At 36.7% G+C, this 72,089-nt stretch overlaps 1 long non-coding RNA gene across 1 annotated transcript; it reads right to left on the reverse strand.

Moving 5' to 3' along the window:
* Positions 1-16,705: 16,705 nt before the first annotated feature.
* LOC122483220 lies at positions 16,706-38,339 on the reverse strand. The gene is made up of 3 exons (XR_006297356.1): positions 38,196-38,339; positions 37,349-37,401; positions 16,706-16,948 (listed from the first exon to the last, which is right to left on the reverse strand). It is a non-coding gene; the product is annotated as an uncharacterized LOC122483220 (long non-coding RNA).
* Between the last annotated feature and the right edge of the window lie 33,750 nt (positions 38,340-72,089).

Below are 72,089 nucleotides of genomic sequence, written 5' to 3' on the forward strand. Positions count from 1 at the left end.
ATTGATTATACTTACTCCCAAATGTTAAGTACCCATAACTGGCTTGCTATTTTAGATCTTCACACCTGACCACAATTGAAATTCATAATTCAGAAAAATTTGCAAACAGGAGCTTTCTCGGAGATTGTTGTCAGGAGCAATTAACAAGCTATTAACAATATGCACATGAAGAATCTCAGCTGCCTTGATTCCCTGCATGGCATTGCATATTACCCATGCAGAAATACTGAACTGAGAACTCTCAGGGACTGGGGCTAAGAGGAATGAAAAGGTTTTCTCAAACCATGATAATTGAATGTTATAAGACTATGTCACAAACCAATAGTAAGAGAGAGAATTTATGTTAAATGTTTAAGCTTCCCCTTTAATATTATCTCCAACTTCCCAAATGCAGTTTTATTCAGATTGGTTTGAATCATGGGGTGTGGAATAACAGGAAATCTCTATGAAATTGAACCTAGAACTCTGTTTCCCTACCTGAGTTGTTGAAAACACTTCCAGGATTGAATACAGGAATTAATTATAGCCATTTTTCTATTGCACCTTCTCTTGGACCAGAAGATCCTTGAAAAATGGAAATTGCAGTCAGAGGAAGTCTGAGATGGCTCCTCCAAAGGTTTGTGAGAGGCAGTATATGTAGTGGACAAAACAGAATCCAGAGGAGGACTATGTTCAATTCTCAGCTTTATTGTGTCCTGTTATGTGACAGAGGTAAGTTGTTTAATTTCTCTGTAACTCAGTTTCCTTCTCTACAAAGTGGGGCAATAATTCTTATTTTATTGGATTGTTGTGAGAAATGGTTGCATTAATACAAGTAGAGCATGAAGTAGATCTGCACACAAGTACTTTAAAATCATTAGCTATCATTACCTAGAGAAAAAGACTTCTCAGCTTTTGTGTTCTCTCCAATTCTTTCCAGTTGGAATCTTAGGAAAGGTCGAGGATGGTAATATCTGTGTGGTGCTGCTCATTCAAAATTTCATGAATGACTATATCCAAAAGATAAATTGAAAAGGTTAAGTGGAGGCCAAGATGATCTGGCAATAGGAGATTTGGGTTTTAGCCCTGACACTAAAGACTTGTTTGACATTGCAAAATCTCTTGGGCTGTCTCTTCTCATTAGTTAATTAAGAGTTTGGACTAGGTCAGCATACCCCAAAGCTTGTACTACAAAAAATTTATACTGATGATGATATTCTTTAGAAATATTTTCATATGTGCTTTCATAACCTATAAATCTTCACTGTGTACCCTCCAACCCACTGAGTCCCCTCAGGGAGAAATTACTCTACCTACAACTAAGTGGTCCTTCTTTAGGTTTAAATCACGGTTGACTTCACTATTTTTTCTAAATCTCTCTAGACAACAGTGTAGAGAATAAAGATTCGTCACAAGAGAAAAGGGATTCCTAAAATTCTGAGCTAATTTTACATATAAAAACACCAATAAGAAAGTCCTTTATGGCTGGCAGAGGGAGCAAAGGGGGAGGCAGTCAAATAGGGGAAGCAGACAAGGGATGCATGTCAAGGCATCCACATAGTTGGGGAGTGGGGATAGATCTCAGGCTTTGTTAGATAGCTTGAAGGAAAGTCCAAAGCTTCCCTGATGTGCCAACATGAGGACGAAGCTTCAGGATAAACAATAGCAATAAGTGTAGCTGGGCACAAACAAGTCCTAAGTTTATACTCCTCAACTACCTTCAACTCTGAGCTAGTGTGAAAAGGCTCCAGAATTTCCCATATGCCCCAAGGTGGGTAGGGTAGGGGATATATGGGAAAGTAGCTACATAAAGAACCAGTGATCTTTCATAGAATGACATGACAAAAATGACATAGCGAGGAAAATATTCCATTATGGAAAAGACAGCTGTGGCCAGGAGCTGAAAACAAAACATTTCACTAAAAACGAGTATGTAGCACTAGCAAGAGCTTATGTGGAGTCAAGTAACAAATGAAGGCCCAAAAGCCCAACTTTGCCCAAATAATAAATTCTAAGCTAACCAGCCATGTTTTAGCAAACCCCAGGGCAAGGAACCAATGGGTCAGACTAGTCATCCTATAGCAGAGGCTGGCAAGAGTCCAGAGGAAAGAACACAGACCTTGTTGCCCATTTTTACCCTTATAGCCAACTGTCCAATTTGAGAAGATGAGGGAGATAATACAACTTCTTCAACCTTTCACCCAGAGAGACAAACTTACCAAAGAGACTGTTTAAACTTGAAAACTCTTGAGATAGTTTTCATTGGCAGTTAAAGTTACCCACACTCCTATACTCACTCTATAGCATAACACTTTATAGCCAAACCATCCATTCAGCAGTGTAAGAGCTCATGAAGACCATTCGATTGATAACAGAAACTGAAGAAGCTAATTATTGCGTGACTAAATCTCCAACTGTATAACACATTCATCTAACATGATGTCCTATTAAAAAGAAACTTCCATATTCACATATATTCAGAAAACATTATGTCAAATACCTTCCTTGTCCACAGATCCATCATTCATATTGCATATTAAAGATTCTGAGACAGCCTACAGGTCAGAAATCTGTTTAGATGTTTTTGACCCCTGTTACAGTTTTGTCTAACGCTATTTTCCCAGACTTTGCTTCTGGTAACAGATCTCTCCCCCCAAATATTCTATGGCGTAAGGACCGGTTTAGGATTGGGTCTATAACTCAAGCTGGGTCATTCAAATCCCTCAGTGGCATCTTCTGTCTCAAGCTGGTGAGGAACAGCCTTTTATGTTTGCAAACACCAAGAAGAGCAATTTAGAGCTTTCTGTAGTTGTGTCACAGAAAGAAGCAAAGACCAGAGAGTCAGAAAAAACAAGCGAACCGAGGGTTTTAAACCTGGCTGGTCTCTTCTCCTCCTGGTTACAACACTTTGAATTAGAGTTTTTGGTCTTACAAATAAAGAATCCAAACCAACAATAAGCCACTTAGGTTTTTGTGGTTTGGGTTTTTTGTTTTGTTTTTTTTTTTGTGGGGTTTTTTTGGATAAATAAATAAACAAATCAAGGAATACACTTTTGGAAATGCTGATTTTAAACATGTGATGTCTATTTTTTTTTCAGTTTCTATTATAGGACCAAAAACCTGTAAAGCACAGAAAGGTGACCTCATATCCAAGGTAAGAAATCCTCCCTTGCCAAAGACAGGCATAGTGCTATTTGTCTTTAAAATGCTTTATTAATGAGAAATTTGAATCCGGACATTTTTAAGCCTCCATCAGTGTCCTCCATTACTTCATCATTAATGGAAATGGCAAAATACTCACTAAAAATTACTTCCAGAACACGAAATGGATATTATACTGTTTAAATGGATGTCATATAAAAATAATTTGCTTTAATCATAGCACAACCCATTGCTATGATGCCATATTCTTTGGGAACCTTAGGGATTTCTTCATTTAGAGTAGAATGAATTTTGACTAGGCATAAGTGCTTTTTGCAAAAGAGTAAATTCACAAAACCCAATATGTTGAAAATACAACCAGGTGTGAGTGGCTTTAAAAAAATAAATTATGCCAAGATACATTGCCCAGCTGTGTTTCAGAGTTTCAAGGGATCTTAAGATATATTCAGGCATTGGGGGCTCAATAATACTCAAATTATATTTTCCTGTGTCTTTTGTGCCTAATTTAAAACCTATTTACAAGAGAAATGAAGACATAGCATTTTCTGGCTCTGTATATTTAATTTACTGAAGAATGTTGCTTAGCAAAATTTTTACATGATAGTCATGTAGCTTTTGATAGGAGATGGATTTTTTCAAAATTAACTTATTTTAACCATTAAAAAATGTAAAAACTGAGCAACAGAAATTTAAATTCCATTTTTATGGATACATAGTTTAATGGAAAAGGCCTAAACTAAGCTGGGGCATCTGGTAAAATTGGGTTCAAATTTCAGTCATACCAATTGAGGGGTTGGGTATCTTAAGAAGTTAGCAAACTTCTTCTAATCTCATTAGCTGATTTGTAAAATGGGTATTACAAGGCTGTCAAGAATAGTAAGTGATATTATAACTGAAACTGCCTAGTGCAAATCAAGCACTCTTTCCTCAACCTTCTAGTATAGAAATAGAAATAATGGTAGCAAATGGTCCTAGGTGTTCTGAGGACAGTTTTACTTCTCAATTTCTAACTGATTAAAGTAGTATTTAAACTAACCTCACCATAATTATGGATTCCAAAAACATTTCAGTAACTCTGTAAAACCACAGATGTACAGCTACCAAATTCTGCAGACATTCAATGAGAATTCATTAGGTTCCCATGCAAGAATGTATACAAAAGAATTCACATAAATGAGAAAATCTATGTACCAAAGTTTCATCATGTTCCAGGGAGAAACAAAGAAATAACCAGAATATGAGACAACCTTGCTTAAGTGACTCTGGATGGATGTGAATCCTCCTTCTTTTTGGTAAAATCCCCAAGGGGGTTGATATTATCTCCCCTAAACCTGAAGACTCCAAAGCAGGATTGTCTGCTAGAAATAGAAGTCTAGCCACAAACATGGGCCACATATGTAATTTTAAATTTTTCATAAGCTACATGTTATTTTATTTTAACTTTTAATGTTTATTTTTGAGAGAGAGAGAGAGAGAGAGAGACCAAGACCAACCATGAGCAGGGGAGGGGCAGAGATAGAGGGAGACACAGAATCTGAAGCAGGCTTCAGGCTCTCAGCTGTCAGCACAGAGCTGGATATGTGGCTCAAACTCACAGACCGTGAGGTTATGACCTGAGCTAAAGTTGGATGCCCAATGAACAGAGCCACCCAGGTGCCCCTAAGCCACATTTTAAAAAGGGAAAGGTAAAAGTAATCTTAAAATGATTTTCTAATAATAATATTTATATTTATTATGCAATCCACATAAAAATTACTAATGAGATATTTGATTTGGGGGAAGGGGTTAAGTTTTCAAAATCTGATATGTATTTTGCAGTTATAGCCCATTTTAATTTAGACTAATCACATTTCAAGTGCTTGATAGCCACATACCTTTAGCAGCTGGACATCACAGCATAGAGAATGGGTATGTCACCTAATCACAGCCAAGTGGATGCTCCCACCCAGGAATTTGCATCTTGGGGAAGTGGCACAAAATCTTAGTCAATTCGAATTTCTTATAGTAGTTGCAGGAAAGTTGAGTCCAATTGCATGGAGTAAGATATCCTTTGACAGTATCTGTTCACTGATAACAGAGCCAGTCACTGTGTTCTAGGTAAATCACTCTTATAGCACGATTCAGCAATTCTTGGTTATTCCTTAAATTTGCGTGATCTCCATAATGCCATACTAATGAATTTATTTTCTTCTTATATGAAGCAGAATTGGTAATTTTGCTTGCAGTTGGGAACCCAAACTAATACGAAGATATTTTGGAGGAACAAAGTAAAATTAGAGAATTGAAAAGGAATATAAAACTTCTACGGAGTTTTACATTTTATCATAGGTAAAAAGTCAGACAAGTATAAACTGAAAGGATAGACAGGACGTAAAAAGGTGGATATGAAGTAAAATCGCCTACTTCAGCCCTTTGCTCATATGTTTCTCTTTTTGGAGAGGGAGGAATCAGGGAGGCTGTTATTGCATGGAGGTTTGGAGGGGGGAAGAGGAATTACTCAAGAAGGCAGGCAAAGAGGAAGATGAAGCTGAGTAATGTCAATGGGGCTGAGTTCTACTCTCTGGTTGATAAAAGTTTAGAAAAGTATCAGGCCGTATAAACTACCCAACAACCCAGTGTCACAGAATAAATATCTATCTGACCTTGTCAAAGTAAATGAGAATAGACATATAGTATCTTTAAAATTTAACACATCTCTAGTGTTTTCATTCATTAAATGGACTCATTCAGGAATATCAGGTTTTGGGACTGGTTGATGTAATTTAGTAAGGGCTTAACTAAGGAAAATTCTCGAAGATCAAACATGTCCCTCGTTTTGTCATTTTCTAGTACCCACCGATTTTGATGGCCCCAAATTTTTTGGCAATTTCAAGACTAAAGACTTAAAACATGGTTAACTATTATGCTTCAGCACTAATATATTTCTCACTATTGGATAATAATAGAAATCAGTTAGCCCAACTTTCATTTTTGTGGAATTGAAGACCTTTAGCTACTAATCTTCTGAGGTTTCATTTTGTTATGGGCTGAATTGTCTTACCCTAAAATACAAATTTTGAAGTCCAATGTTTAAGCTGGATAAAGGAAGATTCTAGTATTGTCAGTAAGGAGAATACAAAGAGAGAATAAGTAGAACCAGAAATGGTTAACTAGTAAGACTGGCTGTACTCTGAGTGTCAGTGTCAAGTTTAGTGATTTTGTGAGGCAGAGCAGGATGGGGCTAGAGGAGAGGTGCCAGTGAGAAGAACTGTTTCCACATACTTTAGAGTTACCCTAAGAGAGGAGATAGTATTGCATTCAACTTCAACTGTAAACACATGATCATGATTGCTGTGACTTGTAAGGGCAGGAATTGGAGCTTTATCTGGCCTGGTAAAGTTAATTTATGATACAGTATAAATATGTGCTCTGTGAGAATTGTTTAGTGAGAGTGTATGATCTCTATGTTCTAGTCAAATCAAGATTAGAAATTAAGTATAATTACTGTTGCTATAATTGTTTCCTAATATCACTGTTTTAGAATATACAAAGGCAGTGCAAATGAGAAAGGTTATAAGAGGACAGTAATGGGCAATACATTTGGGCTATTTAATTCTCAACAATGGTCTTTTTTTATTTTCCAATATTCAATAACAATATAATATCTTTAGTATGATAAACATTTTACACAACGCAATGAAATGGGATGTTATGTGCTTTAAGCAAAGCAGATGGAATAGAAAAATAAAGATGAGAATTGGTGGGGTGACAGAGAGAAAAAAAGAGAAAAAAGAGGAGAGTACCCTTTTTTAAAAAGAACATGAGATCATAATGTCATTACATTTCTTTGATACTAACCCAGAGTGAAAAGAAGCAATGAAGTATCACCATCAATATGCTACCAATCTTACACAATGTTTATCTTTTTTTAATGATTCTCAGCAATTCAAGAAAGTACACATATTTATTTCTATCTGGAAAGATACTGTGTAAAACTAAATGGTGTACAGGACAAGCTACATAATTTGCAGGAGGCAGTGAAAAATAAAAAATCCTGGACCCCTTATTAAAAATTATTAAGAATTTCAGGACGGAAGATAGTTGAGCATTAAATCAAACATGCAGCCCTTCACCAATAGGCCCTGTACAACTGCACAGGTCATGCCCCCAGGAAGCCAGTCCTGATGATAAGTTTAGGAGTATGACTCATTAGAGATCAGCCATCCATGAACTGAGTTTGAATCATTATGTGTATCTTAGGGTAACTTCTCCTAAGTTATTTTTAGAAGGTGATAAGGATAGCTGTTAAATTCCAGGCCACAGTGTTTCAAGGGACATAATGAAAATCCTGTCACTATTTGTGAGCAGAGCCCTCTGGAGAAATGTATTCCATGAGGTCCCTTTCTCTGGCACTAAAGGGAATCAGCTGATGAACCCAATCCACTTTGCCTAGTTATTGAAGTACAACACCATCATCAGGCACAGTGGCTTGATAGGTGGTGTCTTCTCCTTCATTGCAGAATTTTCTTTCTTCCAACATTCAACAAGTACTTTATCAAATTTTATGGAACTTACTGCCAGTCATTTAATTAAAGACCTAAGTTCATTCTCTGTTGTGCTCCCTAACATTCCTAACTGCTGCAAATTACCCTGCTTTATTATCATTTTCTAAAAGAGCCCAAATAAGGACTAACCATCAAAATTTCTACCATGAGTATTAGGAAAAACTTTCTAAACTTTCTAATACATGAGATATTATATGGAAGCGAGATTTCTTTTCAAAATCATAATCAGATAAATCTGACTCACCAAGTCACTTTCTCTATTCTTATACTATAGAGACATCCTTGAGGTTAAAGAAGCCCTAAGGAAACCAGTTTTGCTCAAATGCTTATGGGAACAATATAGAAATAAGCTACCAGGGAGTTATTTCAGTGCTAATTGAAACAAATATTGGATGGAAACACACCTAAATGTTATCTCTGCTTGTATCTGGGAGGAAGGAAGGTGACTATTCTGTTTTCCCTTCTTTTTCTAATTTTTCTGTTTCTTAGAGATTATTTCTAATGATTCATTTTACAATATAAGCACTGAGAGCATAAAAATAAAAATTTCAACTTCATTAAATGAAATTAAATTGATTATAAGACTATTATTGAAGAAGCCAAGTAGCAGTTTTATTCTTTGAGGAGATCTTATAACTTGTGTTTGTAGGTACATGTATGTGTAAGAATAAATGTACCCAAATTAATCCCAGCTACATTATACTAATTGCCTAACAAAAGAAGGATAAAATTGCACTTTTCTCTTGTTTTGCTTTATGACACAACACTATCATTCTTTGTGTTCTTCATAAAATGCAGCACTCAAGTACAATGGAAATAGTGTCAAACTGACTGGTATGTGTAGTAAATAATGAAAGTTATCAGTATTCCTGATTTGCTTTCTTTTATTCTAGGGATAAAAGCATCAAGAGGTTGACAAAGATGGTGACATATCAGGCTTCTGAATTCCACTCCTCCCACAGACACACCCAATGGATAGCTACCCATTGAAATCCAGAAACTTACATCTGAAAGAAATCCAGAAACCAGCTGAACAACTCCTACATTTCGGGTGAGTGAGAAAATGCCCATATAAAAACAGTTAGGAAAGGCTGAAACACTCTCACCATAGGTCTCACCCCCAGAACAGCAACCTACAATCTGGAGGGAACTCCCAACTCCGAACTTCCCCTTTGGAAATAAAGGATTTATTTCAACTTTTAAGACCCCACCTGAGAAATGGGCCCCTAAAACATCTGGCTTTAAAAGCCAGGGGGGGGTGCTTCCTGGAGATGCAGAAGACTATAGCAAACAAAGAAGCAGTTGTTAACAGGCATAGAGTCACTGGTGGCTACACCCCAGGACCCAGTACAGATACGGCAGGCATAATTCCAATTTTCCCAGTCTTTCCTTGAAAGAGGTCCATCTGCGTACTTTGAAAACTGCCGCCTGAGGGTCAGGCTTCTAAATTAGTACATACTTAGCATCAGGCCATGATACTCCCTGGGGACAATGAAACCATGTACACCTGCCATGCTGTCTCCCTGCAGCCTGCTGCATGTTGCCAGTATGTCCCTGGAAGGAGCTTGTACACACGTCTGAGCCCTAGTTTTTGCAGGTGCTGCCTAAGAGTTAGGTCTCTGGAACACTTGACTCTCACTCACAAGTCCCACAGGACCACAGCAATCAAAGAAGCATTTCTTAACAGGCACAGCAGCAGCCATGGCTATACGCCAGGGCCCAGTGCAGAAAGGCAAGCAAAAGTGCCTATTCCCTTGTTTCTCACTGGAAGAGGAGTGAGTACATTCGTCCCCAGCTGCTGCCTGAGGATCCGGCTTCCGATCAGACTTCATCCAGGCACCGAATGGGATCCTCGCTTGGGATACTGTCTGGTCTTGGCACACCCTCAACCACTGAGAACCACTAAGAACAAAGAAGATGACCTGGACCATCACAAAGCTTTGAGATACAACCAGGAGCTCAGGCCAGGCTGATTGACAAGTTTCATCTCCTATGCGAGTTGGACAGATACATGCAAAAAATGAAACTGTTGAAAAAAATTAAAAAACAATGAAAATGGACCCCTATCTTATATTATACCCCAAAATCAACTCAAAATGGATTACAGACTTGAACTTAATCTAAAACCAAAAAACTCCTGGAGGAAAACATAAGTGGTAACCTCTTTGACATTGGTCTTAGCAAAAAAAAAAAAAAAAAAAAAAAAAAATTGGGAGGTTTGACACCAAAAGCAAAGGTAACACAAGTAAAAATAAACAGGTGGGACCGCATCAAACTAAAAAGCTTCCATTCATCAAAGTTAACCATCAACAAAATGAAAAGGCAACCTATGGGATAGGAGAACACATTTGCAAGTCACAGAGCCAATTAGGGGTTAATCTATAAACTATACAAGGCATTCCTACAACTCAATAGCAAAATATTAAATAATTAAAAAGCACTCAAAGGACCTAAATAGACTTTTTTTCCAAAGACACTCCCACAGTTACATGAAAAGGTGCTCAACATCACTAATCATCAGGGAAATGCTAATCAAAACCACAAAGAGATATCACCTCACACCTGTTAAAATGTCTATTACCAAAAAAAAAAAAAGATAACAAATGTTGGTGAGGATATGAACAAAAGGAAACTCTTGTAACCTAGTAGAAGGAATGTAAACTGGTGTGGCCAGTATAGAAAACAGTATGGAGTTTCCTCTAGAAATTAAAAATAGAATGACCTTAAATCCAGAAATCTCACTTCTTGGTATATATCAAAAAAAGGGTGAAAATTTTTTTTAATGTTTATTTTTTGAGAGAAAGAGACAATGTGAGCAGCAGAGGGGAAGAGAGAGACACACACAGAATCTGAAGCAGGCTCTGGGCTCTGAGATGTCAACAAACCCACAAACTATGAGATCATGCCTTGAGCCGAAGTCGGATGCTTAACTGACTGAGCCACCCAGGCACCCCAAAAAAGGGAAATTATTATCTCAAAGAGATATCTGCACTGGCATGTTCATTGTAAAGTTATTTACAGTAGCCAAGCTACAAAAACAGCCGAAGTGCCCATCAATGAGTGAATGTATCTAGAAACTGTGGTATGTAGATTCGATGGAATATTATTTAGTCCTTAAAAAAGAAAATACTGTCATTTACAACAACATGGGAGAGCTTGGAGAGCATTATGTTAAGTGAAACGAGCCAAAGAAAGGCAAACACCAGTGTTACTTACATGTGAACTCTTAAAAAAAAAGTGGAATTCATAAAAATAGGTTTAAAACGTGGTTGCCATCAGATCTAATATATAATGTGACTGTGGTTAACAATATGTTACTGTATAATCTGTATAATTGAAAACTGCTAAGAGGGTAGAACATAAATTTTCTCACCAATAAAAATAAAATTAAATATATGAGGTGATGGATGTGTTAATTAACTAGATGGGAGGAATCCCTTCACAATATATACTTACATTAAATCATCACTTTGTATTCTTTAAATATCTCATAATTTTATTTGTCAGTTATACCTCAGTAAAGCTAAAAAAATATGCTTGTTGAATGAGGCTATGCATAAATAAGTACTCATATACTGTACCCCAGCCCACACACACATTAATTTATCATTTAACCTTCAGGAAGCCAAGGTTAATGTGTCTTATTCATTGTTTTATGCTCAGAGCTTTCCATAGTCCTTAGTATATGGAAAATGCCCGTTAAATATTTTTTGAAATATTATGGTCTTGGGTTATGGTATATTATAAGCTCAAATAAAAATAGGATTTTTATGAAGCATGCAAAAAGTAAAATTGTGCTTGCGTGTGTTTTAAAAATTCACTAACTATCCATCTAAAGTACATGAAAAAAGAGAATTCAAAGCATGTTCTGCCATGTAGTATATCTAAGGGTTTTGGTAACTCCAGACACCAATTTCCTTGGACAAGTGCTGAGGTGTGAGCTGTATACAAAAGGCATGAAGATGAAATAGATGTTGATAGATGAATGATTGATTAGATAGACTGATAAAATGTTGTTTTTTTACATACTTAATTCTAACTAGTAATCTGTACATTGAATCTATTGCTCCTAACTTCTGCATAATAGCCCATGTTTTGTGGTTACTGTATTTTACCTACCCACCCCACTTATGAGAATCCACATTGCCTCTGTTTCTCCACCAATACAAGTTGTCCTTCCACAGGCATGCTTATTGGTGCTCTTTTACCAATATGTTAGATGCTGCTATTAAGGACTATCATTTTTGGAGCAAATAGTATTGTGTGCTTATCTTGACTGCTTCTGGAATGGCTACACCAGTCTAAACCACCACTACCACAGTGTAACACTTTCTGTATCCCCACAACCCTAGCAGTATTTGGCAGTATTCAGCTTTTTAATTTTACTAGACTAATATCATAGCTGTAAGTGATATCATAGTGCAGTTTAAAAATCTAGTTTCCCTGATTACTAATAATTTTGAACATCTCCTTAAGCTACTTCTTAGATCTTTAGTGTTCATATTAAATTATCTGTTCCATATCATTTGCCCATTCTCCTAATGAGATTACTGATTTTTGTTGTGAAGTGCATGATTTCTTAGATAGCTGATTTTCTGATTTCATCTTAAACAATGCAAATCTCTTATCCATATATATCCTCTCTTAACTTTGTCTGTGGTTTTTTTTCAGTGAATAAAAATCTCTTATCTTGTGTTATCAAATTCAATGTATTTATCTAAGAGTTTATGCTGTTGAAATTTCAGGTTGCTCCCAACTCATAGATCCCAAAAGCATGCTCCTCTTTTTCATTTATTAATTTTATATTTTTACCTTTCTCATTTAGATCTTCCATTAGATTCTTTCTTGATCTATTAATATCCAGTTGTACTTTTCTTGATGGATAGATCTACTTTTCTAAATATCATCCTAAACCAGGTCACTTTATTATTTGGTGCTCACTTTATTATGTTATGCTGCAATGAAGAAATCCAGAGTAAAAGATCCTAAAAAGCTTCTAAAGTCTTGGAGAAGAAATTTTATACAAAGGAATGAGATAAAAAATAATACTTGTACTCCTATATAGCAGTATATATGCTAAAAGACATAGGATAAATACTCTCAAATCTTTGGAGAAAAATAACTTACCATGAAAAAAATCAAAATATCAAATGAGTTGAATATAGAATACAGACAATTTCAGATTTATAAGTACTCCGAATATGTACATCACATACATACTTTCTGGGGTGGAGTTGGAAAATATGCTCTCCAAAACAAAGAAATTAACCAAAAAGGATAAAAGGCAGAAAATGGAAGAATATCCAGTCCAGAAGACTGGCAACTGGAAGCTCCGAGGTGAATCACATCTAGAAAACAACAATTTCAGCTTAAAGCCTGAGACAAGAGGACTCAAACAAATGACGGAGAGAAAGAAAGAAGACAGACTAATCTGTTAAAATTTTATTCTGAAAGTGAAAAGAAGGAATGTATTTTATCTTAAAGCTTAATAGTTAAAAAAACATCTTATGAGTCCACAGGTTGCTTGAAAGATTCTGCTGATATAAATTGAGTTTGCTCTAATATCTTCAGTCAGCCATTGGGCAGCAGAGGGCTGCAAGGTCAAGAATGGTTGGAGGTGGGACCACTTGATTTTGATGTACAAAGTTTCTCCCCTGAAACAAAACAGGGCTCATCTCATGGCATTGTCAGGGATCCAAGAGTGGAGGTACACATGTCCCAGTGTGTTTTCAAGCCTCTCTTTGTATCACTGTTGTTAAATTCCCGCATAAAAGCTTGTATAGCAAGCTCACAGTAGGTATGAAAAGAAACTTCCAAGGAATGGGAACAGGGCAAGGTGTAAAAATTGGGTCCAGCAAAACAATAAATCTACCACAAAATGTGCAAGTGGTGCAGAATAGCTTAATCTTCAGTAATTGTAGGTAGAAGTCAGAAGATAATCAAAATTGATAAGTCAGGAAAGAGCAAGATAAGCATTTTATTTAAAGATAAAAAGGAAGTTGCTGGAAAAACACAATAAAAGAGTTAATAGAATTTCCTTCAGACACAGGTTTTGAGAAATAGAAAGTTTGAGCAGGTGACAATTTTTCATTATTGGATTTTCAGAATTTGATTTAAAAAAAACTTCTAAAGAATTAATTGCTTAAGTTAAAATATTAATATTATGACTAAATAATATATGTTTAAGATTAGAAATTATGAATAACAAAAGCTATCTCTTTTAAGAAAATACTCATTTGTCTCGAAAGAGCTAGCAAGACAATATTTCAAAAAAAGGACTATGGCATGGTCTTTAAGACAAGTCAGAAAAGCAGCATCTTAAAGAGTGTAATCAATATATCTGAATTATTTAAAAAGAATGTCTATGAAAAATGTCTTTGGAAAAAAATAGAATTTGTGTCTGAAAAAGATAAAACCAACTAGCATTTTCTATTCTGCTAAAGCCAAAGGGCCAAAAAGTTCGAGTCCATACAATGTAGAGTAGCAAATGACTTGGAGCTCCAGAAAAGAAACAACAATAGAACAAATTATTTAAGCCCCATGATAGTCCTCTACAACATGGAGTGTTCAGTTTAGGACACAGAGATTTCTGTGGATTTCTTTTACTCACCATTATTGATGCTGCCAACATTTTAGTTAGAAGTAACTAAAAGAGTACTATTATTTTTGCCCAAAAATATTTTTAAGTAATCTGAATATTTCACATTATGATATTAACAAAGTGTAAGTTAATTGGAATAAGTAAACTTCCTAAAAATATCTAATACTTTGGAAAACAGTGTTATTTTTATTTTTCTGTTCCTAACATTACTCTATGTATCCACATTACTATTATTTTAAAGCCATACCTAACTACTTAAAATGTATTACAATTATTTGTGTAGATGTGCTTACCCAGTAGGCTCTGTTTTCTTTAAAGGTGGGAACTCTTTTGTTGTGCTCATTTTAGAGTCTCCAGCATTTAGTATAGTGCCTGTCCCACAGTAGATACTAGTGACTGAATAAATTTTTAAAAATTAACTATAATCCATTTAGTAGTGAATGAACTGTAACTTTTGGGAAACCCCTATTAAGCATCTACTCTATATAGGCACTAGTTTTGAGAAGCAGAGAAAAAATCATAATACTTTCCATCAAGCAATTTACACTGTAGGGGAAAGCAACATACATCTATTCAGTAGTTATTACATCGCAAGAAAATGGTGGATATTTACATATATTATCTCATTAAATCTGCACAACAACTTTTGAAGTCATTAATCCTGAGAAGACATACTATTAAAATCAAAATGTAGTATGACAGTCCTTACCTATGCACCCCTCTTTGTGTTTTTCTAAATTTTCAGGAAAAACCTTTTTCTTGTTTTGGCTACAAATCTGGAAGTTTTTCTTCATCCAGAAATACCAGTGTATCAATTACATAGTGGGCCATCATTCCAAAATATCTGACCAATTTTATAGCTCCTTTTTTGTATAAAAGTTAGAAGGACTTAACATTTTAATAAATTTTGTAATCCTTAATTATGAAAAAATAAGATTAACATGTTATAAACTTGTATAAAATGTTACTCTTCTTAAAGGTATACATTATTAACATGAGTAGTAACAACTACCACTTATTAAGTTGATATTTTATAGTGAGGCAGTTGTCCAGGCACCCTACAAACATCATATTTAATCCTCCCAATGATAATATGGAACAGTTTATATTAACTGCATTTTCTTAGATAAGGTAATTGAGTCTCAAATGGATTAATTTTAAGTTCACACATCTAGAAAGAATGATGACTTTTTTATCTGTTCAACTGAAAAAAACCTATGCTTGACCACTATATTATGCTGCCAACTCTACCTGTGTGGGCAACATTAATATTTCTGTCCCTATTTTACACATGAGGACACTGATACCTTGCAAGATGAAACGCCCCACAGGTAGTAAGTAGAATCTTTGTTTTTCCTTCTAACTCCAACTTCAGTCTGGTGGGATTAAAGAGTCCACCAGTAAGTAGAAAAGACAAACACACAATTGCTTTCTACATTTTACCTTTCAGAGAACATAAAAAGTGAGAAAACAAGAAAACCGTCATTACTGATCATCACTTTTCTGAACACCTTTTTGGTACTACCCAAGATTTGCTTTGGAGCTGTCTGCAAGCAAGTGTCCTTAACAAAGAGTAGAGAGTAATTACATATAAAGTTAGTATAATGTTTGGAGAAATTTCAGTGGAATTATATATTGTACTCACATACATACTTTGTACTCAAAAAGTTAGTATAATGTTTGGAGAAATTTCAGTGGAATTATATATTGTACTCACATACATACTTTTTGAGTCTCCAAGGAGCTTCTTACAACTCTGCAAACCATTTGTTACCAATCACTTTTCTCCATCTGATGAGGGCCTTTCCAGAATCATGAGGTATGAGAAGACTTTGAAATCTAACTTGGCATTAGGGGCCACTTGGAAGCTACTACTAAAATGTTCCTGTTACCTCTGTGGTTCTATTTTTTTATTAATTACCACAAGTATTTGTAATATTTCAGATTATCAAAAACCAAAATAAATGCACACAAAAAAATTTTGTCTTTCTTATAACGTCTTTGGGAATAAAAAGTTTTGAGGGGCGCCTGGGTGGCTCAGTCGGTTAAGTGTCTGACGCCTGATTTCCACTCAGGTCATGATCTCACTGTTTGTGAGTTTGAGTCCCACATTGGGCTCTGAGCTGACTTTGGAGCCTGCTTGGGACTCTCCCTCTCCCTTGCTCTCTGCCCCTCCCCCACTCACACGTGCTCTCTCACTCTCTCAAAAATGAATAAACTTTTAAAAAAAAGGTTTGATAAATGCAATATTCTGCATATTTAAACTGCCTTGCCTCATTATATGTATCAATCAATCTGTCTCTCCCTCTCTCCCTTCCTCCTATTTCTGGTGTTAGCCACCACATAATTAAAATCCAAACTAATTATAGTATTTATACATTAAGGAGTATCATGGAGCTGCTTATGGCCCACAGATCTGGCCTGGCACAAGGAGAAAGGCAGTGGGCATGTTAGAAATCTAAGCAAGCCAAAATGATCATTAGCAAATCCCTAGTAGGAGTAATTCCCCTGAAGAAGTAACAGTTCCTGTTATAGAAGAAAACCTACCCCAGATGGAGGATGACCAGCCAGTCTTCCTTCTGCTTCAGAGATGCTCCTAAAATGGGTCCAGCTTTCAGAGATATTCAACGTAAGGCTTAGAAGAAATAGCCACAATCACCAGCTAGAGCAAAAGTGGAACACAGTAGTTGTTAAGAGACTCCCAACTCAAGCAACAAACAAACACGGGTTCTGGTTCCACCACTTAGTAGTTAGGGGGTCTGGGGAACATCCTTATTGTTTATGAGCCTCAGTTTCTTTATATGCAATGTAATATATATGCAGCAATAATTATTTTTGTATTTGTAAGGATTATTACAGTTAATTTGTAGGAATTAAAGACAATGTATTCTAAGTGCCTAGGACAATGTCTGGTACAAACTAGCCTCTCAAATTACATACTTTTTTAGAATTACAAGGTGTAATTCTACAAGTTCTTAAGGTGGCAGATGGAAGAATGTAAATCACAGTGATGAAGGCACACTAATGTTTAAATGTGAATGGGATTCGGTAATAACCCTTTATAACAGCTGAAAAATATAGACTGGCCCATGTTCTTCTGTCTACAGTGTACCCTTACAATCCTCTAAAGATAATTTACAAAAGCTTAGTGGAAAAAATAATAATGACTTGAAAGCAAGTAACATCTATAATTGAAAAAAATTAGATAAATTAGGCAATGAGTATGTAATGTATGTAGGGAATAAAGTCTGGAATTAGATCATACTTAACTTGGATAGAACAATAAATCAACTTGTTAATTTAGGGTCTAGGTTACTGAATATTCAGATATATGCTTTTAATATTCATTTTTCCAAATTTGTAAGTAATCTCTTTATAATAATTCTTTGATGTTCAACTCAGCTATATCTTTAATCCATAAGTGTTTTAAAGACCATTGAATATGCCCAACTTTGGGCCAAATGGTGAGAAAGGTAGCCAAGTTTCCTATTCACGTTAGGCCTAAATTCCAACCAATAACTTAAGATGGTTTTTCAGCTTATCTCATAAATATTTTCCTACCTTTTTAATTTTTCTTTCATCACAAAAAACATTGTATTACTATTACTTAAAATGTACAGTGGCCACAAACAACTCTCGTTTTTGCTCAGCAATTAGCTATAACCTATCAATACATAGTTGCATGTACCAAATATAGTTGACAGTATGGTTGGTTTTTAAAGGAGTTAGACAATATGATTGATCTTTAAAAGGGTCCGAAGTATTAGTACATGATAGCTGGAGAATTTTTAAGAACATCTCATTTTAATAGTCATAGAGGATTTTTTTAAGACAGATTTGTTGAAACCCTACGTTATCGGTGCATTCTGCAATGAAAATCTTTCATATAAACATGCACAATATATTACCAACTCATAATATGATTATTGCCTTGAATTGGTATTGGCATCCTCTAGAGCCATAAGGAAAATCACATAATATTCTGAATTATTTCTTTCTGAATTGGATATCTATTGAAATTCAGTGAAATAAGAATGGTTAGGTGTCTTGCTTTATGCATAATGAAAATTTTCACTCTTGAGTCTGTGATTTGATGGGCTGATGAAACACTTTGTGACAGCTTTGTTTCTTAACTTTGCCTCATAACTAAAGAAAAATGACCAGCCATCTGGTTCACTGACACAAGCAAAATTTCAACTCTTGTTATATCTAGCAATATATGTACATATTATATGTGATTCAGAATTAAGTATTCCCTGAGTTACTACATAGGTCAGAATATTTTACCTCTGTTTTAACAGTATTTTGATATTCTTTATTTTAATGTAAATTGATGTCATGATATGTAATTCCATACAGTTTTATTCAAATCAGTTCAAAGTAGGATCTTTAAGTTAAAAAAACTAAAATACATTCAAGCCAAATATAAAAAGTTTTGCAATCACAGACCTTACAAATGATATTCAAGGGCTTGAAGTTTATTATTAGCCAGGCAGATCAATACTTTAATATGTTCATTTTTATTTCAAATAAATGCAGCTAAAATATAGTTTTCATTTTTTAAAAAAAGTAAAAATTAACCAGAATTATAAAATGATCTCTCAATTATCAAACAGTGCCAAGTGGAATATAATTTTTAAAAAGTAAATTTTCATTTTGCTCTATGATTTTCCCTACAATCAAAATATGTGAAATGGAAGGGCATTCCAAAGGAATGTATAAATCGGAAGGGAGATATATTGATTTTCAACTAAAATATAAAAACTATTTTAAAAAGTGTTTTGTAGCTCATTATTTTCCTTTTTTCCTCATCTGTCTTTCTGTGCCACTCATCTAGCAGAAACCCAAATCTTAATGAATTCATCTGTTTTCTCGCTGAATGCATCTGCACAGCTAAATACTACTCAGCCAGGAAAAGTGTGACTACAAATTATTTAACCTGGGTCCTGGCAATCTTATTATAATTTTCAAATGAATTGACTTCCTTTCTTTGTAAAATGGGGCTATATCTGGAACCTACCAGTAATAAGTTGATGGTAGCACAAGATACACTCCCACCACCCACTATCTATAACACGTAAGTATTCAAGTCCAGTAGGCATGTCAGTAGTTTCAGAATTATTAACTTGTAACTCCATGGGAAAGAATCTTATTAACCAAAGGCATGGTGCTTATGTTCAGCTCTTTTTCCTGTAGTTTTATAGTCTCTACTCATTTCCAAAGCTACTCAGATCAGCACGTTTTGCCTCTACCTACTCAACGAGGTTATTTCATACATTTGTAATATAATTAGATTCCTTTGTTACAGCCTATGTGATAGTTATTTTTATGTGTCAACTTGTCTGGACCACAGAATGCCCAGACAGTTAGCCAGCTATTACTCTGAATGTGTCTGTGAAAATCTTTCTGTATGAGATTAACATTTGAATTGATCTACTGAGTAAAGCAGATTGCCCTTCCTAATGCGGGTGATCCTCATCCAATCAACTGAAGACATGAATAGAACAAAAAGACTAAAATATAATTCCTCCTGCCTCCATGCCTGAGCTGAAATATTGGTATTTTCCAGCCTTGTGGACTCAGACCAAAACATGGCTCTTCTTGGATTGCAAACCTACCAGAACTACAATTCAGCTCTCTTGGGTCACCAAGTCTCCAGCTTATGACCTGTGTATCTTGAAACTTCTCAGCCTCTATAATCACGTGAGCCAATCCCTTATAATAAGTCTCTTTATATTATATAGATATATCACTATATGATTATTTGCTTACATTAGGATTTACTCTTTGTTCTATAAAAGTCTATGGGCTTTGAGAAATGTGTAGTGTCATGTAAGTCATGTATTCACAATTATGGAATCATACAGGCTATTTAAAGAATTCTTTTAATAATGTTCCCTGTGCTTTACCTATTCAACCTTCTTTCCTCCCAAACTGCTGGCAACTACTGATCTGTATATCACCTCTATAGTTTTGCCACTTCCCAAATGGCATACCGGTATGTAACTTTTGTTGATTGACTTCTTTCACTTAGAAATATACCTTGAAGATTCATCCATGTTTTTGCACAGCTTGATAGCTAATTTCTTTACATTGCTGAATAGAACCACATTGTTTGGCTATATCACATTTATTTATCCACTCAGTTATTGAAGACTTCTTGGTTGCATTCATGTTTTGGTGATTATGAATATAGGTTTTATAAACCTTTTTGTGCAAGTTGTTTGTGTAGAAATAAGTTTTGAAATCAGTTGACTAAATAGATACCAGCATGACTATTGCATTGTATGGTAAGAGTATATTTAGCTTTTTAAGAAACTGTCAAACTGTTTTCCAGAGTAGCTGTACTGGTTTGTATTACCAACAGCACTGAATGAGAGTTTTCATTAAGTTTTGGGAAAAGAATATTCCTGTAGATTAAACCATTGAAATACTTTTCATAAGAAACAAAAATATAAATGTTATATCTCTACCTTAAAAACACAATAGTGCCCTCAGATTAAAAGTAGGATTTCATTGAAAGAAACATGTACAGTCAAATCAGCTTATTGAAATACATATATGCATTAGTAATGACTTTTTTCATGTTGGGTCATAGCAGAAGATAGAATTGGTTTGGAAAATAAAGTCTTCTAGAGTTAGGGTATAATTTTACCTTTGTATAAATTCATTTTCTTTTAAACATCCAAATTTACCTCTGTTTAGTTGTTACCTCATTTGAGATACTGAATCTTGTTCCCTCTTTTAATGGGCTTACATTTCTGGTGCTGTAGTATGTCCTTTTTATAACAGATCAAAGAGGAAGAAATGCTCAGCCTGCAATACATTTTCAAATCAGTTTTCTATTTCTGGACAAGATAAAATAGTCACTGTTTAATTTGGGTATCATTATCTTTTTTTTTAATTTTTTTAAATCTTTATTTTGAGAGAGAGACACAGTGTGAGGAGAGGAGGAGCGGAGGGGAGGAAGACACAGAATCAGAAGCAGGCTCTAGGCCCTGAGCTGTCAGCACAGAGCCCGATGCAGGGCTCAAACCCATGAACTGTGAGATCATGACCTGAGCTGAAGTCAGATACTTAACAACTGAACCACCCAGGTGCCCCTGGGTATCATTATCTTAATTCTTTACTGTCAAGATTTAAACGTGATCCATTATTAATATTAACGTGACAGAAATTACTAAAATTAATTCAATATATTTTTAATATTTAGCATAGTATTGACATACCGATTTATAGAAATCTGTATATGTGCTGATAATAACCAGAATATATAGCCAATACACCATCCATATTTCTCCCATGTAAAAACTGGACATTTTCATGATTTTACATAATGTTTATGATTGCAACCCTAGTTTGAACTCCTGAATGTAGGTCATCTAACTGAATTATTCCTCATTAATATAGGTATTTATTTGTTTGTTTGTTTGTTTATAGTGTTGAAGTTTGAATCTAAGTAATGCTAACTGGAGATAATGTGAAGGAACCATAGTATATAATTTTCTAAGAAAAAAATAGCAAAAGAATTTGTTTCAAATGTACCGATTTATTATTCTGCTTCCATTAAAGTATGATTAAAAGTATAGATCTTGGGGCACCCGGTGGCTCAGTGGGTTAAGCGTTCAACTCTTGATCTCAGCTCAGGTCATGATCTCACGGTTCATGAGTTTGAGCCCCACATTGGGCTCTATGCTGATGATTTGGAGCCTGCTTGGGATTCTGTCTCTCCCTCTATCTCTGTCCCTCCCTAGATCATTCTCTCTCTCTCTCTCTCTCTCTCTCTCTCTCTCTCTCTCTCTCCTTTCCTCTCTCTCTCTCTCTCTCTTAAATAAATTTTAAAAAGTATAAATCTTCCTCAACTTATGATGGACCTACACTCCAATAAACCCATCACCTGTTGAAAATATTGTAGGTGCAAAATGCATTTAAGACACCTAACCTATTGAACATTGTAGCTTAGCCTAACCTATCTTAAATGTGTTCAAAACTTTTACATTAGCCTACAGTTGGGCACAACCATCAAAGCCTATTTTACAATGAAGCATTGAATTTCTCATGTAATTTATTGAATACTTACGGAAAGTGAAGAACAAAATGGTTTTAACTATACAGATTGTTTACCTTCATGATGGCCTGACTGGCTGGGGGCTGTAGCTCACTGCCACTGCCCACCATCAGGAAAGAGTATTGGACCATATATCGCTAGTTCAGGAAAATATCAAAATTCAATGTACAATTTCTACCCAATGTGTATCACTTTCACACCATGGAAAGTCAAAAAAAGTGTAAATTGAACCATCATAAGTCAGAGACTATCTGTAACTCATTCTACTCTTCTGACTTGTTTGATGAATAAATACTGGAAAGCATCCAAAACATTGGGTGCTGCAGAAAAAGTATGATATAAGATATAGAAAAAAAATTTGCTCATTTTGTTTAATGGTACTCAAATGGATATGAACTATTACTACAATAAAAAATTAGGGAAGAGGAAATGAGGTATAAGTTTAATTATACATGATTATACATGAAATATAAATCATTACTGTATATATTTTAACATATATTAAAAACTTATAATGTCCCGTACATTATTATAGATACTATTGTATATAGTACCTGGAACATACATTATTATTACATATAATTGCATTTTCTCTTCATAGCATTCTGTGCAATGGATGCCATGGTGCATTGCCTGGATCTCTTGATATATAGTATGGAAAGTTTGCTTCATTGAGTCTGTATTTTTTTAATGTTTGTTTATTATTTTGAGAGAGAGAGAGAGACTGAGTGTGAGTGGGGGCAGAGGCAGAGAGAGAGGGAGACACAGAATCTGAAGCAGGCTCCAGGCTCTGAGCTGTCAGTATAGAGCCCAACAAGGTGCTTGAACCCACAGACCACAAGATCATGACCTGAGCCAAAGTTGGCTACTTAACCAACTGAGCCACCCAGGTGCCCCCTTGAGTCTGTCTTTATATGAGAAATCAGAAATGGTAATGAAAATATGCTTTCTAAAGGTTAGAAAATTTTTTCAGGTTTGAGACATGATGTTATTCATTTGTATGACGAGTATTTATTGAGTACCTACTATGTACTGGCCCTCTTTTATGGACCAACACGTAAAAATCTGCATTCAAGCAGCTTTACATTCTAGTTATGTAGTGGGTTTGGTGTTTAAGGGCTTTGGGAAGTAAAAAAGTAACAAATGTCAGGTTCCTTTATTATTAATACACAAATATTTCTTCTTCCTTTTGTCAAAAGGAAGTGGATACTATCTTCCCTCAAGCTTAGAACATGTAAGCTTTTAAAAATGGGTGTGTATTTAGCTTAACTCACAAGAAAAAAGAGCAAATTGCTTGTAAAATTTTAAGTTATTACCAATTAATAAAGCTAGAATAGTCTGGAAATTTCCCAAGGAAGAAATTATGAAATTAAGAGCTAATACTTCATTTGAAAGTAAGTTTATTTCAAAGAGGACAAGATTAAGAAAACATGCCTTTTCAAATTGGTAAGCTTTCACCCATTGATATAAAAGTATTCAAGTTGTACAGTAAAGACCATCAAACCCTAACATATATTTTATTGTTAAACAGAGAAATATCAATTAACAATTTGACTACCTGAACCAATTGGGCAAAGTACCAATAGTATATAAAATGTTTTTGTATGAATTAGGAAAAGTTGCCATCTCGGGGTAGATAAATTACCAAAGAGCATCCCTTTCTCATATTGATGCAATATCAAGTCAGGATTCATGGAGAGAATCCAACCCCCATGTGCTCCTGCTTCAGGGACCTTTGTTCAAGGAACCACCTGACAAAAACCTGTGCCACAGCCCTGATTACTGTCACTGCCAGAGAAGAAAACAAAGAGTTCAATAGAGCATCATCTGAAACATACAAATTAAAGTTATCCATTGTGAAAAAGACATGTAGTTGTAAAAATCCAATCATTCTACAAAGATGAAATAATTTCATAATTTTTTAGATAAAGAATGTGGTGGCAGGGTGCTTCTGGATGAATAAATACAAGAGGTCCACTATGCTTACAGCCCAAATGTTCTTGCATAGAATAAGTGACAGATGTCAGAATCCTTTATGATTAACACATATATGCCCTTTTGGTCCCCACCAAAAGCCTCTAGATGTTTAGTTTTTCTTTGGCACCTTGACCACAGAGAGCACCTTGTATTAGCATATCTTTTTTCCTTAACATTATAAAGAAAATATATTCAGATGATAATGTGATATACACGCAGGTAAGTCTAAGAAAAAATGTTGAAAGAAAGTAGGATGCACTCAGTATTCTAGAAATTGTTTAGGATTCATGTTTTTCTCACGGGTTAGTATTGATACATCATGCATGCTGCATCTCATAAATAATGATGCCCAGAAGCTAGGGATGGTCATGAATACTTAGCTTGTAATAGAAAGTCTGTTGGTTTGCCTATCGTCTGCCTGTCTGTCTGTCTGTGTATGTGTTTGAGAGTGAATTGTTTCTAAAATTAACAGCAAAATGAAATGATGGCCAGGAGAAAGATTGAGAGACATACTTACTTTTATTTTTTCTTTTCTTTTTTTTTTTTAATTCTAAACTATACCTGCCTTGATTTTCCCTTTGAAATGAGAATAGAAATCACCGTATTCTGCAATCCCTCCCTGTTGCACTTTGGCTTCCCTTCAAGCAGATGCCGAAGTGGAGTTTGAAGCCATCTTTGTCCGCTCTAGCAAAGATTCCATATGTGGCACAGCCACTGAAATATGTGGCTATTACTTAGTTGAGTTTGTGGTAGTCTACACTTACTTTCCAGGGTCTATTCTGTTTCTGAAGGGGACATTCTGGTGAATTAAACATGGATATGATGGGGACAATCATCATTAAATTCTTTAGCTCCTCAAGAAGTAGCCCCCCCGCCAGGGGCTAATCCCACCTACTACTCCCACTCCCTATACTTCCCACCCCTGGGTGCAGTATTATTTTTTATTTGTTATCTGTGTTTGTGTGATTTTTGGAGGCTTCCACTTAGGCTCCCTCATTATAATAATTATTACCTTAGAGGCTTAGGAACCAATAGAGGGGGTGTGCTATCTACTGCAAAGTATGTATCCTAATTGTGCATTTGAGGACAGAGGGGATGACAATTAGATAGGAGATTATACACTTGGAGACTGAAGAGGTTATAACCTGGTGTGTGAATAGACCTATTGGATCCACTGTAAGCCAGAACTTTCTAAAGTTCATTCATCACCTGCACCTTATATGCCCTCACTCTAACAGGAATGTCATGATGTTGCTTCAGCTCTCCAAATATCAAATATTAAGGCAGACTCTATTTACTACAATCCTTAAAATGTTTAGCTATTCTCTTTCCCCCATAGAACTATTAGCTGATAAAATGCCATAGGTTCCTTTGAGGAACACTGGGAAAGACATCACTATGTATGGTTGCCATGGCATTGCAGAGTCCTTTCCCCCAGGGACAGGACATCTTTGTCAATGAGAGCTAACCCAGGGTTGGATACTGGCCTAGGGAGTTTGATCTTCTATTTGGGAGACAATCCTCAACCTCCCAGCAATCTATCCTGGATTTCTTCTGCTAATACAAGCTAAGTAAGACCCTTACAGCTGCCCATCTAGTCTGTTCTAGGGAAGTTACATTCTGTTAACCATTTTCAGAACTTTTTGAATATCAGCCCCTCAGCTGCCACTTTACCCCCAATGCTCATTACAATTCCTATGGACCCCTGGCTTTTGGCAATTAAGTCCCAATTCTTGTTTTCCACTGTTACAGAGGCCTGTCCTTTCCATTCTCTCAGTGATCCAAGTTCGGGTCAGAGCCTGTCCTGCCACCAGCCCACATCTAAAGAAGAGAGCCACTACTGCCCAAGTGTAGTGAGGCTTGTGTCTGTTGAATAAGCAAATTCTTTTACACAGTCTTGGTAAATTCTGTGTCCTCTTTGTCTTCTCATGAAATATAATAATCTGGAAGTTCTTATGGCCACACACAGTGTGTCTCTCCCAACACATTCACTTCCCCAAGGCCTTTAATTCCTACCTCTACTTTCCTCCATGCCAATCCCTTTCTCTACTTTCCTCCATGACATTGCAACTTTCCAAGTGTTGACATTTGCTTATTGCATGCTCTAGCCACTGTGCTAGTAGCAATGTACATGATCTTGGGTTCTTGCCAGAGTGTTACATTATGTATGTCAGGAGAATGCTTTCAAGGCAATAAACTATTTTCTATCCAAATTTATCTTTCAACCACTTTGATCTAGCAACTTCAAATCCAGCCCCACATGTATTCTTCCAGCTCCTGCTGGTACCTGCTGGCTATTTCTCACAGATACTCTGGTATGTACAATCCCTCTGCCCCCTCATCAGGATCATCACCTCCCCAGCTGGGTGATGCTGCAACTTAACCCCAGCTGTAGCACATAGTCAGGAGGGGAGGTGGGGTGTATCTTGAAGACAGCATATATTGCCTTGGGAGGGAAGGAAGCATTGTCTTCCTAAAGGGAGGGTAGAGGAAGTTATGTGATCAGTTGTTGAGGTATTCAATTAGGACAATTATCCAAACTGAAAATGTCAATCAAACCATTATTCATTTACCACAACAGTGCAAACAGGAGGCAAAAAGGAGTGCCAGCTCTCCGGTGTTCTCTTTTCCCCCTATAAATCAGTACTAGATGAAGTCAGATAGATACAAGCAGCCTGGGGTAATCATCTTACTGCCAAGGAGTCCTGAATGAAAGGTTCCAGTCTTTTTATGGACCGATAGACTGGCTGGAAAGGGAAAGTTACTCATCAAAGTGAGAAAAGTACTTCAGCCAAGACCCCCAATAAAGAAGTCTCAGTAGGGGCACCTCTACTAGGAATACAGATATGCATATGAACGTGGCTACCCCCAGAAGTGCATGAATTCTCAGCTGCAGCTCCCTCCAGAAAATTGCAATGTGCTAGTTGTGCACCAGATCTGATGTGGGGAGAGCAGCTTCTCCCCACGAGACCTGCCAAGAAAAGCCTTATAATTGCCTGGGGTTAGGCCTAAAAAATCTTACCTAGAATTTTGGCCTTGAGATGAACTCCTCAACTTTATCTCTTGATCCTTTATGCTACTTGAGAGAGTAGCATAGGCTACCCTGACAAGGACTCAAATGATTTGAACACCGAGGGGCTGTGACCGTAACAGGTTAATCTGTCCGGGGCAACAGCAGACCAGAGCCACAGTCAAAATCACCCCAAGCAGGATGATCGAGCCTACCAGGAGTAATGAACACAGTCATGGGCCTCAACCATTTCCAAACCAGAAAAAGATGCCTCATAGCCCATTAGGGTCTACTCTAGAGATCCAGGAAGCCTCCCACTAAGCCTCATAATGTACTGTTCTACTTTGTCAGTTTCCTTGATTCAGGTGCAGCACAAGACTTTGGCAGTGGCACACTCCTTCCTTGCTGGCCAACAAGAGGTAGAGGCTTGTGTGATTGTCCAGCACTACCAAGGCCAACGCACATAGGCTCCTCCAAAGCTGAGGTGGTATCACTAATGACCTCAGCCACGGTCATGGACAGGCTTCACATAACTTTTCTAATTGGATGACCTAGACAACGAAAGAATAACTACATCTATGCATAGCAGGAGCACCATTGTAAACAAAATGGCCCCAATAATGGATCCCATGCCCCCTCCTCCAGATGTTTCATTTGCCACAATCTTTGACAGGAGTGAGTTGACAGAAGTGGCAAGCATTTTGTTCTGCAGTATCAGAGTTCAAATGCAGCAATACATCAAATCCAGATAATAAGGTTGCTGTACCCAGGGTACCAGAAAGGTACATGATTAAAGAAATGTCCATTTGTGATATTCAGGAGTACAGCAATCAGATGTTTTTATCTGTAGGATTAGGCAGGGGGTGACATGTCTGATAGCTCATCAAATCCATGGTGCTGGCAGCTACCTATATGTATACACCAATGAATTCGGTGATGCAGGAGCCAACACAAGCTACTCTGTGGAACAAAAAGAGTGGAAGTTAAATACCTAATTCTCCTTTCCCCATATCTGAGCTCCTAGATTGAAGATGTTCATATGCCATCAATTGGGAGAATTGTTCCCCATCAACAGCAACTTGGGCAGTTTTTTCCTATTGTGGGCAAGGAAACCTTCCAGTAAACCTTCTGGCTTAGATCCTTTTGTGGTTTAGTATAATTTTTATTTTATATACAGTAAAACCATGTTCCAGAAACATGCTTGTAATCCAAAGCACTTATATATCAAAGTGAATTTCCCCATAAGAAATAATGGAAATTCAGATGATTCATTCCACAACCCAAAAATATTCATAAAAGTGATTATAATACTGTAATATAATACAAAATAATACAATACAAAATATAAAGAAAAATAAACAAATTAACCTGCACTTACCTTTGAAAACCTTCATGGCTGGTGTGAGGGAGACAAGAGAGAGGAGGGTTATTGTGTAGGACAACTTTCACTATCACTAATGGAATCACTTCAATCTATTGGCTCAATTGAATCTATTTCTGCATTGGGGCTGTTGTATACGCTCACGTGGGTGTTGACTATAGTACAGTATTAATGAACTCTTGTCATGTACTGTATTTAATGTAACTGGCAATAAGGCAGCAGAGGCAAGAGGCTATATCTGCAGGCAGCCTGACCTAGAATGAAGCAAAGCATTCCTAAGCTTACTCTTATATGAAAAATCAAAGGACTATCCATAGGTGCTTTGAAGTGACCAAAAATACACTAGTTCCAGTTGTGGGCACCTTCCAACATTCTGAAAAATCATGATTTCTGCCAAACACCATGGTCTAAGACCAAGCGTCTGAGCATAGGAGATGATCATCCACAGTCCTGTAGTGAGAGAGAGAGAGAAGAACCATTGGCTCAGTTGTAATCATGTGACATTTGGCATCACATACTACTCATATTGTAAGACATCACTTTTTTATCAGGTTAAAATTTATTAGGAATGTTTGCTCGTCTTGCAGAACACTCGGAGAACAAATTACTTGTCATCCAAGGTTTTACTGTACTTATATCCATTCTGCAGGGCTACTCAGGGCCAAGTGGCAAGGTCATCTTAAGGAAAATATTGAACTAGAGAATTTAAATTAATGGTCAATATCTTCATGATCCTTATAGGCAAAAACCCATGCTCTGTCTCCAGGGGGTAAATAGAGAAAGAGATAACTGTCTCCCACCCCTTGCTGTTTAATTGCCATCCTAATCTTCCACCAATTTGGGTCTTCAGTAAAGGGTCAGTGGCATGGAAGTCCCCCATGGAGTCCAAGGTATCTATAATCCCGAAGGAAGAGTATACAATTGAAGGAATAGCTGTGCAGCTTGGTCAAAGAAGGATACGAAAAGTACCCTTTTGAGGAATTGTTGCATTGAGAGTCCAGACTACTCACCTGAAATACGTAGTCTATGCTGGGCTTACCCCATCCTCTCCTATGTACCTCTTAAGTGTGTCCTTTAATTGTCCATTTAAATGCTAAGCAACCCCTGGATCCTGGACGTTTTATGGATCAGGGAGAGTTCATCATTACGCTCCATAATTGGGCCCATTGTTTGCACCTTGAGCTAGAAATCCATTATCATCATTAGGTCCATTATCAGAGGCAATGTGCCCAGGGAAACCAAGAAAAAAAAATGGTTTTCTAGGGCCTAGATAATGGGCCTGAGTCAGAAGAATACAGAGATGGTGAAGCCAAACCCGGAGAAAAAGTAAACAAAATTAAGATTCAGTAGAACCTTCTGCATGGGATGAGAGGCCCACAGTGATCTATCTATAAAGAAGACCCTGGGGGCGCCTGGGTGGCGCAGTCGGTTGAGCGTCCGACTTCAGCCAGGTCACGATCTCGCGGTCCGTGAGTTCGAGCCCCGCGTCGGGCTCTGGGCTGATGGCTCAGAGCCTGGAGCCTGTTTCCGATTCTGTGTCTCCCTCTCTCTCGGCCCCTCCCCCGTTCATGCTCTGTCTCTCTCTGTCCCAAAAATAAATAAACGTTGAAAAAAAAAAATTTAAAGAAGACCCTGGCCTGTTGGTTCAAGAGAACGGTCCTTGGGCAGTATTTTTAGCCTTACTTAGGATATAGCTGGCAGGCCAGCTTTTCCACACTATTTCAGTATCTTCTGATTAATAGTGGTAGTTCGTATCCACCTAGGTCCTATCTAGGATGATGACTGAATTTCCATTTTCCATTTCTCATGGACTCGGGAAGCAACTGCTTGCACATCTGCTGGCTCTGGGGCAGAAAACAATTCATTCTTCATATTTAGTTCACAAAAGGGGTCTGCTCATTGATTATGTTTCCCTTTATCAATACAGTGGTCTTTTTAGTGACATGAATAACAAAAAAGCTTATTCGGAACAAAACACATTTTGATCCAAATGTCTTATCCCCCAAAAGAAGCTTATTTTATATGCCAGTCCAGGACTTTCCAGCGGCCTAAACCAACAGCCAGGACATTAATCACAGCCTATGAGTCAATGAAAATATAGCACGGCTCATTTGCTGAGGTGGTCTGGATAGCCATCCATACTGCATGAAGCTCTGCCAATTATCCTTTTTTTAAAAAAATGTATATTTATTTTTGAGAGAGAGAGAGAGCACAAGCTGGGGAGGGGTAAAGAGAAAGGGAGACCCAGAATCTGAAGCAGGTTCTAGCTCTGAGCTATCAGCATAGAGCCTTATGCAGGGCTCAAATCCATGAACCATAAGATAATGACCTGACCTAAAGTCGGACACTTAACCAACTGAGCCACCCATGTGTCCTAACTCTGCCAATTATCCTAAGCATCATTCACCATGCTCCATAAGAGACAGGTCTCTGTCAAGTTGGATGGCAGCTGCATATCATTCAACCCTAGTAAAAGTTAATCAGGAGGAGCAATCAGTGAACCAAGCCCATGTATGGTCCTGAAAGTCTCTATATTTGGGTCTGTACTGAGCCGCTAGACACAGAGCTCCTTGAACTATATTCCTATGGGGTGGAGGAGCATTCCTGAGGCCTTTCCATGGTGTCTGAGGTCTTTCATCGTTGCAAGAGCCCAGGTGGGTCAGGCTTTTCCCCCTCCTGTGTGTACCATTTTCTGAGAATCCCAAAGCCACCATTTCATAATTTGAGGCCCCTGCTCATACCCATGGAATGACTGGGATTTCTGATTGTGAGTCTACTTCATGGCCATGGGTCATGTGTTCAGTACCCACCAAGGTGTAATAAGAAGCCAATGATTGCTTCTCAAAAGGGGTGTATAGCTTTTAGCTTATTTTAAGAGCTTAAGGGTCCAAAATCCCAATAGCATTGCTGGTCCATAGTGATATCCCTCTGCTATAACTCCAATTGGTGAACTGAGAGGTTGCTAAGACCATTAACTCAAATGGTAAATGTGGATCAATGAGAATAAAAGAAAGGGCAGCCTAGGTAGCCCATTGGAGGGCCTCCAGAGCATACTGTTGGTCAGGTGTCCACACAAAGTTAGCAGCCTTTCTGCTAATCTGGTAGATAGATGTCATTAAGTTCTACATGCAGGGTTTATGAGAGTGCCAATAGCTAAATAGACATACTAACTGCTGGGCCTCTTTTTTATCTGTCAGTGCAAAGATAACTAATGCTCTAGCAGTCATCTCCTCTGGAATGGAAAGCATGCCCCTAATATCCAGGAACTTGACTTGGGTACTAGGACCTTGTATCTCATCTGTGTTAATGCCCCAGCTGTGTGGCTGCATTTGGATCAATAGGGCTTCCAGTCCTTATTGGGCAGTGCTTTTGTCTGAGCCCACCAGGAGGATGTCATCAATAAGTCTAGTACTCCCTCTGGAAAAGGAACATTTTTCTAGATCACAGTCTACCCAGTGATGGCAGGTAGCCAAAAAAGTTATGTAGACTTGTGAAAGGACATTAAAGTTGTATTGCAACTAATTTCCCATAAGGTTAAATTGACCAAGGTTGTGATAGAGGGATATGTTGGGGGAAAAAAAGCATTTATGGTTATCAGTTGCCATACATCAAATTCCCTTGGCTGGGGCAATAGTCACATTGGTACTGCATGTGCCAAAGGTGTGGCACTATGGCACTAGTTACCAATATTCAAAGATGAGTTTCAGGTACTAGAGGTCATATGTACAGGATAGATGGAACTCTCAAATGCAGACATAGTCTTACAGAGGATTTTGATTTCCTTAAACTCAGCAATGAGGACAGTTTTTTGTTTTTGTCCCATAAGCAACGGATAATTGTTTTTGAGAAAGACTAACACTAGGGACAGTAGTCAGGCAGGGTCACAGTCTTCCACACACCCAACTAAAATGATCCAAATCATTCTATTAGGATTATTAGCAGCTAATTCCATCAAGGTATGGGAGCTGAGATGAGCAATAATGCACATAGACAATACAACTATACCATTCAGTAGTGGGATACATAACAATGGAGGTTTGTAGGGACCCAAATGGACTTATCCCTAGCCAGGCTTAGGCAAGGGTTCCAGTGATGGTGGTCTCAGGCCTAAAACCAGAATTCATTACATGTTCTTTCCTTATCCTGGTGTCAAGGATTGCAGAGACCATAGCCACCTATGCACTGTATCCAAAGGCTCAAGAAGTACAATTCTCCCCCACCTTCTCATAGAACCCTAATTTTTACATAGGACCCCTAATCATCCCATGAGGCAGAACACCTTAACCTAACCCTTTGTCTTATTTTTAAAAGCTGAGAAGTTCAGGTAAATCTTGATGGGGCTCTCCAATTCATCTCTAGATTCACCAGAAGAGGTATCATTAGAAGATAGCATCTGCATCAGTCACATGGTCATTACCATGTAGAACTGAGCAAGGCACCTGTTAGTCACCTCTGTGGCTGGGTACCCAGCTGCAAATTTGTTTACAGGGAGCCCATCAATCTCCTTCTTTAAGACCCCTTTCTCAAGAAACCGAATGCAAATATATTTTTGGGAAAACCCCGGCCTGCATCATCTAGTAAACCATGTCTGCGTATTACTCTTATGCTACTCTTTCTGGTGGCCAAGATTTTCTATTTTGGCATTACCACTTTTTCCATGCTGGGGAATTTGCCAGTCAAGACTCATATTGTGTCATGGACTGATTGGCTTGACCTCATGAGGATGTTTAACTAGGCTGGCTAACTAGCAGGAGCAGCATGGACAAACCTAGCAATCTGAGTCTGGTGAATGGTCTCATCAGAGACCAGAGTTGTTTTCAATAACTAACTGTAGACCCAAGAAACCATCAACCATAATAGCCTCTGTGAGGATAATCCAAACATGTTTTTCAGTGGCAGGGAACTTGTCACAGTGAACCAAACTTTTTGATCTCAAAATAATACCATCTGAGGAAAGAGGATCTTGGGTATTTCACTCTTCCTTTCTCCCTGCTCTCTCTTCCCCCTTAGGCAATGTGGCCTCTGATGGGACACTCTGAAGGGGAGACTATAGTAACACACCCTAGAAGGTGCCCTATCCTTCACTGAGTTTAACAAATGACCCCTTCATTGTAGAGACAATGAAGAGACAAACTAATCACATCTCTAAGGTTTCTTTGGGCTGCTAGGCAAAGTAATTCCAAAGGGCTTTACATGAGTTTTCACAGGACACACAATTATCAGTAACCTGCTGTGTCACAGGACATCCATTAACACCAGGGATCTGCGCAAAGATAGCAATAGTCATTAGATATAACTCAGCAAGAGAGTTATCTGACACTTTTTGGTCCCATTGTAGGAAGACCATAAGCAATGGCTAGGGAAATGCTTCCATAATTTTCTTTGAGACCCTTGGTTGGGTTTCTAGTTTGAGCCACTGGGCAAGTTCAGCTAGGGAGTGAGGGGCTAAAGAGAAAGATGAGTGATCTTCCTTAGAAGTGAAAAATTTCTGTAAACAATCTTCTAGCACTCCTCAAGAAAGGTACATTAGCATGGCCAATGGTGCCCAGTGAACCCTCAGGCTTTTTACTCTTGCTATTCCAGAATGACATTTCGTGCAATTGACATTTCTGCTGTCTGTGCCAATTTTGTCATGCAATCAGGTTTAGTGGTGGTCAGTTAGGACACTGAGAGAAACTGAAAGTAAAAATTAAGACCTTATTTACTTACTGCAACAGTAAACACAAGAGGCAAAAAAGAGGTGTTAGCTCCCCAGTGATGAATTTTTTCCCCACAAAATGGCATCGGGATGGTGTTAGGTGAATGCAGTGCAGACAGGGGGAATTGTCTTACTGTCCAGGGACTACTAACAGAAGACTACTACCTCTTTATGGATCTATAGACAAGGGGTAGGCAGAGGAGGAAGGATTAGCAGTAAAGAGGTACTCAGTCAAAGTGGAAAAAAGTACCTCAGCCAAAGCCCCCTAATAAGTAGGTCTTGGTGGAGGCTCTTTGGCTCAAATATAGATATACATATGAACATGGCTGGACCAGAGTGCTTGAGTCCTTGACTACAATGACTTCCAGAAAACTGCAATGTACTGGCTGTGTACCAAGTCTGAAATGGGGTGGGCAGCTTTCCCCCATAAGCCCTGCCAGGCAAGCTTAAAGCTTTATAATTGCCTTGAATCAGGCCTAAGAAAAATCACATATAGGATTTTCTCATCTACAAAATGCATATTTAATATCTACTATATGGGGTAGTAATGATGTAATAAAAGTTAAAGGTAAAGCAAGATGTCTATTCTCTTTCTAGGTGCTAGAACTGGACTCCTCAGGGTCTGTTGGCTCTTAATCAGGAAGGTAGACTTTGTCTACAGGTTCAGAGGATTCAGAATATAAAAACATTTGAAAGCATCCTCATAAAAATTCCATACCATGTATCAGGGTCCTGGATTTTCCGAACCATGTCCCTCATCTCAGTGTAAGAAACCTGCCTTTGTTAGACAGTTAACTGACTTTTAGTTCCATCCTTTTTTTTTTTTAAGTCCTAGGCTTGATTCTTGGCTTTCTCCACTCCATTGCTAAAGAATATGAAAACTTCACTGTATATAACCAAAGGGACCTTTTGGTTGTCAATAGCTGTAGTAAGCTTGGCTTTTATTCTCGTTTTGTATCACAACAACACAATAGCCATCAATACCATTATCCTTATAGCTATGATTTCCTCTACCTTAGGAATCAGACAAATCTGGGTTTATATCTTTGAAGTGACTTTTGAAAAGCTATGTGACTTTGAGCAAGTCATTCAGCATCCTTATGATTCCATTTCCTCATCTGCAAAATACAGATTTACTAGCCACCATAAAAAAAGTAATGGTGTAATAAAAGTTCATGCAGCACAATGTTTGTTTTCCTACTTTCCTTCATTTATTCACTTTTCTCAAGCATTCTTTTTTCTATTATTTCTTCAGATGAGTTTTCTGCTTCTCTCTCTCTCCTCTCCTCTCCTCTCCTCTCCTCCTGGGATCCGTATAATGTGGACTTTTTTTCCTGGTGTTATCCAAGAGGTCCTTTGAACTAGCCTAATTTTTTTTTAATTATATTTTCTTTTTTCTTTTCACAGTTCGGCTTGGGTGCTTTCCACTAACTTGTCTTCCAGGCCACTGATCCATTCTTCTACATCCACAAATGTACTATTGATTCCCTCTGGTGTATTTTGCATTTCTGTTATTGTTTTCTTCAACCCTGGTTGGTTCATTTTTACATTTTCTATCTATTTATTGAAATACTCACTGAGTTCATCTATTCTCTCCAGCCCAGTGAGGATCTTTATGATCATTGCTTTAAACTCATTATCAGGCATCTTGTCAAGCATCCTTTTTGTTCGTGTGCTTGTTTGGGGTATGGATTGTTTGTTTTCAGTTATATTAATGCCACTTCATTAAGATTATTCCATGAAAACACTTTATAAACTCTAAGCTTTATAAAAATACAGGGTTATTTTTGTTTAGTTTTGTCCAGAAGATACATGACAAAATAGAGCACAAAATTTCTGGCTTTACACCCCAGTTGTCAAACATACTAACTCAGAGGTCAAGGCATGTTGTCTAATTTACTTAGAACAATTGTCCATATTTCCAAATGTAAGGTAAAACTCTCTAATCTGCCTCACTTACAGTGAAGTTTGAGAAATAAGTAAGTTAATATAAATTATAGTGCTCAATAAATTCTAAAGCAGTGTAAAAATAGAAAACATCATTGTTAACATAATTTGGATAGCCCCCTAAATGAGTTCCTCAATATCCTAGCCTGTTCAACACATAGGAGCTAAATAAGTTTTCTAAAAGCAGAACTCAAATTATATCATTTCTCTGCTCAAAATTCATCAGGAGCACCCCTTTGCCTCTCAAATAAAGGTCATACTTCATATCTGGCATTTAGAACCCTCCTCTTTATAAAGGTTTATCATCATTATTCATGAATACAAATGGTAAATGCTTCTGGCAAAGTGCACAACTTTTTAAAAATAATAATCTAAAGAAGGGATATATGCTTTTTGTAATAAGAAAACTAACAAACACAATATGAAAATGTCTCAACCACATGCAATGACCAGCATTAATGACTTTGTGGGCATTCTATCACACTGATCTTCCTCAGAGAAAGATGTATAAGCACATATACAAACACAGAGAGGTTTTGTTTCTCTGAAATGGTTGCCCTTTTTATTCTAAGATAAATGTTTTATATAAATTAACTGGAACTTGCATTTTTTACTTTCTGAAATATCCGTGAAAGTTTTGATATACAAAGAGCCAGGAAGTCAAGAATTCAGTATTTACAATTGCAGCAAAATGTATAGTTAATGGTTGTTCTTGAGCTCATCAGAGAACTGAGGTTTTAGGGCAAATTGCCATTCCAGAATCTGAAGAGACAGGCACGTCTGCAGAGATACAACAACCATGACCTGCTTTATCTGGAACAAAAGTTGCTGGAGCCATTAAAGGATAAAGTTTTTAAATGGTAGTTTTGATTAAATGCCAGAGGCTGAGTGGACTAGCTTGAGAGCGAGAAGCTAACTTCTGGGGCCGCAGTCTTAAAGGTGCTCATAACAGTTGCATAGGCCTTCTCTTAGGAAACTTACCAGGTTCTCAGGGTGAGGTCTGAGGAAAATCCTCTCAGAAGCTTGCATTTACACTGAAAAGAGAGGAACATCAGAGAAAGAATAAATTAAGATAAAATAAATGTGTTATTTTTCCTATTTGTAAGTGATCTAAAAGATAACTATTTAAAGCAACAGATGTTAAACTATATTGAGTGATTATAGCAGATGGGTAAGTGAAATGAATGACAACAATATCACAAACATGGGAGGGAGGAATTTGGAATACTTTAAGTTACCTGCAATTCAGAAAAGCCAAATAGTGTTATTTAAAGAGGGATTAGGTGAGTTTAAAATGTATACGGTAAACTTTGAGATGACCACTAAATTTTTTTAAAAGGATAAATGATATGCTACGGAAGGAGGTAAAAAATGTAATTATATAAAATGTTCAATTAAAAACAGAGAGAACCAGACCAAGACTCCTTGATGAACATGGATGTAAAAATTCTCAACAACATACTAGCAAATCAAATCCAACAGTACATTAAAAGAATCATTCACCATGATCAAGTGGGATTTATTCTTGGGTTGCAAGGGTGATTCAACACAGTAAAACCTTGGTCCATGAGCATAATTTGTTCCAGAAACATGCTTGCAATCCAAAGCACTTGTATATCAAAGTGAATTTCCCCGTAAGAACTAATGAAAACTCAGATGATTCATTCTACAACCCAAAAATATTCATATAAAATGATTACAATACTGTAATATAATATAAAATGATAAAGAAAATACAAAATATAAAGAAAAATTATTAAAATACTGTGATATAATACAAAATAATAAAATACAGAATATAAAGAAAAATAAATTAACTTGCATTTACCTTTGAACACCTTCGTGGCTGGTGTGAGGGAGACAACAGAGAAGAGGGTTATTGCACAGGATAACTTTCACTATCACTAACAGAATCACTGCTATATACTGGCTCAATAGAATCTTTTCCTTTTCATGCAACTTTAACAAGGAACCTATCCAATGACACTTACTTTTGCCTCCTTTTGAAGATTTCACAGAAATGTGATACTGCATTGTCGTTAAACAGATTCATCACTCGCACTGCTACAGCCTTATTCAGGTGGTGTTTTTCTACAAAATTTTACACTGTTTCCCACATTTTACACATATTCCTAATTTTACTTGAAGTGGAGGATTTCTCTGCCTTTTTCTCCCCCTCCTCTGCAAACAAGATGCAAATGTAGACTTCTCGTAAAATCTTGGACTTTTGGCCACTCTCATACCTCATTAATACTTCTCGATGATTTCCTTCTTAATTTCTACCACAATAATCTTCTTCTTCTTACTACCCTTCTTTTCAATGTTTTTCTGCATAGGGGCCATTGTATACACTCACACAGATGTTGACTACAGCACAGTATTAATACACTCTTGTCATATACTGTATTTAATGTAACTGGCAATAAGGCAGCAGAGGGTGGTGTCTATATCTGCAGACAATCTGACTTGGAATAAAGAAAAGCATTCCTAAGCTTTGGAAAAGCAAAGGACTGTCCACAGGTGCTTTGAAGTGACTAAAAATACACTGCCAGTTGCAGGCACCTTCCAATGTTCTGAAAAATCACTGATTTCTTCCAAACACCATGGTCTGAGACCGAGCATCTCAGTATGGGAGATGATCACCCACAATCCCACAGTGAGAGAGAAAGAAAGAAAGAGAGAAGAACCATTGGCTCAGTTGTGATCATGTAACGTTTGGCATCACATACTACTCATATTGCAAGACATTCGTTTATCAAGTTAAAATTTATTAGAAATGTTTGCTCATCTTGAAGAACACTCGCAGAACAAGTTACTCACAATCCAAGGTTTTACCATACTCACCAATGTGATACACCATATTAATAAAAGAAAAGATAGCGGCGCCTGGGTGGCTCAGTCGGTTGAGTGTCCAACTTCGGCTCAGGTCATGACCTCGCGGTTCGTGAGTTTGAGCCCCGTGTTGGACTCTGCTGACAGCTCAGAGTCTGGAACCTGCTTCCGATTCTGTGTCTCCCTTCTCTCACTGCCCCTCCTCCACTCTCTCTTTCTCTTTCAAAAATAAACATTAAAATTTTTTTTTAAATTTTTTAAAAATTAAAAAAAAGAAAAGAACCATATGATCTCATATGCATCTCAATAGATGCAGAAAAGCATTTGACAAAGTACAGCATCCATTCTTGATAAAAACCATCAGCAAAGTAGGGGCAAAGGAAACATACCTCAGCATCATAAAGGCCATATATGAAAAACCTACAGCTAATATCATCCTCAATAGGAAAGAACTGAGAGTATTTCCTCTATGGTAAGGAACAAGACAGTGATGTCCACTCTGACTATTGTTACTTAACATATTCTGGAAGTTCTAGCTGCAGCAATCAGACAACAAAAAGAAATAAAATGCATCCAAATTGGCAAGGAACAATTCATACTTTGACTATTTGCAGAAGACATGATACTCTGTGTAGGAAACTCAAAAGACTCCACCAAAAACTTGCTAGAACTAATATATGAATTCAGAAAAGTTGCAGGATACAAAATTAACATATAGAAATCTGATGCAATTATATACATCAATAATGAAGGAGCAGAAAGAGAAATCAAGGAATAAATTCCATTTATAATTGCACCAAAAACAATAAGATACCTAGGAATAAACCTAACCAAAGAGGCAAAGATCTATACTCTGAAAAATGTAGAACACTTATGAAAGAAATTGAAGAGGACACAAAGAAATGGAAAAATATTCCATGCTCATGGATTGGAATAACACATTATTAAAACGTTTATACTACCTAAAGCAATCTACACATTCAATGCAATCTCTGTGAAAATACTACCAGCATTTTTCACAGAGCTAGAACAAACAATCCTAAAATTTGCATGGAACCACATAATACCCCCAAAAAAACCAAAGCAATCTTGAAAAAGAAAAGCAGGGCTGGAGGCATCACAATTCTGGACTTCAAGTTATTAAAAAGCTGTAGAGATCAAGACGGTATGGTACTGGCACAAAAACACATAGATCAGTGGAGCAGAGTAGAAAACCCAAAAATAGACCCACAACTACATGGCCAACTGATATTTGATGAAACAGGAAGGAATATCCAATGGAAACAAGACAGTCTCTTTAACAAGTGGTGTTGGAAAAGCTGGACAGCAACATGCAAAAGAATGAAACTGAATCACTTTCTTAACACCATACACAAAAATAAATTCAAAATGGATGGAAGCCTAAATGTGAAACAGGAAACCATTAAAATCTAGAGGAGAACACAGGCAGTAATCTCTTTCACATCAGCTGTAGCAACTTCTTACTAGATACGTCTCTTGAGGCAAGACAAAGAAAAGCAAAAATGAACTATTGGGACCTCATCAAAATAACAAGCTTCTGCACAGCAAAGGAAATAATCAATAAAACTAAAAGACAACCAATGGAATAAGAGAAGATATTTGCAAATGATATCTAATAAAGAGTTAGTATCCAAAATCTACAAAGAACTTATCAAACTCAACACCCAAAAAACAATCCTGTGAAGAAATGGACAGAAGATATGAACAGACATACAGCTGGCTAACAGACACATGAAAAGATGTTCAACATCACTCATCATCAGGGAAATACAAATCAAAACTATGAGGAGATATTACCTCACACCTGTCAGAATGGCTAAAATTAACAACTCAGGAAACAACAGATGGAGGCAAGGATGTGGAAAAAGAGGAACCCTCTTACACTGTTGGTGAGAATCCAAACTGGTGCAACCACTCTGGAAAACAGTGTGGAACATCCTCAAAAAGTTAAACATAGAACTCTCCTATGACCCAGCAATTGTACTACTAGGTATTTGCCCAAGGATACAAAAATACTGATTCAAAGGGACACATGCATCCCAATGTTTATAGCAGCATTATCAACAATAGACAAATTATGGAAAGAGCCCAAATGTCCATTGACTGATTAATGGATAAAAAAGATATACATACATGTATATATACACATACATATACATACATACATATACATACACACACACAGGAATATTACTCAGCCATAAAAAGAATGAACTCTTGCCATTTGCAATGATGTGGATGGAACTAGAGCATATTATCCAAGGCAAAACAAGTCAGAGAAAGACAAATATCATATGATTTCACTCATATGCGGAATTTATGAAACAAAATGGATAAACATAGGGGGGGAAGAGAGAGGCAAACCATCAAACAGATTCTTCACTAAAGAAAGCAAACTGAGAATTGATGGAGGGATGTGGGTGGGGATGGGCTAAATAGGTGATGGATATTAAGGAGGATACTTGTGATGAGCATTGGGTGTTGTATGTAAGTGAAGACTCACTAAATCCTACATCTGAATCTCATATTACATTGTATGTTCACTTACTGGTATTTAAATAAAAACTTGAAAGAAATAAAAACACCAAAAAAAATAGGAAAAGGGGAGGATTATTACATAAATAATCACTTCATATGTTAATGGCTGAAATAATTACAAGGCAAAGACTATTAGAATGGAAAAAATAAGACTCACTGAATTTTATCTACAAGAAACCCATTTTAAATGTAAAGACTCAGGTTAAAAGTAAAAAGATGGAAAAAGATATGCCATGCTAACACTAACCAAAACAAAGCTAGAGTAGCTATATTAATTTCAGTTAAAAAAGAATTCAGAACAAGGACCACTCTCACAGATAAAGAGCTCATTCTCTAAGAAGATATAATCTCAAACATGCATCCACTGACAGCAGAGCATAAAAATATATGAGGCAAAAACAGATTGAACTAAAATGAGAAACAGAGAAATCTAGTATTAGAGTTGGAGACTTTAATACACATCCCTCTTTCAGTAACTGATGAATTAAGCAGGCAGAAAATCAATAAAGATGTAAATGACATGAACAGAACTACCATTATCAACTTGATTTAATTGACATTTATAAAATACTCCATTCAACAACAGCAGAACATAAATTTGTTTCAAACTTTCATGGAACATTCAACCAACATAGGTCACATTCTTGGCCATACTTTAATACACCTTACCAAACTAAAAAATATATTTTTTTTGGTGTTTATTTATTTTTGAGAAACAGAGACAGAAAATGAGCAGGGGAGTAGCAGAGAGAGGGAGACACAGAATCGGAAGAAGGCTTCAGGCTCTGAGCTGTCAGCAAAGAGCCTGAAGTGGGCCTTAAACTCACAAACCGTGAGATCATGACCTGAGCTGAAAACAGACGTTTAACTGACTGAGCCATCCAGGTGCCCCACACCTTAACAAATTTTTAAAATTGAAATTGTATAAATTATGTTCTTAGGCCACAATGGAATTAAACTAGAAATCAGTAATAGTAGCTGAATAACCCCGAAATATTTGAAAATTAAACAGGAATCTTCTAAATAATCAAATGGCCTCAAGTTGGCCTGGCAGCACTCATCTCCCCAACTCTTGATATGGGGATATAAATCTGAATACTTTCTGTCAGCTGAGGGCAACAGAGGCCATCACCCTTCCTCTAGAATGACATTTTCCCATCTTTCAGGACCAGTGGACCCATGTTCAACTGCTATTCAGAGGAACCTTCTTCACGTTAGCCCTCAGAGTGCTAGTTTGAATATTTGCCACTAGCACTTAGATCTGCAAGTGTGGGGCTCAACCCAGGTCCATGCCATAGGCTTCAAGGTTCATCCTAGAAGCATTCTTGCTTGTGGGGTATAGTGTTCAGGGCTTGAGATTTAGGAAAGACTCTTCTCACACCCATCCCTCCTGCTTGTCATCAACCACCAGCAAAGGCCAAATGCTGCAATGCCATCTATATTCAGGGCTAGCTGATTTGGCAGATGAGTCGTTAAACACTCCTCAGTGGATTCTGGCTTTCACGGCCACCATCCTGATGATGTCATTGTTTTCTTTGTAAAAAAAATTCATCACGTTACAGTCTTCTCAGGATTTTTCATATCTCTCTCCATAGATTTTGAGAAAATTCCACCAAATAAATATAGGGAAATTCTGTCTGTGTAATTTATTCAACCATTCCTTTATTGATGTTGATTAATTTTGTTTCCAGTGTTTTGTCCCCAAGAGCAATGATTCTAGAAAAATCCACAAAAGCACTCTTATACGTTATGTTTTTATTTTTAGTAGATAGATTCCTAGGAAGGGGGTTGCTTTGTAGAAAAATGTAATTTAAAAAAATATATATATGGTACCAGATTGTTTCTCAGTAAAGCAATAAAATGAGAAAAGTCTTTCACCAGTGATAAATGATAAAATTGCTCCACATGTTTTTGCTAGCCATTGGTTTTAGAGTACATTTTAATTCTGGCAGCTTGGTAGAATAAAGTACTATTTCATTTTTGACCTGACATTTATTTCTCTGATATTGAACTTGAGAATCTTTTCCAGTTCTTGCTAGCCAAATAAAATTACTCATTTGTTAGCTGGCCATTTCATTGTTTGCCCATATTTTTCTATTAAAAAATTGTTTCTTTATAATAGAATTTATTTCAGGATTCTCTGGATTATTCTCCTTTTGTCTGATCTATTTTCTCTTTCCATGGCAATATCATATGCCCTTATTACTATAGCTTTATAACCAATTCTGACCATTCTTTTTTATTTTCATACTTTCCTTAAATTCTCTGATATTTGGTATTACATATAAACTTCAAGTTAAGTTACCAGGTTTTTTTTTTCAAAACTCACATCAGGATTCAAATTGTTGTTGTATTAAATTTCTAATAACTTGGAGAATTGTTATTTTTTTGTGATGTTAAATTTTTTCATTCAAGAATATCCTATTTTTCACATAATTTGTTTGCTATTGTTTTTGTAATTTTCTTCATTTCCTTCCCCATATTCTTTATTAAATACTTTATAGATTTCTGTTTAGATTATGAATGGGATTTTTCCTAACTCCTCAGGTTATTTATAGCAAGAATGGTTACTATTTGCCTGTTTACTTTGTTATACAATAACTTTCCCAATTTTCTTTTTCTGTTGAATATTTTTTCTAGAATATTTTAGGTTTGCCAGCTATGTAATCAACTCACCAACAAAAACCAAATAATTTTTGTTCTTCCAAAATTTATAAATATTATTTGATTTTTTCTCTCAGTATATATTTTACATCCTTCAGTATAATAGTGAGTAATCACAGTGCTAGCAGGTATCCCTTTCTAATTACAATTCTAATTGTAATTAAAGTATTTATTAACATTTCACAAATTATATTTATATTTATATTTGCTTTAGATTATGATAATATTTATCATATTTATATAATTTCCTTATATTCCTGTTTATTGGGGTTCTAATTAGGCAAGTCTTCTGAATTTATTTTTAAAGTATATTTTCAGTATTTTAATGATATAAATGTATACATTTTTCTCTAGTTTTTTGAGGAAATGAGTTATGCTAGTATAATCCTTGGGAATAATGATAGCTTTATTTGGCAATGTGTTTGAGTATTTTTTTTTAGAAAATTTGTTTTGTAACAATAAATGAGATTTTACCCTCTTTATAGGTTTTAATATTAAAGTTATGATGGCTTCATAAAATTAGGAAGTTGTACATTCCCTCTGAACTACAGTAACCTAGAACTCATTTATTTATTAGTTACATAGCTTCCATTTTTAATGATATTTCCTTAATCACCATTTCAATGCTTTTCTTTTTATTTTCCTTTTTTGACAGTTGGCCTATTAGATTTTCTTCTCTTGAATTGATTTTATTAATTTATATTTTGCTAGAACACAACCCATTTCCTCTAGGTTTTCAAATTTATCCATAGTTTCATATAATATTCTCTAATGACTCTTTTCATTACTTCTGTATTTAATGATATTTATATTCTGAGAATATATTGAAACATTATGATTAATAAATATCAATATAAGCCTCTCTGAACTGCTTGCAGACTGGAAAGCACAAATTTGTTCAAGGGTTACTATTTCAGAATTTTTAGGGAAAGTAATATTTGGCCCTGGTTGCTAATTTTGGGTGGAAAAATATATTTGGAATCCTTGAATTAGAAAATATACAACCACAGAAAGCCATGAAGCCATTAATGATTTAACAGGAATTTTTTGGGTGTGATTTTGCTTTTATTTAATAATCACACTGGCAGGGCAACAATATCCTTATCACAGAAATGGAGAAACATTGCCAGGAAAAGAGCAGATGGCAAAGAAGATCAAGGTCATAAAATGCATAGAAAATACAAGATATTGCAAAAAGCTTTTTTCATGTTTCAGTAACATAAGAAGCATCGCTAGCAACATCATTATGACAAAGGACAGAAAGACACACTGAAAAATTAATAATAGTGTGCTAATGAAACAATTAAACTCTAAAATTTGGCTGGTCATATAGTTACAGTATGATTTTTTGACAGATAACTGAGTCACTTTCTCATTTTATATCTTAACTAAGTTTATTACAAAGAAAAGCAAAAATACCTTATGTTATTTTATAAGACCTGGCCCACTCATATAACATCAATATTTATATTTTTCTTGATAAGATTAATAAAGTCAAATTCCAAATGACCATCCTGACCAAGTCATGAAAACTGAATTTGTTTTAGATTATTAATTACTACCACAGTTGAATGTAACTAATGGGTCATTAAAAAAACTGGAAAGTGCTTAGACAGGGAGAGTTAGACTGTCTTTCCAAACTCAGGTTCATTTTCTGGATCGATAACAACAACAAACACATGTAGTACATACTATGTGCCATATTCTACTATATGTGATTTACATATATAATGTTAGACCAATCTAATGAGACAGGCTCTAAGATCATGCTGTTTTATACTTAAGGAAGTTGAAATGCACAGAAAACAATTATTTCTAAGGTCACATGGCTTATAAGCAGTAGAGCAGAGGTTTGAACACATGGCTCTTTCCAGATTCAATGTTCAAAACTACCATTCTTTATTTTTTTTTAAGATTTTCATTTTAATTCCAGTATAGTTAACAGAGAGTGTTATATTACTTTCAGGTGTACAATATAGGGATTCAATAACTCTATACACCATTAGTCAGTGCTCATCATAAGTGTACTCTTAATCTCTATCATCAATAGCACCCATCCCCCACCCACCTCTGATATGCTCTCTTTATTTTAAATGAGTCCCCTTAACTAAAATTATTTTTTCCCAACAAGAACATTTTTTACCTGGAGTATACTTCAGAATACATGGTTCCAAAAGACATATGTATGAAACATACCATCCAAGAAAAATAGAATACACATTTTCTTCAAACACACACAGAAGAACCCCTGATTAAATCACATACAAAGAGACATAGCAAATATTACAAATTTATGAAAACTGAAATCACACCAGGTATATTTTCCAACCACAATGGTAAAAAACTAAATATCAACAATAAAGCTGGAAACTCTACAATGTAAATATTAAATATTTAATATGCAAATATTAAACAACACACTACTGCACCAGCAATGGGCCAAATAAGAAATCAACTGGTGGCTGCCTGGGTGGCTCAGTGGGTTAAGTGTCTGACTTCAGCTTAGATCATGATCTCATAATTTGTGGGTTTGAGTCCCCCATCAGGCTCTCTGCTTTCATCACAGAGTCCACTTCAGATCCTCTGTCCCCCTTTATCTCTCTGCCCATCCTCTGTTCTCTCTTTCTCTCTCTCTCAAATCAATAAAAACTTTTAAAAAAAGAAATCAAAAGGCAAATCAAAATATGTCTCAAAATGAAAAAGGAAACACAACATCCAGAAACCTCTGGGATGCAGCAAAAGCAGATGTTAGAGTGAAATTTCTGCCATGATGCTTTGTATTAAGAAAAAAACTTCAAATAAATGACTTAACATTACAGCACAAGGAACTAGAAAAATAAGAAACTTCACTGAAATTTAGTAGATAAAGGAAATAATAAAGAAAACATCAGAAATAGAGACCAGAATAAACAAAAACATAACCTAAGGAATCTTAAGCATTTATAAAAAAGATACACAACTGAATGAAATGAAAAGTAAATATGTTTCATATTAAGATGTGAGCAAATTTTCTTTCTAAATTTAGCAGGAAAATGTTTTCCTATGGCTTGAGTGAGAAGAACTCATCATTGCATTGGAAAAAAAGCCTAATAAATAGTCCTCTTATCTTCTACCTGATCTCTGAACCAACACAAATATAAGACAAAAGAGCCAGAAAATGGAGTTCAAATTACCACTTTTATGACTGAGACTGGAAAGTCTGACTAATATATGCTGGCAAGCAGGCTTTCTAATAACAAATCCCAAAGGTAGACAAACTTTGCTACTAAGACATGGAAGCGTTGGAACAAGGAAAGTCACTCCCACCACCCCTTCTCCCTAGAGCAAAGAGCCTGCCCAAGAAATAGGACAGAAAACATACTTTCTAGTGCTTTCTAGTGCTAACTGAATCCAGGAGCTATAGCAAAGACTGGTTGAGCAATACATACCTAGTTACTTCTCCAAAACTCACCAGTAATGCTAAGTCACTCCTCTTCACAAAGAGTGGAAAAGTTGAAAAAAGAAGCTAGGAGGATCAGGCTCATGGCGTTTCCTCCAAGGGTAGAGAAACATTTAGAAAAGGGAAGAGATATTTCCACCTTATACCTTAGAATTACCACCTCTCATTCATTTATTGATCCACTCATGCAACCATTAAACATTTATTACACTCTACTAATATCTAGGTTGTTAAAAATATCAGTCTAAAAAGCCCCTGTAGGGGTGCCTGGGTGGTTCATTCGGTTGAGCGCTGACTCATGATCTCACAGTCCATGAGTTCAAGCCCCGCTTCGGGCTCTATGATGACAGTTCAGAGCCTAGAGCCTGCTTTGGATCCTGTGTCTCCCTCTTTCTCTGCCCCTCCCCTACTCGTGCTGTCTCTCTGTTTCTCTCTCTCTCTCTCTCTCTCTCAAAAATAAAATAAACATTAAAAAAAACTTTTAAAAGCCCTTGTAGGTCACTCCGCAAAACACTATTAAATGCAATTTTCAAAATGACTAAAATCTGAAGATAATTTGTTGTGCTTCCTAGATGCCAGCTCCCTTTCTCCCTAGAATGATTAATAGAATGGGAAGAAAAGGCCTGTGTTGCATATAGCTATTTCTCTGGTATTGAAGTAAACATTGATGTTTCTAGGATGCCCTGGAAAGAGTTCTGTGAGTATGGGGATAGCAAATGGGCCTTACTTATAACACCAGTTTTGGCACAGATATCACAGGTAGTAGATACCTATACAATACTGATATCTAGACTTTTCTGTAGTATTTGCCCTGGCATTCCTAACTCCACCAAACACAGTAGTGCCATCTTCAGAAATATATAAATAACATCCTTCTATATTCAGCATAAACTACGTAGCCCGACTTGTAAAGCACTTTATAACCTGGATCTTGCCCATATCTCTAGAGTTTTCTCCCACTACTTCTCTCTTAGTACTCGCCACTAGTGATCTACTAAACTACTTTCCATTTATTAAACTTCCCAGCCTCTCTCTTTCACCAGTGGACCTGTCTACACATTGATGTCCCTCTGGAACACTTTTTCACCCACACTCACCCTTTTTGTATATTTCATGTTTCAGTTCTTCAAGAGGCAGTGAATGAACCAGGGGGGTGATATTCAAAACATTTAACAAGTGTGGCTTGGGCACTGGTGAGCATTCAGAATGGACATAGGCTGTAATGCTGGAAAAGAATCATGGAAGGCTGACAGTGTTCAGAGATTAACCCTTACTGACAGGTTCATGAAAAAGTGTAGAAGGGAGATCTTTTAGAGAGAAGCCTGAATGGCCACAGTGTCAGGAAAAACAATTGGGAGCACAGGGAGAGGCTATTTACCAAACTGTTCAGAAGTTATATCACTCTTTTATCAAGTGGTCGGGCCCTTCTGTTGTAAACTAGCTTAACATCTGCCTTTTATAATTCCATGAGGTTAGGTATCCCTTATGTTCTCCCATGGTGTTTATCACCTCACACCTCTTGTCACACAGTATTATAATTTCCAATCCACTTGTCTGCCTCTCTCACTAAATTAAAAGCCCTTTAAAGTCAAGGACCTTGTCTTGTTTATCATGGTGCCATCATCACCCAACATAGGGACCAAAACATGGCAGACAAGTGTCATAAATATTTGTGAAAGGGAAGGGAGAATAAAAGGAAGATAGAAGGAAGGAAGACAGAAGATTTTTAGTAGATCAGATACACAAGTCCTATTATTATTGTCTAATGTATAGAATTACAAACAAGTGTTAAGTATTTGACTTCAGCTCAGGTCATGATCTCACAGTCCATGAGTTCGAGCCCCATGTTGGGTTCTGGGCTGACAGCTTGGATCCTGGAGTCTGCTTTGGATTCTCTCTCTCTCTCTCTCTCTCCCTCTCCCTCTCCCTCTCTCTCCCTCCCTCCCTCTCTGCCCCTCCCTGGCTCCTTCTGTCTGTCTTTCTCTCTCCTTCTCTCTGTCTCTCTGTCTCTCTCAAAAATAAATAAACATAAAAAAAAGAATAGAAAGACATAAAGATCATTTGATCCAACCTCCTTCTTTCATAAAGACAGAGAACTGAAAAGGAGTTAGTATCTGCTCAGCATCAGGTAGCTAGGGAAAGTATTCACATGCCCATGTCCACGTTTAGTGCTCTTATCTTTCTACTTCTCTGAACCTTCTGAAAACTAAGATTGAACCATACTGACAAAATATTCCCCATTACCGTTCTTTGGAATTGAAATTTATTTAAGATATTCCATAGCTACTGCAAAGACCTTCAGTGTATTTCCGGAAGGCTATTATCTTTCTGTGGTGCTGTTTGATATTCATATAAAACAAAAATGCCCATATACATGTTAATATATTTGTCAGAATTAGACTCTGAAATCCTATGAATTCAGGTTTGAAGGTGAAAATTCATGCCTTTATTTTATTTCAGCATGTTCCATGATCACAACACATGCCTCACACTCCAGAAATAATGCTCATACCTCACAAACTACCTAGCCTCAGGTGAAACACCTGTGTTCTTGAAACTAAAGTTCTCATGATATTCAATTAAAAAGAGAACATACAAACTCTTATGTGGCTCCATGCTGCACACTCCCACATTCCTGGGAGAGAAGGTAAGTAAACCTTCCTTTAAATACTTACTGAATATAAGTGAGCAATAAATTAGGTTCTTAAGCTCCCAACCCACCTAAATAGTTTATTTGTACTAGCAAAGTATAAAGTGAGACACATGGTCCACTGTCAGGGAGTTGTAGTAGACAGTAAAGTAGCATATGTTTTGAATCAGTTCCTCTTGCTGGTTTCAATAAAGCAGAAACAAGGCTTTTTACCTATTCAATCATACAAGCCACAGTTGTTTTACAACAACATTTCTCAGAATGTGTCCACTGCCATACCAGCAAACACTAGTAAAAAAAGAATGCTCAGAGCACAGAGGATTATTAGGGCAGCGAAACCATTCTATATGATGCTATAATGGTGAATACATGTTGTTATACATTTGCTAAAATCCATGTACAATACCATCTGTGAACACCAATGTAAACTATGGACTATGGGTCATGATGATGTGTCAATATAGATTCCTGATTGTAACAAATGTACCACCCTGGGGGGGTGTTGATAGTGGAGAAGCTATATGCATATGGGGACAGGCAGTCTGTGAGGGCTCTCTATACTTTTCTGCTCAACTGTGCTGTAAACCTAAAACTACTTTGAAAAACAGTCTATTGAAAAGAAGAGAGAATACTCTCTTGTCTCGTGTCTCTCTGACTCTGTCTCATGTGCAAACCATACACATACAGAGAAGGACATGGTTCAAGAAACTTGGAAATTGCTGTATGTTTTGTCTGTCTCTTAAAGATGGTTGAGTATAGGAGGAGGTATTAAGATGGCAGAGCAGCATGGAGACCTTGAGCTTGTTTCATCCCTGAGATGCAGCCAGATCAGCCCCAAACTGTTTTGAATATGTAGGAAATTGATTTGAGGATTAGCACAACAATCTGCATAACCTGAACCACAGAACTCAGGAGGAACATAGTGTGGAGAAGTGAACTGGGAGAGAAAACCCACAGAGGATAGGGAGCTGTTTTTGCAAAGAGAGGGCAGGAAAAGGGAAAGGGGCAGAGTGTGGTGCCCCAGGATGGTGCAAGAAAAACACTCCCCCAGAAGTAGCTGGAGAGAAATAGAGAGAAAGAGTGAAAACACTCTCAGGGGACTGAACAAGAAATCTGTTCTCCAAAACCATTGATGGGAAGAAAGGAGAGGGTTTCAATACCACCAGGATTCTATAAACAGGGGAGCACAAAGTCTAAAGTTTCAGAGATCAGTGCCTGGCAGTTCTCTGGTGAGGAAGTAGGGGGAATCCCAAGGAGCAGGCAGCAGGGTCTGAGGAGTCCAACTGCCGCATGGAGAGAAGTGGTTCCCCTGCTTGGAGTGCATTTGGTAGAAGCCATATGGCCTTCCGGCAGACAAAGGTCCCAGCAGACCACAGAGAGCAGCTACATTTGCTGATATTGGGACAAAGACACCAGAGTGTGGCAAAACCTTCTGCAGGTTGTGTGCTGTGGTTTGCCATAATCTCTGAACCTCTGCCATTGTGTGATCAAACATTTTGTGAGGCAAGCCGGCACCTGGCCATTGCTCAATGAGACCTCCCCCCAGAGAGTTGGCACAGGTCCAAGCTGCAGGGTCTCTGAAGTATGGGGTTTTGAAACACAACCACATCTGAAATAAAACTATAGGGGGAGGTGAGGCCTGGCAGGCAGACAGCTTAGACATGGACAGGGTAGAGGCGGAAAGTGGACAGAGGCCAGAGACAAAGGAGGGGTACTTGATCGTGGGTCAGTGACAGCGCAAAGTTCCTGTGTCAGAGACTAGGAAGCTGGATGAAGCCATTTTCACCTCTCCTGCACACAGGCATGTGCAGATATGTGTGCGTGCTACGCTGATCCACCCCAGTGAGCAAAGCAGTGCCACCTAGTGGAGAATGGAGCTGTTACAACAAGCACGCCCAACTGTGCCCTCCAAGCACATCCCTTAGAAGACCAGAACAAGTCATTCAACCTGTGTACTGACTATAGAGGGCTTCATAGTATCAGTTCTAGGGGAAACTGGATGTAACTTCATTCAGGTTTCATTTTCTTTGCTTCTGTTTTTTACTTAAATTATTATTTTTTCTTTCTTTCCTTTCTTCCTCATTCTCAGATACAGAGAGAGAAAGTTTATTTTTCTTCTCTTTTTTATGTTATTTTTATTTTAATTTCTTATTCAATTTCATTTTATATGATTTTATTGTATTTTTTTAATTTTTAATTTTTTCATACTTTATTTGTTTTTTTTTTTCCTTTTTTCTCTATTCAATCAAACTCCTTTCAACAAGCAGACCAAAATACACCTAGAACATAGCTTGCTTTATTGGATTTTATGTTTTGTTTTCCATTTTTGAATTTTTATTTATTATTTTATCTCCAAAGTGACAAAATGAAGGAATTCACCCCAAAAGAAAGAACAGGAAGAAATGACAGCCAGGGGCCTAATCAACACATATATAAGTAAGATGTCTGAACCAGAATATAGAAACACAATAATAATACTGGCTAGGGTTGAAAAAGCACAGATCCCTTCCTGCAGAGATAGAAGTAAAATCTAGTCAGGATAAAATTAAAAATGCTATAACTGAGATGCAGTCTCGAATAGCTGCCAGGATGGCAAGGTTAGATGAATGAAATATGTGAATCAGAAATATAGAAGATAAAATTATGAGAATAAGGAAGCAGAGAAAAAGAGGGAAACAAAGGCAAAAGAGCATGATACAAGACTCTGAGAACTCTGTGACTTATTAAAAAGGAATAACATCTAAATCATAGGACTCCCCGAAGATGAAGAGAGAGAAAAAGTGGCAGAAAGTTTATGTGAACAAATTATAGTGGAAAACTCTCCTAATCTGGGGAAAGACACAAACATCAAAATCCAGAAGCACAGAGAACTCCCATAAGAATCAACGAAAACTGACCATCACCAAAGCATATCATAGTCAAATTCACAAGATACAAAGACAAAGAAATAATGATGAAAGCAGCAAGGGGAAAAAAGTCCTTAAACTATGAGGGAAGACAATCAGGTCGTCAGCATACCTATCCACAGAAACTCGGCAAACCAGAAAGGAGTGGCAGAATATATTCAATGTACTGAATCAGAAAAATATGCAGGCAAGAATTCTTTATCTAGCAAGGCTGTCATTCACAATACAAGAGAGATAAAGAGTTTCCTAGACAAAAACTAAAGGAGTTTGCAACCACTAAAACAGCCCTGCAAGAAATTTTAAGGGGGACTGTTGAATGGAGAAAAGACAAAACAAAACAAAAAAGACAAAAAGCAAAAAAGAGTAGAAAGGACCAGAGAACATCACCAGAAACACCGATTCTACAGGCAACACAATGTCACTAACTTCATATCTTTCAGTATTCACTCTAAATATCAGTGGACTAAATGCTCCAATAAAAGAACATGGGGCATCAGAATGGATAAGAAAACAAGACCCATATATATGCTGCTTACAAAAGACTCATTTTAGACCTAAAGACACCTTCACGTTGAAAGTAAGGGGAAGGAAAACCATTCTAATGGTCATCAAAAGAAAGCTGGAGTAGCCATACTTATATCAGACAATCTAGATTTTAAAATAAAGTCTGTAACAAGAGATGAAGAAAGGCATTATTATCATAATTATGGGGCCTATCCACCAAGAAGTTCTAACAATTGTAAACATTTATGCCCCAAGTGTGAAGCACCCAAATATATAAATCAATTAATTCACAAACATACAGAAGCTCACTGCTAATAATACCATAATAGTAGGAGGCTTCAACACCCCAACACCCCACTTACAGCAATGGGCAGATCATCTAAACAGAAAATCAACAAGGAAACAATGGCTTTGAATGACCAGAGGGACTTAACAGATAGATATTTTCAGAACATTTCATCCTAAAACAGCACAATACAGACTTTTCTCGAGTGCACATGGAACATTTTCCAGAAATGACCGCAAACTGGGTCACAAAGCAGCCCTCAACAAATATAGAAAGATCAAGTTCACACCTTGCATATTTTCAGAACACAACACTACGAAACTAGAAATCAACCACAGGAAAATTTGGAAAGACCATGAATACTTGGATTTTAAAGAACATCCTAGTAAAGAATGAGTCAACCAAGAAATTAAAGAGGAATTTTAAAAGCATATAGGAGCCAATGAAAATACAAACACAACAGTCCAAAACCTCTGGGATTTAGCAAAGGCTGTCATAAGAGGGAAGTATATAGCAATCCAGGCCTTCATAAAAAATGAAGAAAAGTCTCAAATACATAACCTAACCTTAGACCTAAAACAACTGGAAAAATAACAGCCAATAAAGCCCAAACCCAGCATGAGAAGGGAAATAGTAAAGGTTAGAGCAGAAATCAATGATAACGGGAAAAAAAAAAAAAACAGTACAAAGTTCAATGAAACTAGGAGCTGGTTTTTTGAAAGAACTAACAAAATTGATAACCCCCTAGCCAGACTCATCTAAAAGAAAAAGCAAAGGACCTAAATAAATAAAATCATGAATGAAAGAGGCGAGATCACAACCGACACTGCAGAAATACAGACAATAATAAAAGACTATTATGAGCAATTACATGCCAACAAACTGGGCAATCTGGAAGAAATGGACAAATTCCTAGAAACATATGGACTATGGAAACTGAAACAAGAAGAAATAGAAAATTTGAACAGACCCATAACCAGTATTAAAGAAATTGAATCAGTAATCAGAATCCTCCTAACAAGAAAGAGTCCAGGGCCAGAAGGTTTTCCAAGGGAATTCTAGCAAGCATTTAAAGAAGAGTTAACACCTATTCTTTTGAAGGTGTTCCAAAAAATAGAAATGGAAGGAAAACTTACAAACTCATTCTACAAGGCCAGCATTACATTGATTCCAAAACCAGACAAAGACCCCACTAAAAAGGAGAACTACAAACCAATTTCCCTGATGAACATGGATGCAAAAATTCTCAACAAGATACTAGCAAACTGGATCCAACAATACATTAAAAGAATTATTCACCATGATCAAGTGGGATTTATACCTGGCATGCAGGGATAGTTTATATCTGCAAAACAATCAGTGTGATATATCACATCAATAAAAGAAACGATAACAACCACATGATCCTCTCAATAGATGCTGAAAAAGCATTTGACAAAATACAGCATCTTTTCTTGTTAAAAACTGTTAAAGAGTAAGGATAGAAGGACCATACCTCAAGATCATAAAAGCTATATATGAAAGACCTACCTCTAATAACATCCTCAATGGGGAAAAACTGAGAACTTTATCCATAAGGTCAGGAACATGACAGGGATGTCCACTCTCACTACTGTTATTCAACATAGTATTGGAAGTCCTAGCGTCAGCAGACAACACAAAGAAAGAAAAGGCATCCAAATTTGGGAAGGAGGCAAACTTTCACTGTTTTCAGATGACATGATACTCTATGTGGAAAACCCAAAAGAGTCCACCAAAAAACTGTTAGAACCGATCCATGAATTCAGCAAAGTCACAGGATATAATAAAATCAATGCACAGAAAAAGAGAGATCATGGAATCAATCCCATTTATAATTACAACAAAAACCATAAAATACCTAGGACTAAACCTAACCAAAGAGGTGAAAATCTACACAATGAAAACTATAGAAAACTTATGGAAGAAATTGAAGAAGACACACAAAAAAATGGAAAAATATTCCATGCTCCCGGATTGGAAGAACAAATATTGTTAAAATGTTGATACTACCTAAAGCAATCTACATATTCAATGCAATCCCTATCAAAATAACACCAGCATTCTTCACAGAACTAGAAAAAACAATCCTGAAATTTGTGTGGAACCAGAAAAGACCCCAAATAGTCAAAGCAATCCTGAAAAAGAAAACCAAAGCCAGAGGCATCAGAATCCCGTACTTCAAGCTGTATTACAAAGCTATAATCATCAAGACAGTATGGTACTGGCACAAAAACAGAGAGATCAGTGGAACAGAATAGAGAACCCAGAAATGGACCCACAAATGTATGACCAACTTATCTTTTACAAGCAGGAAAGAATATCCAGTGGAATAAAGACAGTCTCTTCAGCAAATGGTGTTGGAAAAACTGGACAGTGGCATGCAGATAAATGAACATGGACCACTTTCTTACACCGTACACAAAAATAAATTCAAAATGGATGGAAGACCTAAATGTAAGACAGGAAGCCATCAAAATCCTTGAGGAGAAAGCAGGCAAAAACCTCTTTGACCTGGCCACGGCAACTTCTTGTTTTTTTTTTTTAATGTTTATTTATTTTGGAGAGAGAGAAAGACAGTGTGAGCAGGGGAGGGGCAGAGAGAGAGGTAGACACGGAACCTGAAGCATGCTCCAGGATCTGAGCTTTCAGCACAAAGCCCAATGCGGGGCTAGAGCCCATGAACCACAAGATCATGACCTGAGCCAAAATGGGTCACTCAGCTGACTGAGCCATCCAGGCACCCATCAGCTACAGCAACTTCTTACTCAACACATTTCTGGAAGCAAAGGAAACAAAATCAAAAATGAACTATTGGGACCTCATCAACATAAAAAGCTTATGCACGCTAAGGAAACAATCAATAAAAATAAAAGGAAACTGATGGAATAGGAGAAGATATTTGCAAATGACATATCAGGTAAAGGGGTACTATCCAAAATCTGTAAAGAACTTATCAAACTCAACACCCAAAAACAAGTAATCCAGGCAAGAAATGGACAAAATACATGATAGACACTTTTCCATAGATGATATCCAAATGGCTAACAGAGACATGAAAAAATGCCTAACATCACTCATCATCAGGGAAATACAGATTAAAACCACAGTAAAAATACCACCTCACACCAGTCAGACTGACTAAAATTAACAACTCAGGCCATAAGAGATGTTGGCAGGGATGCGAAGAAAGAGTATCTCTTTTCCATGGCTGGTGGGAATGCAGACTGGTGCAGCCACTCTGGAAAACAGTGTAGAGGTTCCTCAAAAAGTTAAAAATAGAACTACCCTACAACCCAGCAATTGCCCTACTAGGTATATATCCAAGAGACACAGGTGCTGTTTCAAAAGGACACATGCACCCCAATGTTTATAGCAGTGCTATCAACAATAGCCAAAGTATGGAAAGAGCCCAAATATCCAATGATAGATTAATGGATAGAGAAGCTGTGGAATATATATACAATGGAGTTTTCTCGGCAATCAAAAAGAGTGAAATCTTGCCATTTGCAACTACGTGGATGGATCTAGAGGGTATTATGCTAAGCTAAATTAGGCAGTCAGAGAAAGACAAATATCATATGACTTCACTCATATATGGAATTTAAGATACAAAACGGATGAGCATAAAGGAAGGGAAGCAAAAATAAGATAAAAACAGAGAGGGAGACAAACCATAAGTGACTCAAATATAGAGAACAAACAGAGGGTTGCTGGTGGGGTGGTGGGTGGGAAGATGGGCTAAAGGAGTGATGGGCATTAAGGAGGACACTTGTTGGGATGAGCACTGGGTGTTATATGTAAGTGATGAATCACTAAATTCTCTATTCCTAAAATTATTATCATTTAAAAAAAAAGATGTTTGAGTATGGCTCTCCATAAACTCACTGAGAAGGAGTTGGGCCTTCCTTTTTTAAGCCTAGTTCTCATTGACTAGCCCCAGAACCAACTGTGAGTAAATGAGTTAATTCTTAAACACTATGTTTTCCAAATTTCAAATGACCTAGGGGCAGGATGGGGTAGGAACCAGCATGATTAACGTTCTCAGGCTTGAATTGTTTCAGAACTGGTTTGCCTGAGTCCAGAACACACACACACACACACACACACACACACACACACACACACTGCTTTTAAATCCTGTGAGTGAGCAAGTGACCAGGAAAGATAAAGTGGGAGCCCTTGCAGCCCCATGAGCCTTCTCTATATTCTTCCAGGCTGTCCTATGACATAAAGAGACGTCTTATACTGTTTATAAAATCAAGAGAATTAAGGCAGCAAGAGTATTTTATTCTCTCCTCTTTCCTCGTCTCTTGTTCACTTGCTTGAACTTTCATCTGAAATATTTTTTAAGTGCACTTATAATGACTACTTCCCAAATTGTTTCAAATGTTCTCAGAAAAGGATTCTTTTATAAAAGAGTAAAAACAAGGCTGCAGATAATAAGCTTAACTAGTCCAATAAAACAACTTTGATTTTATTCTTCATAAATGTTATACAAATTGGAAGATATTAATGTTCCATTAGGAAAAAAGGATAACGCACCTGTACCGGGGTTTTGTAGCTTCCACAAAATGCCTTGGCTTATCTAAAACTTTAACAAAGTCCTCCCATCAAACTAATTCTGTAAACTTTCTGAATTTTTATGACCTTAATACTTTTTGAGAAATATCTGTTAGTATATTATCAGACACCACTAGTCCTAAAAAGACTTTGGGAAGAGGTTTGTAGAAGCTATGCTTGGTCTAATTGACTATAAATAAGCTGACTCATGATGTCAATTGACTTATGGCTAGATGATCTATTTTCATATTTTTAGGAATTTCCCCCAAATATAGAATTTTAGTTAGAAAAACCTTGGAGATTTTCTAGTTCAACTCCATATATGTGTAGGACTGGAATGGGTGTCAAAGTGCACACAAGGCCACACAGAAAGGGACTGACTCAGAACTAGATCCCAGGTCACTAAAGCTGTCTCTATGGAAACTTCCCCTCAACTTGGCATGCAAATCTCCTATGGACTGACTTGTGGCCCTCCAAAATGCATATGTTGAATCCCTAGCCCCTCATATCTCGGAACGGGAGTCTATTTGGAGACAGGGCCTTTAAAGAGGTGATTCAGTTAAAACAAGGCTGTTAGAGTGAGCACTAGTGCAACCTGATGCGTGTCCTCATAAGGAGAGGAACCTTGAACAAACAAGAAGAGGAACCAGGGAAGGATGCACAAAGAGGAAGGATCATGTGAAGACGTGGTCATCTGCAAATCACGGAAAAGGGCTTCCGAAGAAACCAGGTCTGTTAACACCTTGTTCTTGGACTTCTAGCCTTCAGAAATGTGAGAGAATCAATTTCTGTTGTGTAAGTCACCCCGTCTGTGGAACTTTGTTACTGTAGCCCTCACAAACGAATACAGGCCTTTCACTATCTGATCCTCTTATTTTCTCAACCCTATTTCCCACTTCAATCCCAGCATAAAATGAACCTTTCATCTACAGTGCAGTCCTTGAACATCCCTGCCTCCGTCCTTCCCCACAGAGTTTTTTCACTGTCTAGAATGTCATTTATTTCTTCCCTTGTTCACTAACCCTACACAGTGAAGCCCCACTTCTTTGATGCCATTCTTGACCAGCCCTGCTCATGGTGTTCATTCATTTTGCTAACTCCTCAAAAACTATAACATGAGTTATACCATTCTTTTTGTGCAATTACTTATTACTAGCCCTCTTTGCACAATTATGTGTCTTGTCTTTCAAATCTTTTTTTCAAACACTATTTCTTTGTTGTTTTTTTTTAATTTTTTTTCAACGTTTTTTATTTATTTTTGGGACAGAGAGAGACAGAGCATGAATGGGGGAGGGGCAGAGAGAGAGGGAGACACAGAATCGGAAACAGGCTCCAGGCTCCGAGCCATCAGCCCAGAGCCCGACGCAGGGCTCGAACTCACGGACCGCGAGATCGTGACCTGGCTGAAGTCGGACGCTCAACCGACTGCGCCACCCAGGCGCCCCAAACACTGTTTCTTTGATAACTCCACTGTCGCTAGTCTTTGCACATAATCTGTCGATTTTTCTCAACCTCTAAAAAAGTTGGCCAGAAGACTTTTTTTTCCCTAAGATATGTATAGCAACGTCAGTTTAATCCAAATGAAATTTAAGAAAACTACTGATCATAAGAATGTGTCATGGTGACACCACAAAAGTAATATCGTAAGAGCAAGCATACTTGGGCTGCTTTCCTGATATAATGACAAATTACTAGCATTACTATGTGGGTGTGCATGAAATTGCTGAACATTATACCTAAGGCCAAATTGTTAGAACAAATTGCCAATGTGAAATAGACATTCCCTGGCCACGTCTTGTGTTTCTTCATTGACCTGACTTCCAATTCCTTCAGTGAACTCAATCCATAATAATTCTTGCTATTTTGTGAGTCTTCTCTGTAACGATGTTTGGTATTAAAATATCAATCTAAGTGGCACTATGTGTCTGAAGGTTTAAAATAGACCCTAAACTGCTTGCCAGTATTTGTGTCAAGACCATCCTACTTGTTGAGGAGTTTTAAGGTTTGGACTCTTGATAATTATCAGCTCTGAAAAAGAAGGGAGGGGACAAAGACTGACTTCAGAGAAAATGAGCTTAGCCTATTTCATTGGGCTACTCCTCGTCAATGATGATGAATCAGGGATCGTTTTGGTCAATATCTTGTCAAATCAAATACCATCAGACTTAAGGTTAGAGTGTCTAAACCAAATGTCTTTAAAAATTACATCTGAATATGCCCAGAAGCTATCAATATTTATACGCCCACTATTTTATTTTCTCTTAAAAGCAAAATCTAATGTTTATTTTTTAAAGAAGACCATAGCTTAAATTTTCTGATCTCTTCCGAAGAATGGCAGTGTCAGGAATGGAATCATATACTTTTCCAAGAGGTTTCTGTGGAAAGCATTACAACAAAGAGGCAGTCTTATTGGGATTCAAAACAAGCAAGCATTGTTTTCTCATCAGCGTGGTTCTTTAGTTCCCTTGAATAGCTTAACAAAATGCCAGTGATCCTTAATTACTTCAGTTTTGTCAAATGTAACTCTCAAAAGCCAGTTGCACTGTGACAATACTCCCCTCCAAACCACCTGAGAACTTTTCAGATAAGAAGATGTGATCCTAGAACAAAATTGTCCTTAGGTGGGTGTCAGGCTCACCCTCTAGTTTGCTCCTAAGGAATATTAGATAAACTCTGATTCACTCACTATCAACTCCTCCCCTCCAAGTCTAATTGACTATTTATAAGTCCCCCAAATTATTTGGTGTGAAAATGTTCAGGATGAAAGAACCCCAAGTAATTGGGTTATAAATGTGCTATTGTTCTCCACTAATGGTTTTTAGTCAGAAGATAAAGGCCAGGAAAAGATGAGCCTTGAAGATTATGTATAGTGATCTGATGGGAGAGTGGAAGTCCTGATACTTTTTGTCACAGTGGCCTGCCTTTTATTTTAGAGCATATATTTCCTTGGAGAGTGGCCATTATAATAAAGATCATATGCCTTCAAGGTTCCAATATGGTAGCACTCCAAATAGATGCTAGGGGACAAATAAAATATAGGAATTTAAAGGTGACTTGCCAAGCAGGATTCTTAATTGTATATTCTCCATGACTGTGCTGAGTGTCAGCAATAACTGTCTGAGGAAGGAGAGGTAGGCCGTAAGCAACTAAAAACTGACCTTTTAAAAATTCCCTTTAGGTTCCCAAAGTCCTTCAACTAGGAAATGATGCTCTGGAATGCAAATCCCATGGACACTTCCCAAGACTCCAGTGGAGGGGCAGCCCCACAGTATCTAAGGCAAGAGAATTTCCCTTTCACACTTTTGTTCCCCTCGATCTTGTGCTAGCTGTGCACCTGTCATGGTAGAAAGCGTAGTCCGTGATACCAGTGTAATAACCAAACACAGGCTTTAACGCCAAAGGGCTACTGTGTAGGTAGACAAAAGAAAAATGCACCTCATGAGATAATTATACATTGATTGATCTTATACTTTATTCTTTGATTTTAGTATGAAAAACTATGATTCTACCCACTCTTCTGGCAAGCATCCTAATTCTCTCTCTCCTAAACAGCATTTACACTTAAATATTAGTGAAAAGTACTCCAACCTCCTAGGAACATCCTATGATAGAAAAGTTATCAATGTACCCTCTGGAAAGATTTTTATAACCTCAAAATTCAAGCTACTGGCTTAATGTCCTGGAAAATTTGTTTCATTTGGCATCTGTTAATCTTTCTAATCTAGCACAGACACTTGAATGAGTTGCAGCTTAAAAGCTCTATGTTTCATGTGCAGTTTTAATTGTTCTCAGCACCGTCCCTTTAGGAAGTACTGCCATTAGCCACCTAAACAAGACTTAAAGAGGTCAAGTAACAGCGACCACATACTACACTCAGGACTGAGGCATAGGATGTTGTGACTCTGAAAATATAGAGCTACCGAGTATATGAGAGATAGTGAGGGATAGACAGAGCTGGGACAGCTGTCATTAAGAAGTGGGACAACAGAATTATGACAAAATATCACAATCTAAGATAATTTAGAGAAAAACAAAATAATGACTCTAGATCATGAGGAAAGTTTATGTTTTATGCAGTATACTCTCTGTAATAGATCAAGAGGATCCATAATATATTTTAGATGTATTTCTATGAGAAACAAAATATAGCTCACTGTTTAAATGGATGTTTTACTTGTTTGGGAATGGGGCTGGTCCCAAGCAAAATGATAAAATGGGCAAACTTGTCTATAAGCGCCCCTTTTTCTTCTCCATGGTCCACAGTCCACTCTGCTACAATCTGTTTCTAGAAAAAACATATTATTAGCCACTCAAAACTTAATAAGACCCACAGTCACTATCAATTTCTTTTCCTTGGAATAGTCACATTCTTAATCTTTTGTGTTTGCTAGGGGTGGGGGTTGGGGGGGTGACTTGAACTCATGACCCTGAGATCAAGACCTAAGCTGAGATCAAGAGTCAGACGTTTAACCAATAACCAACTGAGCCACCTAGGTGCCTCTCTCATTCTCAATCTAGATGTCAAATATATATATATATATATATGTTTCTCATAAGAAAAAAAAAAAGAAAACAAATACAGCTACCAGAGAATATTAAATTTGGGTGTGCAAACATGGGAAAAAGTAAGAGTCATTATCAGAGTTCCCTAAAATCACAATACATAGGCATCTATTCTACTTGGGAACAAATTAAGTCTGCATAAAAATTTTACTTATGAAAAATGCCTCATTTCTTAGAGCTATCTTCTCAGTGAGATATCTCTGTGTTTATTTATAATATATTCCCAAAGTGTCTCTGGGATAGAAATTAAGACACATGAAACCAAACAACAATATGGAAGAGCCATTGAAATATTTTTCCCAGTGAACCACTTATTGTTCTGTGCAAATAATACAGCTTCAATGATTGAACATTGAGAAACAGATTTTTTTCAGATTGTTAAGGGCACCATTTGATTGATTCAGTCCACATAATTAGGCTATTTTGCATAGTCCTAATTAGTTATTTTATGTACTTTTTCCTTCTCATCCCCAGAGGCTCCCATCCAAGTAGCACTCACATTTTAGGAAACTTTTCCTCAAGAGCCCTTAGGTTCCCTATGTATCTGGTAATGGTCGTGTTCACAATGCTGAAACTAACGTCATTGATTTTATGACATTATTTCTTAATGAACCCTTTTAGAAAGTAACTAAAAAGTATATAAGTTTCCCCCATTTGAGCTTTGAAATAGGAAGATCAAAGAAAAGGCCTTCCATCTCCTTCTTGTTTCCAGTGAACTGTAGCTCAGTAAATGGTAACAGTTCAGTTCCTAGTACAGAAAACTCTTATGATTAAAAAGAAAAGTACCATTAACAATCATACCAATTTACTTGGATGAAACATCCTATTAAGTAGAAAATGTTCTGAACGCTTCTTGAAAAATGTGTGTTAGTTGAACATTAAGAAGACTTTTATTTTCATTGTTGCAGTTCATAAGTTAAAGAAAATTTTTTTATGGAATCATGTTAGAGTGATCAAAAAGCTAAAAAAATATTTGGAGTTTAGAAATAAGCAACAAAATCTTTAATCTCTGTCAAGTTGTTAAAATCAGCTGAGGCTAGTTGTGGACAAAAACTATTACTACTTGCTAGATTCATGGTGACATATATGAAATTTGTTAATTAGCTCAGTACCTCCAATAACTAATGACATAATTGGTATTATCAGGTGTACAACAGTACTTTCATAAAATACTAAAAATACTCTTAAGATAAAAGCACCAAAAATTCCAGCACTTAATATTTAAATATTATTTAACAATATTCAGGCGTGCCTGGGTGGCTCAATGGGTTAAGCGTCCTACTCTTGATTTCGGGTCATGTCATGATCTAATGATTCATGGGGTCAAGCCCCATGCATTGAGCTCTGGGCTGACAGTGTGGAGGCTGCTTGGGATTCTCTCTCCCTCTCTCTCTGCCCCTTTCCTGCTAGTGCACACACACACTCTTCTCTCTCAAAAATAAATTAAAAAAAAACAATATTCAACCATTGTGTATTATGAAACTAATATGTCCCTGACACTAAAGTTCAGAGAGCAGAAGATTCCTAAAGATATTTGTTCTTGACCTCCAGAGGCTCAAACTCTAATAAAGAAATTAGACTAAACTTGAGAATCATAATTGTGTGTAAGAGCAATGACAGACATATGCATAGTGCTCTGAATACAAGAAAAATAGAGTTACTACCAGTGGAGTAAGGAAAGTCTTCACCATAGAGGTGACATCTCAGATGGTTATAGAAGTAGGTTGAAGGATGTCAGAGAGGTACAGAAAGTTATTCTGATAGAACAGTACGTACAAAGAGGTGAAGTTATGAGGGGGCATAGTGTGTTCAGGGGAAATGAGCGTCTAGCAAAACACTGCACACATAGTTGGTGTTCACTAAATATCTCTGGAATGAGGGGTGCATGGGTGGCTTAGTTGGTTGAGCATGCGGTTGGTGAGAATAAGCCCTGTGACCGGCTATGCTCTGATGGTGCGGAGCCTCTTTGGAATTCTCTCTCTCCCTCTCTCTCTCTGTCCCTCCCCTGCTCACGATCTCTCTCTCTCTCTCTCTCCTCCAAAAATAAATATTAAAAAAAATATATATACATATATATATATATATATATATATATATATATATATCTGCAATGAGTTAGTAAAGGGTAAAAGTAAGAGATTATATTTCACTAGAATATAAACAGTATATATGAATAACAGGAGGCAATTGTGGAGAAATAGATAAATGTAGGGAAGTAGTAGGTGTCAATTTCCAAGGAGCATCGTTCTTGCATTATATAGTACTCTCAGAATTATTTTACTGAAATGAATCAAAGTTTAGATATGGAGAAACTTTGAGCCAGCTATCTATTTCTGCTTTGAAATTTTTCAAACTTAATGGCTTAAAATACCAAAAGAATTTTACTCACAAATGTGTGATTTGGGGTAGAGCTTGGAAAGAGAAAGCTACTGTCTGCTCCATTCAGCATCTTCAGTGTCTATATGCATCTGAAAACTTGCTTGCTCACACATCTCCTAGTTGATACTGGCTACCTGCGGAGACCCTCAGTGGGGCTGTCAATCAAAAACTGAACACATGACCCTCTGCTTAACTAGAGCTTCTCATAACATGGTGGTTGGTCCTAAGAGAGATGCAGGCAGAAACGATATAATTTTTACATCTAGTCTTCGAAGTTGCATGGTATCATATCTACCATACTTTTATGGTCAAAACAGATATCATCCCTTCCAAGTTGAAAGAGAAAGAAAATAGATCCCTAGTCTTGATGGTGATATGGCAAGCATTGGAAGAGTATGGAAGACTAGAAATACTTCTTTGAACATTTTTGGACAATAAAATCTACCACAAATGGCTTTTCCCCTTTCATATAATAAATGAAAAAAATGACAGCTACAAAATAGGTGTATAACATTTTTTTAATGGACTCAACAGTAAAGACCACAAAATTCATCTTGTTTGGTTAGCTGAGGACTTACCAATTATCTTACTATATTACATTTGCCAATTTACCAATTTGATATTTTAAGCTTCATTAGAACAGGAGATGAGTCTTTTGTTTAATCCTTGTATCTCCAACACCTGGTGGGATCCTGGCATTTTTATGGATATTTAATTGATATTTACTAAATAAATGAATGCACAAGTATATATAAACTTAATATTTTGAACCACTACCTCCTAAATAACTGACTTCCATAGTAAAGTCTTTTCACATTGAATATATGTTAGAAGCCTGACACCAATTTTCATAACTATGTAATTTCTAGAGGTGATTCACTCATGAATGATGATAACTAAGAGTTTTAAAGAATTATAGTCTTGCCAAAATGAGAGAGGGGGTGTTGTCAATAGAAAATATTGTTTTATTTGTATTTATCAGTATTTTCCTTATTCTTTAGTAAAAGGGATTGGCCAACTGAAATCAGAACAAGTTTTAAAAAATAAGATAGATTACAAAACCTTTGACTTGCTCTCTTAAAAAATGTACCCATCTTCTTCCATATCTGAAATATATCTTGGAGTTAATTCAGTTACTGCAAATACAATATTTAAGTACATGTTATTTATAACTTACTTTAAATATACTTAAGATGGAAAACAAAACATCTCAATCTATTAATATGTGTACTATGTCAGGCTCCTGGGTGTCTCAGTCATTTAAGCATCCCACTTCAGCTTAGGTCATGATCTTTGGGTTAGTGAGTTGAAGCCTCTCATGGGGCTCTCTGCTGTCAGTGCAGAACCCACTTCAGATCCTCTGTCTTCCTTCCTCTCTCTCTGCCCCTCCCCCCTCTCAAAAATAAGTAAACATTTTTAAAGATATATATGTGTACTCCTATCTTACAGTTGCTGCACAAATGCCTGATTTATGTTGCATAGTCCCCCTCCCTCCCTCTCCCCGCAGCTCAATGGAAATGTATGGAAATTGGCAAGAACCTGATCTGTAACAGGTTTTGTCATTTGTGGAGTACACCAGACTTTTATCTCCTCACATGTTAAAGCTTAGAATGTATGAATTGGAAGATTTACATTCTGTGCTACATTTGTTAGTTATAAGACTTTTGAATGATTTACTTTGAAATGAGGGATAAAGTTTGGTTTGCTAATCAATAAATGTTTAATCTAATTTCATAAACTATTACCAAGGAGGCTTGTCAGTTTCAATTCCCTTCAATAATACTTAGAGCTAACAAGGATGAAATTACATTGTAAGCAAATTTGGAGGAGCATGTGATAAGGTTTGAATGCTTTTCTTTTTGATTATGGAAAGATATCGTCAGTGAATTCCATATAGCCCCTTACCTCCTCAAAGCTAGTGAGTCTTGAGTGACACAAATGTTGACTATGCAAACATATTAATTAGTCCTAAAATGACACCAATAGCGATTTTTTGATCTGTTAATTTGTTAAATTTCTGGTAAATTCTTAAGAATATAGCATTAGTACAAGTGTAGCAGGGATAATGGGAACAAGGAGAACTTGCCCTTGCTTTGTCATTTGGGAAGTTTTGTACTAGACAAGCAACTCGACTTCTCTGGGCCTAGAGTTTCAGTATTTTTGTAAGTTGAGGTCAATAAGATCATCCTATATTCTCCTCGAGCTTTTGACACTTCATGCCTCTGTTGCACAAAATAGAAACTCAATAAATGTATATTCAATGATTGAAAACTAAATGAATAAGTGAACATACTTAGTCTAACATCATTTCATATTTCTCCAAACAACAAGTTGTTTAAACTGCTATGTACATGTCATAGAAGTATAAATTTGGAGCTACCGGGTGATCATTTCCAGAAGTACCTTTTGATAGTGCAAATGTCTGGAGTGAGGGCAAGTTTCATGCTTTTTAAGTAAACGAAGACGACACTGTAGATGGTGCAAAGTGGAGGAAGGGTGAAGTGACAGTAAATGAAGTCAGGGAGGAAACGGAGATGGGTTGGCAGGAGTGCAGATCGTGTAGGGTTTTAGAAGTTATATTCTAAAGATTGGGCTTCAGTAGATAGATTTACACTAATTCAACCCAAAGAAACTTCTGTTAAAAAAAAATTCCAAGTGATCATTTGTTGATGTAATACTGAGTTAACTGACAAGATTATTTATGTCTGCAGATTAATATATTCACTCTTTTAAACATTTTTTTTTCTTCAACGTTTTATTTATTATTTTTGGGACAGAGAGAGACAGAGCATGAACGGGGGAGGGGCAGAGAGAGAGGGAGATGCAGAATCGGAAACAGGCTCCAGGCTCTGAGCCATCAGCCCAGAGCCCGACGGGGGGCTCGAACTCACTGACCGGAGATCGTGACCTGGCTGAAGTCGGACGCTTAACCGACTGCGCCACCCAGGCGCCCCTATATTCACTCTTATAAGAACTGTGAAGACTGTATATAGATAATGAACAATAAAGACACTTGAAATCAGCTACTAATTATTCTTAGGTACTCAGTTTTGTGCAGCAAGTTGCTAGGAATTTCCAGGAAATACTATTTTCCAAGTGTGATCTCTGCACCTATGACAGCAAAATGGTTCCTCTGGCCTGGTTGGTGGATAGAGAAAATTCTGGGGCCTCATCTGAAGGACTCAGCTGTGGTCCAGTCTGTAGGTGATTTGTTTGCCAATATGACTTGTGAAAAGAGATAGTTCAGTATCATTTTCATTTGCATTTTTCTGTTAGTGTGTCTGAAAATCTTTTCCTATGGTTATTGGCCATTTGAATTTGTTCTTCTGTGGCTTGTGTATTTAACCAATCCCTTACCTATTTTTATTGTCATTTGTCTTTATGCTATCAAATTTAAGAGTTGGTTATATACTGTGAATTTTAAGGCTTTATGTTTTATGTACACTGAAGTTTTCTTCTAATCAATCACATATGTGACTTCACTCATGGTATGTTTATTGAAATTCCAATTTTTCTCTATCAAATTTAAATGTGTACTTTTGCTCCTTGGGTTCTGAATATACCATCTTATTTTAAGAGACTTCAAACTTATAGATTATACAAATATTCTACAAACATTTTTCCTAAGAGTTTTGTTTTCTTTTGTTTTACTTACTGATTATTTATTTATTTGTCTCTGTGTGTTTGTGTATTTATGCATAACACTATGAGGAACGGAGCACCTGGGTGGCTCAGTCAGTTGAGCTACTGACTCTTGGTTTCAGCTCAGGTCATGGCGGGCTCTGTGCTAACTATGGAGCCTGCTTAAGATTCTCTGTCTCCTTCCCTCTCTCTCCCTCTCCCCTCTCCCCCCAGTTACATGCTCTCTCTCTCAAGAAAAAAAAAAAGAAGAGAAAAGAAAAGAAAGAAAAAGAATATGGAGGAGATCAAACTCTCTTGTCTTCCAGAAGGAGAGACATTTTTAATACTACTACTGGTAAAAATAAATCATCATTTTGCAGTGAACAGAAATAGTTACTTTACCTTGCATACGTTCACATATACATGCTGTAGCCTATAACTAAAACTTCTTTTCTGTTTTACTAATTTCTTCACACATCCCTAAGCCAATATTTTGTTCTTGAATATTTTTCTTTTAGGAAAAGTATAGATTACTTCAGTCTAATTCCCAAGAAAATATTTTAGAAACTCTAAGTAAAATTTCTTGTAATTCATATACTAATTTAAGAAGAATTTTCACTTTCATGATATTAAGTGTTCCCATTAAGAACATGGTACATCTTTCCTTTAGTCTACGTTTTGATTAGTTCCCTTCAGAAATATTTTATGGATGTCTTCATATAGGTCTCAAACTGGTCTTTTTAAGATTGATTTTTAAGACACTAATTATTTTATAGTGTTTGTTGCTGTTTTGAATAGGATAATTCCATTTCCATTTATAGCTAGTTGCATCACATATAAAGAATAGGTATTGGTGATTGTACACTTTTAAGGTACATAACCACTTTGAAAATTCTCCTTAAAGTGACTAGAAAATTTTAGATTTCTTAGATTTCAATTTTTAGCAAAAACTTGGATAATTTTCTTCCAATATTAATACTAATTAATGTTCTTTTCTTATTACATTTGCTAAAATGTATTTTTTAATTTGAATAATAAGAAAATGGGCTTCTCATTGTTTATAAGTAAACACTATCCTACTGAAGTAATTTCTTATTTTAGTCAGCATTAAGAATATCTGCTAAATTTCATCAAAGAACTTTCAGGATCTAGGGTGATATGAATTTGGTTTTCTCCACTATTATCTTGGCATCATGAATTGTGTTTTTCTTGATTTTGTACTCACCCTCATATTCCTGCAATCCTGTCTATGAATGTCTCACTTCTAAATTCCAATTGATAATTTTATTTTCATCCATAATTTAAAGTACCATTAAACTATATTTTCTTTCTTCGTGTATTAATGTTTTGATATTAATGTTATTTTTATACAACAGATTTAACAGCTCTCATTTTCTTAATGTAATTTAAATAAATTAAAACTATCCTCTAAAATTTAGAGAAAACTCATCTTTGAAACTCAGTTTATGGTTCCTTATTTAGAGACACATTTTAAAATTTCTTTTCTAATCTATTTTACAATAACTGATTTCTCAAGTTTCTGTTTATTCATGAGTCAGTGTTGGTAATTCATCTTTTTGCTAAGAAAACATCTACATAATCTAGGTTTTCAAATTAGAGTATTATAATTCTTTAAATCTCACTTGTATATGCATTATATCTCCATTTTCATCCTAATGTATATTTTTTACTTTTTCCTTAACTGAGCTTACAATTTATATTATTAATCTTTTAAAGAATCTGTTTTCAGATTTATTTACAGCTTTTTTAATTTTATTTTCTCAGATAGTAGTTTTATGTATTGTCTCCACTACTTTGTTTTAGCATATTTTGTTTGTTCTGCCTGATTTATCAAGATAAATACTAAGTTATTGTATTTTTTGTCTTTCTTATTTAATAACAAAGCCATTTAAAAATGTACAATTTTCTATGAGAATGGATTTAACTGTGTCCCATGGGTTTTAGTGTAAAGAATTTTCCTTTGATAACTTTCTAGTTTGTCATTTCACTTTTGAATTCATGTTGCAGAGACTGTTTCTTAAATTCCAAGTAGCTAATTTTTAAGAACTTCTAGATTGTTAGATTAACTATCTGAGAGCATGATCTGTAAAATCTCTACTTTAGGGGCGCCTGGGTGGCGCAGTCGGTTAAGCGTCCGACTTCAGCCAGGTCACGATCTCGCGGTCCGTGAGTTCGAGCCCCACGTCAGGCTCTGGGCTGATGGCTCAGAGCCTGGAGCCTGTTTCCGATTCTGTGTCTCCCTCTCACTCTGCCCCTCCCCCGTTCATGCTCTGTCTCTCTCTGTCCCAAAAATAAATAAACGTTAAAAAAAAATTTTTTTTTAAAAATCTCTACTTTAAAGTGTTTACATGTCCTGACCTTAGGGGGAAAGCTCTCAGATTTCCCCATTGAGGATGATATTAGCGGTGGGTCTTTCATATATGGCTTTTATGATCTTGATCCTTCTATCCCTACTTTCTTGAGGATTCTTATCAACAAAGGGTGCTGTACTTTGTAAAATGCTTTCTCTGCATCTATTAAGAGGATCATGTGGTTCATGTCCTTTCTTTTATTGATGTGATGTATCACATTGATTGTTTCATGGATATCAAACCAGACCTGTATCCCAGGTGTAAATCCCACTAGGTTGTGGTGAATAATTTTTTAATGTATTGTTGAATTGGTTGGCTAGTATCTGGTTGAGCATTTTTGCATCCATGTTCATCAAGGAAATTGGT

This window comes from Prionailurus bengalensis, chromosome D1 (assembly GCF_016509475.1).
Source record: "Prionailurus bengalensis isolate Pbe53 chromosome D1, Fcat_Pben_1.1_paternal_pri, whole genome shotgun sequence".
In the NCBI taxonomy this organism is placed as follows: domain Eukaryota; kingdom Metazoa; phylum Chordata; class Mammalia; order Carnivora; family Felidae; genus Prionailurus; species Prionailurus bengalensis.